General features: G+C 40.1%; 5 protein-coding genes across 5 annotated transcripts; 3 read left to right on the top strand and 2 right to left on the bottom strand.

Moving 5' to 3' along the window:
* Positions 1 to 5,480: 5,480 nt before the first annotated feature.
* Positions 5,481 to 7,133, top strand: LOC146628310 (alpha-1,3-mannosyl-glycoprotein 4-beta-N-acetylglucosaminyltransferase C-like). The gene is made up of 3 exons (XM_085357737.1): positions 5,481 to 5,615; positions 5,727 to 5,874; positions 5,971 to 7,133. Exons 1-3 carry the CDS (start codon positions 5,487 to 5,489, stop codon positions 7,131 to 7,133), a joined length of 1,440 nt encoding a protein of 479 aa, XP_085213863.1. The 5' UTR covers positions 5,481 to 5,486.
* A 9,479-nt stretch (positions 7,134 to 16,612) lies between these two features.
* On the top strand, positions 16,613 to 23,307 carry LOC146628309 (RING finger protein 141). Its single transcript, XM_085357736.1, has 6 exons — positions 16,613 to 16,697; positions 18,593 to 18,796; positions 19,334 to 19,442; positions 20,461 to 20,642; positions 21,366 to 21,473; positions 21,561 to 23,307. Exons 2-6 carry the CDS (start codon positions 18,660 to 18,662, stop codon positions 21,709 to 21,711), a joined length of 687 nt encoding a protein of 228 aa, XP_085213862.1. The 5' UTR covers positions 16,613 to 16,697; positions 18,593 to 18,659; the 3' UTR covers positions 21,712 to 23,307.
* A 3,245-nt stretch (positions 23,308 to 26,552) lies between these two features.
* Positions 26,553 to 28,821, top strand: LOC146628308 (RING finger protein 141-like). Its single transcript, XM_085357735.1, has 4 exons — positions 26,553 to 26,689; positions 27,191 to 27,287; positions 27,604 to 27,758; positions 28,725 to 28,821. The coding sequence occupies exons 1-4, from the start codon at positions 26,553 to 26,555 to the stop codon at positions 28,819 to 28,821; spliced, it is 486 nt and encodes a 161-aa protein (XP_085213861.1).
* A 4,744-nt stretch (positions 28,822 to 33,565) lies between these two features.
* Positions 33,566 to 49,835, bottom strand: ampd3b (adenosine monophosphate deaminase 3b). Its single transcript, XM_085357734.1, has 15 exons — positions 49,576 to 49,835; positions 45,895 to 46,117; positions 45,606 to 45,768; positions 45,034 to 45,199; positions 43,389 to 43,608; positions 43,142 to 43,271; positions 42,767 to 42,961; positions 42,386 to 42,517; positions 40,963 to 41,126; positions 40,688 to 40,814; positions 37,209 to 37,372; positions 37,006 to 37,126; positions 35,811 to 35,984; positions 35,470 to 35,580; positions 33,566 to 34,329 (listed from the first exon to the last, which is right to left on the bottom strand). Exons 1-15 carry the CDS (start codon positions 49,595 to 49,597, stop codon positions 34,153 to 34,155), a joined length of 2,289 nt encoding a protein of 762 aa, XP_085213860.1. The 5' UTR covers positions 49,598 to 49,835; the 3' UTR covers positions 33,566 to 34,152.
* An 11,634-nt stretch (positions 49,836 to 61,469) lies between these two features.
* On the bottom strand, positions 61,470 to 62,746 carry admb (adrenomedullin b). The gene is made up of 3 exons (XM_085357733.1): positions 62,643 to 62,746; positions 62,082 to 62,207; positions 61,470 to 61,755 (listed from the first exon to the last, which is right to left on the bottom strand). Exons 1-3 carry the CDS (start codon positions 62,744 to 62,746, stop codon positions 61,470 to 61,472), a joined length of 516 nt encoding a protein of 171 aa, XP_085213859.1.
* Between the last annotated feature and the right edge of the window lie 7,967 nt (positions 62,747 to 70,713).

Here is a 70,713-nt window from a genome sequence, read left to right as displayed (position 1 = left end):
TGTGGCGAGGAGGGAGAAAGGGGGGGGGGGGGGGGAGGGTGATGGCCTGTCAGGGGTTTGGGGGACTGGCGAAGGTCGTGGTCCCTGGTCCTGGTCGTTGGTGTTGTTGAGAGAGTTGGAAGCAAATAGGGACCCCTCTTCTTGCCTCTGATGTCTCTCCTTTCTGAAGCTCATCCCAGGTGGGGGCAGATGAGGCTCCTCCTCAAGGTTTCTGGTGGGCTTTGTCTGTTCTTGGAGTACTGTTTGTTCCTCCGTCTGTTGTTTGGACGCATCGTTTGACCCTGTATGCAGAACAATGTTTGTCACAGTTGGATATTCATCTGCAATTTGAAGAATTCCCTCCTTCAGGTTGTTGACCATATTCTTAGGAAAGCAGAGGACTTTAGTGTTCTTACCGCACATGCTTTGTACATCCTTTACAGCAGAGTCAGCCTCAATCAGAGTTTCAGGCCAAGCCTTTAGCTTTCCCTGTGGCTTTTTACTTTTCAACAGATTTTCAGACCTTACTTCACATTCAGTTGTTTTGGAGGTTTCTTGTTAACCTTCCTATTCACGGTTGTCCAGTCCTGTTTCCTCCCGTATACAGGGGTAGAAGAGCTTCTCTGTCTCGTAGGAAGTGAAGGCCAGTCGGTTTCAGAGATTTCAGCTCGCTGTGCCCTGCCTGTGATACGTCCTCCCCCTTCCAGGAGACATGATTTATGTCTTGGTTTTGCACCAAGACAGTCCAAGGAGGGATTATCGCTTGACGATTTATTATAATGCACAGTCTACTTTCTTGGTCATGTTATCTGTGCTCCTAGCTGTGTACTAGCTTGCTCATCGCCATTGTTTTGAATCAAAGGCAAGGTTGTTTCATTTCCACACAGTCCATTTACCTCCACGTTTACTTCTAAGCGATGAATTTTTGTCTCCAGTACTGCAATCTTCTGCAGGAGGCTGTGGTAGTCATCTGTGGAGAGGGAACGCATCTTGTTGCTAGTTAGCCTAGCGGTTAGCACCTTTCCAGGCTATTGAGGCTGTTCGGTGCCCAGACGCTGTAATCAGGCTTCAGCTGTGTCTAGGCCACAGACACACAGAGCGCTGAAGATACGGTAACTATAAAAATGTTGCTGTTTCTGTTAAGAACACTTTAGTCCTAATGATTTATAAGCTATCGCAGGTAAGCTCGTATGGAAAAAAGGGGAAACAATCAGCTAGGGTTGCCAACTCCCTGAAAAATAAATAAGGGACACCTCGTGGCCAGGGCCGGGCAACCTAGTTGTCTTCACCCTTCCCAGTGTGGTAGCTCTTTTTTGTGTGTGTGAAATTATTTTTTAACCATTTGACTTGAATTTGATTTAAGCAGATGCATATTCTTTGTGATATGACCATATGGGAAACAAATGATCATTTAGCCATTTATTTTTAGCTCAAAATGACAACATTAACACAGTAAAACAGGTCTCTTTCTTAAACAGAAGCCTGTCATGCTTAACTTTTGAGAATAAAAGTAAATCTTTCTTTAAAAGAACTCTGTCCTGCTTAACTTAAAATTATATAAATTAATAGAAAGCAATAGAACGAAAAATATTCTTGTAACTGTGCACATTTAGTGCATTTAGTACAATTGGCTTCAGTTGAGGTATTATTTCAGCTTTTCTAATGCTAATCAGCTGCTCCTGTTTGTAAACCCACTTGTTCCCATGATTACGCATCATAACTAATCATCATTATTCATCTATGTATTACTTTTATGTATTAGTCATCTATTTGTTGTAATCATCTATCCTTGCAGTTGTTTATTACACAAAATAAATTATATTATCACACTTCTGGCCACATAGCGCTGATATTCACTGCACATGCCCATATTAACCTTAACCAGAGGGTTTAAAAAACAAACCAGTGTTTACATACCATATCTGCTTCTGCCGTGGCCTGGTGGACAAGAAATTGGTTAAGGGTTCCCTGAGCTTTCACGCCCCTCATGTTCTTCATGTGCCCACCATTAGAAGCATGCCTATGGAAAAAGTGCGCCGGCACACAGTGCAGTGCGCTTTATAGGTGTTATGGTGACCTTTTCCAGCCAGGTGTTTCCCTTTTCCCATTCCTCCCTGTGCTTTTGCAGCCTTTTTTTCTTTCTCTGAGCGAACAAACATTGCTGCTCTAATGCTGGGCTTACACTGTGCAATTTCTGGCCCATTTTGAGACGATTTTTGAGTCGTGCGACCGATTTGGTGATCGGCCCAATTTTGGCCTTCATCGTGCATCGTGTAGTATACGTGGGGTAACGAGAAGCGATTAACACCTCGAGCAGCTCCCGATCATCAATCGCTCGTGAGCCGCTCACACTGCTCACGCGCAAACACGTAAACGTCGGTGAAAAAGACGGAGCAGCTCGGCTGTGCAGCGTGTGATCTGGACACAAGCGATGGAGGCACAACTTGTAGAACTTCGGAAAGCTCATCCGAGCCTTTTCGATGTGGCATCACAAAATTATCACGACCACAACAACCGTGAAAATAGTTGGATTTACACTGCTGCTCATTCACAGCTGCCTGATCAATGTTTTTCATTAGCAATTTAGCAAAGTTGATGGTGGTGGTTTGTGTGTCTGTGTGAGTGAAAGACAGAGCGACAGATTTTCTGTTATAACCTTCATGTTATGGAGGCACAGTGTGAGCACTCGGGTCGCATCAGAGCATCGGGTGGTATAGTGTGAGACCTGCATCGTGACCTACCAACTTCTAACCCCTGCGAGTCAATCGTGCAGTTTGAGCAGGAGCTGAATAACGCGACTGAAAAAATCACACAGTGTCTGCCCAGCTTTAGGTGTACTGTCGTCCGAGACCGCAGTGTCGGCGTTTGTTTCCCTGTTGGCCATGCTTCTTGTTGTGGTCATCTGTTGTCTTCCGGTATTTTCTCCGCAAGCGACCTTTCCTCGACCAATGAGATGAGCGGTAATCTGAATTGTCATAAGTGTGCTGTCAGCTCATTGGTCACAAAGCAGGAGAGGGGCTGGGAGTTATGCTTTCAAACAAAGCGTTAATTCCATTAACATTTATAGACTACTTTTGATTCTCACTGTATTACGGGACAAAGTGCGTCCCTTATTAGCTCAACACGGGACGTGTGCTTTTGTTTCTAAATACGGGACGATTCTGTTTTTTAAGGGACGGTTGGCAACCCTAAAATCAGCATAAAAATCAATAAAATCAATAAAAGAAGCAAAGCATTTAAAGAGCAAAGAGAGGAAGCGTCCACACTCACAAAAAGGGGGAGGAGCAAGCCTGTGTGGAGGCACAATCCGATTGTTCAGTGATGACGTGACGAATCCTACTTCCGGGCCTAAAGTAGTCTGCGTTTAATATGGCTTTTGTGTTGTTAACATGTTTAATGTTATGTATTTTCTTCTATTTAATCTCAAAAAGCTCCTAAAACAGTCAGTGATCACTGTTGACCTCCCTCGGCTTTTATTACCGCTAATCATTTATTTAAGCTCAGTTTTTAAAACCTTAGGATGTAACTACAGCCCAGCCCATGCAGCAGTATATGAATGACTAACCTCGTATTATGGATGTATTATCTCAGTTGTTCTCCTGCCTGAAGTTTGGTCCTTTTACAGCATCCTGCCGTGCGATTGCATTTGTTCCTGACCACCGAGAACACTCACGTTAACTTTTATTGAGTGGAAAAAAAGTTAGCTTGTTTATATTATGCTAACATAGCTGTGTCGCTAGCGGTCACGTAGCACATCATTATATACCAGCTAGCCCAACTTCAGTAACCCTACAAACGTCACTGCTGTTTAGTTTTCTGTCTTCATTTATGCTGGAAGTGATAACAGAGCTGTACGTTTTAATTTGTTTCCAAAACCCCGCAGTCAGGACATGCTATATTGTATTTAGATAGAAGCTAGCGAGCTAACTCCCTGCTAACTTCTAACTCCGTTAAATGTCATAAATTCCGTTTTCATGGATGCCTGGATGTAAAACTCAATTGTTACACCTGGTAGAGCAGAACGCTGATCATTTTATTAAAGATGAAAGACTTTAGACAGTTTTTCAACTCTCAGTAATGCCATAGTGATCGTTTGATATATGGACCTGCAGCGGAGTTTAGGTCCAGACACGGCTAGTGACGTCAGACTGAACAACCGGATAGGAAGAAATCTGGGGCGGGTCAAGAAATTGCACAGTACTATATGGAATTACTGCAGTCCAGTCTAATAGAAAAGAAGGCATTTACTGTTCAGTGTCACTCTGACACAGACTGTCTGCAGTGTTGACAATGTGACGCGGATAAAAATAGGCAGAGATTTGCTTAATGTGGGAGTTAAAGGACATCCCCAGGTCACAGACAGTACGAATGGATCAAATGTTACTAGCTTGACAACAGAGAGGGTTACCATCTGACTTCACAGTTCCCTCTGCTCCACAAAGCTTTTTAGTGTCTTTATTTCTATGGCTTACACCTTTTAATGCAAAAAAGAAGCAAAAGCAAAAGCACACAGAGACTTACCTTGGTTAGGTTTTTCTCTGGAATTAGTGGCGTTGGCAACAAGAGTGTAAATATTGGCTATAAACATGTCAAGTGCCAGGCAACAATATCTCAAATGAATACTAATGTTACTGGTAGATGCATGAAAAGGTGATAACACATCAGCCATAACAGCCAGAGAAGGTGATAACATCTTACTGTTATATTTATAGTTTGCACGCCAACCACCAGAAGCCATAAAGACATTTTTCCTTATTTAATACAACAGATGTCATTTGTGAATGATTTAATCAATTGTAAATCCTTTAAAATGTTACAAGTTTCTGAAAAGCTCTTTGAAGTTTATTCAGTGCAAACACAGAGTTTAGTGTGAACTGAAAAATTTTCCTATTATTTTTTTTTCTTTCCAGCAAATTGAGCAACCTCATTCACTACAAGCAGTCACGATAACCTCTCTTTTGTTTTCTTTAACAACTCTGCCCTGCCTATGATTTTCTTCCTTTATGTGTTTTCCTTCTTTATATGTCATGTTTTATTCTTTTAATTAAATAATTTTTAAAAAGAGAATCTCTGAGGTGGAAAAATTGTCACATAAGAATCTGAAGCCTGTGAGTATTGGGCTTTTTTGGAAAGATAAATTACATAAAGCAACTCTGTTAACAAAATAAATAGAAATGTTGTAAATTTACAAAATGGTTTATTGGCAACTCCCATCAGCACTTTCAGGACTTCTTTTCCAGTTAAACATGAGGTCAGCATACCTTGCTCTGTAGTCTTCACAATGCACAAATTAAATTACAGCTCCTGATTAAAACAGATCATGAGTCCTTGTTATTCTATTACCGTAAGTCTTCCACTAATCCTTCATAACGATGTTGTAATCCCAGTGTTCACAGGGATTGAAATAAAACCGAAATTACTTTGCCAAGCTCTCATAAAGTTTTATTTGCTTTTTGATGTCTACATTTCTGTTTTATCTGTGATGTTCAGCAGTGAGAGACTTGATCATGAGGGTAATGTGGAAGTCCATGGACAAGATGAGGTGCTTCAGGAAACGATCCATCTTCCCTTTCCTCGGCTTTCTCATCGCCTTTCTGCTCTTTTTCAACCATTATATGGATGATGGATATGTGCTGGTAACTTTAATCATGTTGTTGTTTGTTTTGTTTTTTGAAATTTTGACTCTTATGCCTGAAGTGTTCCTACAGGTGTTACTCTTTGTGTTTGCATGTTTGTGTGTGATTTAGGAGGCTGAAAAAAGACAGCTAGGAGAGACGCTGATCCATCCTCCGAACTCTGAAAGATACGTGCACACGTTCAGAGACTTGTCCAATTTCTCTGGGACCATTAACGTGACGTACCGCTACCTTGCGGGGCTTCCTTTACCACGTAAAAGTAGGCATTTCTACCAGATACCAGTTTGAATTCATTTTTACTTCGAACAGGAAAATATTTACTGACTGAACTAACTGTTTTTCACTGTTGGAACAGAGTACCTCACCATTGGCTTGTCGTCGGTCAAGAGGAAAAAGGGAAACTACCTCCTGGAAACGATCAAATCCATATTTGATCAGTCCAGTTACGAGGAACTGAAAGAGATTGTGGTTGTCGTCCATCTGGCGGACTTTGACCTGGTCTGGTGTGAGAACCTGGTGCAGGAAATCACCAGGAAGTTTGCACACCACATCATAGCTGGACGTCTCTTAGTAATCCAAGCTCCAGAGGAGTACTATCCGTCTCTGGACGGATTGAAAAGGAACTACAACGACCCAGAGGACAGGGTCCGTTTCCGCTCCAAGCAGAACGTGGACTACGCTTTCCTGCTCAACTTCTGCACAAACCTCTCCGACTTCTACATGATGTTAGAGGACGATGTGCGCTGCTCCAGGAACTTCCTGACAGCACTGAAGAAGGTGATCACCTCCAGAGAAGGTTCCTACTGGGTGATGTTGGAATTCTCCAAGCTGGGCTACATCGGGAAGCTGTATCACTCCAGAGACCTGCCGCGCTTGGCTCATTTCCTGCTCATGTTCTACCAGGAAATGCCCTGCGACTGGCTCCTCATCCACTTCAGAGGCCTGCTTGCACAGAAGGACGTGATCCGCTTCAAGCCTTCACTGTTCCAGCACATGGGCTACTACTCCTCTTATAAAGGTGCCGAGAACAAGCTGAAGGACGATGACTTTGAGGAAGACTCCATAGACATTCCCGACAACCCCCCCGCCAGCCTTTACACAAACATCAATGTCTTTGAAAACTATGATGCCACCAAGGCTTACAGCAGTATTGTTGATGAGTATTTTTGGGGGAAACCTCCGTGCACTGGAGACTTCTTCATAATAATCTTTAACAAACCAACAAAAATAACCAGAATTAAAATCCTGACCGGCACAGAGGACAGACAAAATGATATTCTTCACCACGGAGCTCTGGAAGTGGGCCAGAAGTCTGTGGACACCAAACAGGGCAGGCAGTGCACATCCTACATCACACTGGGGGAGTTTAAAGTTGGAAACATTGAGGTTAGCAATGTGGACCACAAGATAGGCTTTGATATTGAGTGCGTACGAATTGTCATCACTGCCAGCCAGAAAGAATGGCTCATCATAAGAAGTGTCAGTTTATGGACCGCGCAGCCTGTCGCTCAAATATAGAAATAAAGCTTTTTAAATGATTCTCTGCTCGTGGTGATTTTGGATGCAGATGCTGTGACTTCATTTGGGACTTCTACTGTTTGCTGAATTCAAATCAATCCACATTTTTCTTGGGTTGGCCAGAGATCTGCTGTATGTTTTCATTGTGATGTATTAAATTGACTGATGTGTACAGTATGGAGCTTTTATACTTCTGTTCATTTTCAGAAAATCTGTATATAAAAATATTCAAACTTGGCTGGTATTATATCTCTTTTTTTTTTTCAATTAGTGAACTCCAAGGGTTTTTCCACAGAGTCTGTGGTTCAAAAGATAAATTTGCTGCTTACTTTTTAAATCCACAGTGGGGGGCAAAATACACAAGTGTAAAATAAACAAAAACAGCTACCTTTTTGTTAGTATTGTCTAACAGAAGTGAGCAAGAGCATAGAATAGCTGTTACCTACATCTAATATTAAACAGTTTTCAAAAACTATAGGGAAGTGTTTTCAAAGCTCATTAAACTATGCGTGATGTGTCGAGTGAGGACTTCTAAGTTCCTGAGATAGAGCTGTCTGACAATCTGTTAATGATTTACAAAAAATAAGGTTCCACCTGCTGTTCAGTGTAAGTACATGCCTAAAAAAGAGAAGTCAAGCTGTGTAATACTGTTAAAAAAATTTCAGACGATCATCATCCCTGAATTGAGTAAAAAGAATCTACCACCTGTGTGAGGTTACTCTAACAAATGCAAAATGAACTGGCAAAAAAATTAGATGGACAAGAAATTTAATTAAATACTATAATATTAACTACAAGCTCTCGTTTTTGTCATTAAGTCATTTTTGGTTTGTTTTAAACGAATCTGTGAGAGTTGACAAATATGCTCTTTGGAGTACCTTGCTGCCACCTTGTGGTAAATTATAAAAATAACAACGGAAAATATACAGATTACCTATTGACCTAAGAGGTACATATATCATAAAATATGACCAAAATTGTGCATTAAAGGTGTATAGACTGTTATATATATATAATAATAGTCTATACACTATAGTGTAATTACAAGTAAAATAAAGAGTAACTTTTAAAAATCTTATAACTCTAACAGGCAGCGCAGAAAGTGAAGCACCTAAATTATAATGTCATAATTTACACCCTCTGTTTCATGCAGCGATATGTCAAAATCTACAAAGCAAGAGTAAACCACAGTTTTGTCCTGAAGAGTTATATCAGAATTATACATAAAGTGTGAAATGTGCCATAGTATGTTTTTTGTATGTGGTACCACGGGCCACACTTTGAGAAACCTGGCTCTAGAGCTTAAATGATTAAATATTTATATTTTAACATAATACCATTTTGGAACTTTTTATAGTAAATCTGTGTGTGTGTGTGTGTGTGTGTGTGTGTGTGTGTGTGTGTGTGTGTGTGTGTGTGTGTGTGTGTGTGTGTCCCAGAAAGATTCACAATTTTGCCTGAAGATGCTTCACCATCTGGGAAACTTATGGGACATAATTCTTCTTTCAGGATGAACAGATATGCAAATAAATATTATGCATAGTAAACAGAAGGAATATCATTATGCTGCAGAGGCGCGGGGCTGACTGTAAATAAACAAAGTGCAACCATGTATGAAGCACAGTAATCCATGAAGAATGTCCCTGCTCTGGTCGGAGAGTGTTACAGGTGTCGTCTGCACTGCAGCTTCTTCTCTGCGTGAGTCCCCTTCAGGTGTTGAGGTTGCCAGAAATAAACAGATGGCATGATTACTGATGGAGCCAAACACCAAATGAGTTTTCAGCTCACAAGAACTAAGTTCAATGCTTTTCCTTCATTTTTATTCATCCTGTGCACATCCTAAACCTCATTTTCAGCAGCAATCTTCTGGGACATTTCTCCTCATGCTTCGGTTCAGGTGTAAGTGTTTTTTCACCTTTTACTTTGTGATGTCTTCTTCTTGAGGCTTACATTATATTCACTTATATCTGTCTCCAGGTAGCTTCCAGTCTAATGTATTGTCCCTTTCATCCTTTTCTCATCACATTCACTACCTCCTCTTGCTTTTTTTAAAAAAAAAATCACCTTCTGCCACCCTGACCTCCTACCATCATGTGCAATCCAAATCACTCTCACATCAGCGTCCCCCTGCACTTTTAGAAGAGAAAGATTACAGAACCACTATTTTTCAACCTTATAGCAGACATCTGTTTATTAATATTCCTATTTCTTCAATTACTTGGAAATATTAGGACCTGATAAGTTAAAAAATTGTAAGCATGAATTTATTTGACTGTGCCTGACAATAAAACTTAATTAAGCAAACTCATGCCAAGATCAGACTGTGCAATGTTCAGAAAAACTGCAAAAAACCCAAGAACTACATCTCACTCTATAGGTCTCAGTTAGCATGTAAAATGTTAAAGTTCGTGAGAGCAAAATTGGAAAAAGACTGAACAAGTATGGCTTGCTTGGAATCCTTCCCAGAAAGCCTCTTCTCTCTGAAAAGAACATGGCAACATGGCGTAGATCTGCAAAGTTACTAATGTAAACAAACAGATGAGACCAACATTTGGCCATAATGCACAGAACCAAACACAGCCTATCAGCACAAACAGCTCACACTGACTGTCAAGCACAGTGTTGTCGGAGTGATTGTTTTGCAGCCACAGAGTCTGGGCACCATGCAGTCAACCATGAATGCCTCTGCATGCCAAAGTATTCTAAAATCACATGTGAGGCTGTTTGTTTTGCCCAGACTGGGTCATGCAGGACGAGGATGCAGCTCAGGAGAGCAGATCGTCTACTTGTTGGAAGGTTGGTGCTTCAAACTCTGGTTGCTCCAGTCTGCATGCCAAAGTATTCTTGGGCAAAACACTGAACCCTAAATTCCTCTGATGCATTTACTGAATTCAATTCCATTCAATTTTATTTATATAGCACCAAATTACAGCAACAGTCACCTCAAGGCGCTTTATATTGTAAGGTAGACCCTACAATTATACATATAGAGAAAAAAAACCAACAATCAAATGAAATGATTGATTGAGTACAAATGTGCATGAATGTTAGATAGAAAGCACTTACATGTAGAAAAAAGTGCTAGTTTGAATGGGTGACATGTTGTATAAAGCGCCTTCAGGGCTAAAGTCGAGCAGAAAAGTGCCATATAGTAACCAGTCTGTTTAACAATGGCTGAAAAAGAAAAGTCACAGTCCAGACTTAAACCTGATGAAATGTGACATTGAAAGCTTAAGAGAGCTGTGTATATCCAAATACCTGCAAACCTCAATGAACTAAAGCAGTGCGATTGATAAAAGATGTTTTGTATGTCATTCAGTGAAAATTACAGGGAGTGCAGAATTATTAGGCAAGTTGTATTTTTGAGGAATAATTTTATTATTGAACAACAACCATGTTCTCAATGAACCCAAAAAACTCATTAATATCAAAGCTGAATGTTTTTGGAAGTAGTTTTTAGTTTGTTTTTAGTTTTAGCTATTTTAGGGGGATATCTGTGTGCAGGTGACTATTACTGTGCATAATTATTAGGCAACTTAACAAAAAACAAATATATACCCATTTCAATTATTTATTTTTACCAGTGACACCAATATAACATCTCCACATTCACAAATATACATTTCTGACATTCAAAAACAAAACAAAAACAAATCAGCGACCAATATAGCCACCTTTCTTTGCAAGGACACTCAAAAGCCTGCCATCCATGGATTCTGTCAGTGTTTTGATCTGTTCACCATCAACATTGCGTGCAGCAGCAACCACAGCCTCCCAGACACTGTTCAGAGAGGTGTACTGTTTTCCCTCCTTGTAAATCTCACATTTGATGATGGACCACAGGTTCTCAATGGGGTTCAGATCAGGTGAACAAGGTGGTCATGTCATTAGTTTTTCTTCTTTTATACCCTTTCTTGCCAGCCACGCTGTGGAGTACTTGGACGCGTGTGATGGAGCATTGTCCTGCATGAAAATCATGTTTTTCTTGAAGGATGCAGACTTCTTCCTGTACCACTGCTTGAAGAAGGTGTCTTCCAGAAACTGGCAGTAGGACTGGGAGTTGAGCTTGACTCCATCCTCAACCCGAAAAGGCCCCACAAGCTCATCTTTGATGATACCAGCCCAAACCAGTACTCCACCTCCACCTTGCTGGCGTCTGAGTCGGACTGGAGCTCTCTGCCCTTTACCAATCCAGCCACGGGCCCATCCATCTGGCCCATCAAGACTCACTCTCATTTCATCAGTCCATAAAACCTTAGAAAAACCAGTCTTGAGATATTTCTTGGCCCAGTCTTGACGTTTCAGCTTGTGTGTCTTGTTCAGTGGTGGTCGTCTTTCAGCCTTTCTTACCTTGGCCATGTCTCTGAGTATTGCACACCTTGTGCTTTTGGGCACTCCAGTGATGTTGCAGCTCTGAAATATGGCCAAACTGGTGGCAAGTGGCATCTTGGCAGCTGCACGCTTGACTTTTCTCAGTTCATGGGCAGTTATTTTGCGCCTTGGTTTTTCCACACGCTTCTTGCGACCCTGTTGACTATTTTGAATGAAACGCTTGATTGTTCGATGATCACGCTTCAGAAGCTTTGAGACTGCTGCATCCCTCTGCAAGATATCTCACTATTTTTGACTTTTCTGAGCCTGTCAAGTCCTTGTTTTGACCCATTTTGCCAAAGGAAAGGAAGTTGCCTAATAATTATGCACACCTGATATAGGGTGTTGATGTCATTAGACCACACCCCTTCTCATTACAGAGATGCACATCACCTAATATGCTTAATTGGTAGTAGGCTTTCGAGCCTATACAGCTTAGAGTAAGACAACATGCATGAAGAGGATGATGTGGACAAAATACTCATTTGCCTAATAATTCTGCACTCCCTGTATTAGTGGTAATGAGGCCCTCTAGATAAGAGCCAGTAGGGCTTATACACCTGCTAGTCAGTCAGAAGGTTTTTATCATCCATTCACATGGAGGACCACTAACAGCAGCACGGGCAGACTCCAGTCCTGCTAAACATTCTCCCGAGACTGTTAATGTGAAAGAGCAACTTGATAAAGCAGATAACTGTTTTGTTTTGAGCATTTCCTTCTCCACCTTTTTACACCTTTTCGCTAAAAGGATGAGCACACTTTGCCATCATCGCTGACCAAAGTACAATTAATGAGTACAGTGCAGTTTTATTTATATAGCAGTAATTCACCATAACAATCCTCTCAAAGTGTGTTCTATGTTACAGTAAAGATCCTACAGAGAGAACCACAGTGCTCAAGAATCACTACAGTTATTCACAGACTGTATATAGCATGCAGTCTGGGCTCTAGATAAAGAAATATATTCCAGAAAGGATTCACATTATTAGTGCTAAAAGTCATGTGCTACATATGTGTTATTAAACACAAATATACATGTTTCAATGAATAAACTAAACTATTTTCTTACCTTTATCTCATTGATGAGGACAACATTCACTGTATCTGACTGGCCATATCTGACTCTGTTTTATCTCTGGATAAAAGCACTAAACAGTCAGATTTATAGTGTTTGAAACAATACTATATAATCCAAACAACTTGAAGAACTTTTAGATTTAATTTTGGTGAGCTGGCTGCTATTTTGACACCTTTTGTCCAAGACAATACTGATGAAGCACAAGAAGAAAAATGTGATGCCCTCATGTGCTGGTAAGATAAGAGATAAGATAAGATAGAACTTTATTAATCCCTCGGGTGGGTTCCTCTGGGAAATTCGACTTCCAAAAAGCACAGCAACGACCGAAGTTACAGTTACAGAATTGTTATATATATATATATATATATATATACACACACACACACACACACACACACACACACACACATATATATAAATACAGAGACAAATATAAATAAAATATACAAAGGGGATAAATAGAATAAATAGGAATAAAAAATAAAAATACAAGTGAATTGCACATTTCAAGTATTGAGTCTATTGCACTGTTGACTATTTACAAAAAGTATTGCACAAGGTATTGTACAGTGAGGTGAAGAGGCACTACAGCTTAGTTGTTCCCCCCTCCTTTGTCCTCCTGTTTCCCCTCCCTCTCCCCTCCAGAGAGGAGTTAAACAGTTTGATGGCGTGTGGGACAAAGGAGTTTTTAAGTCTGTTAGTTCTTGTCTTGGGGAGAAGCAACCTGTCACTGAACAGACTCTTCTGATTGTTTATGGCCGTGTGCAGAGGATGCCCAGCATTGTTCATAATGTCCATCAGTTTCTTTAATGTCCTTTTCTCTGCCACTGTCACCAGAGTGTCCAGCTTCATGCCGACCACAGAGCTAGCCCTCCTGATCAGTTTCTCCAGCCTGGATGAGTCCTTCTTTGCTGTGCTGCTCCCCCAGCACACCACAGCATAGAAAAGTACTCCAGCAACCACTGACTGGTAAAACATCCTCAGGAGCTTCCTGCAGATGTTAAAAGACCTCAGCCTCCTGAGGAAGTACAGTCGGCTTTGGGCTTTTTTATACAGGTGCTCTGTGTTGCATGACCAGTCCAGTTTATTGTCCACCCACAGCCCGAGGTACTTGTACTTGTTGACCACCTCCACCTCCTCCCCCTCTATCTGAACCGGCAGTGGACCTTCTCTGGCCCTCCCGAAGTCCACAACCAGTTCCTTAGTCTTTGAGGTGTTGAGTTGCAGGTGGTTTGTGTGACTCCATGCGACAAAGTTCCTCACCAGACTTCTGTACTCCTCTTCCTGATCATCCCAGATACACCCCATGATGGCCGTGTCATCTGCAAACTTCTGAATATGGCATAATTCAGAGTTGTAGCAGAAGTCAGAGGTGTACAGGGTGAAGAGAAGAGGGGACAGCACAGTTCCCTGTGGTGCTCCTGTGCTGCTGACCACAGTGTCAGACGTGATGTCTTTCAGCCTGACGTACTGTGGTCTGTCGGTGAGGTAGTCGGAGATCCAAGCCACCAGGCAGGGGTCCACCTCCATCCTGTTCAGTTTTTCCTGAAGCATACAGGGCCGGATGGTATTAAAGGCACTGGAAAAGTCAAGAAACAGTATCCTGACCGTGCCTTTTCCCCCATCCAGGTGTGAGTGGGCTCTGTGTAGGAGGTACAGGATGGCATCCTCCACTCCGACACCCGCCTTGTATGCAAACTGTAGTGGGTCCTGGGCATGTTGTACCTGTGGTCGGAGGAAGTTGAGGAAGAGCCGCTCTAGAGTCTTCATAAGATGTGACGTCAGTGCCACCGGTCGGAAGTCATTCAGCTCATTGGGCCGGTTCTTTTTGGGGACCGGGACGATGCAGGATGTCTTCCATAGGGCGGGCACTCTCCCCAGTCGCAGACTGAGGTTGAAGACTCGTTGTAGCGGCTCCCCAAGTTCAGCAGCACACGCCTTTAGCATCCTAGGACACACCTTGTCTGGGCCTGCTGCCTTTCTGGGGCGAAGCTTCCTCAGTTGCCTCCTGACCTGATCCACTGTGACACTGGGAGATGTTTGGGAGGAGGGGAGGGGGGGAGATGTCTTGCTGCTGAGAGAGGGATTGGAGGAGGGGGGTGTCATGGTGTCAGGAAGGGGGGGAAGCGAGGGAGGCAGGAGAGTGGGGGGAGGACTCTGTAGTGAAGGTGAGGGTGAGGGTGGGGGGGTTGTGGGCTGGTCAAACCTGTTGAAGAAGTTGTTAAGTTCGTTTGCCTTCTCCACAGTCCCCCCCACTGTGCTTTTCTTGGTGTTGTGGCCTGTGATGGTTTTCACACCATTCCAGACCTCCCTCATATTGTTCCTCTCCAACTTCTGCTCCACCTTCCTCCTGTAGGTGTCCTTTGCTTCCCTCAGGCAGCGTTTCACCTCCCGCTGTGCTGCTTTCATCTCCTCCTTCACTTTGCTCCTGAAAGCCTTCTTCTTCATGTTGAGGACAGCTTTGACTTCCTGTGTTACCCACGGTTTGTTATTAGGATAACACCGTACCGTCTTAGCAGGGGCGACTGTGTCCACACAAAAGTTGAGGTAGTCTGTAAGACAGTGTGTCGCCCCCTCTATGTCCTCACCATGTGGGCTCAGGAGCACATCCCAGTCTGTGGTGTCATAGCAGTCTCTCAGAGCATCCTCCTTTTCTGGGGTCCATCTCCGGATGGAGCGCGTTGTGACAGGCTGCCTTTGGACGAGGGGTGTGTATTGTGGCTGTAGGTAAACCAGGTTGTGGTCTGACTTCCCTAGTGGGGGGAGGGGGGTGGCTCTGTATGCATCTCTCACATTAGCATACAGTAGGTCAATTGTCCTGTTGCTCCTTGTGGGACAATTCACAAACTGGTGAAAAGCAGCCAGAGTAGAATCCAGTGTGGCATGGTTAAAGTCTCCAGATATAATAATGAAAGCCTCGGGGTTTTGTGTCTGAAGTCTTGCTGTGACTGTGTGTATTTTCTCACAGGCAGCTGTTGCGTCGGCCCTCGGAGGGATCTCAGGAGATTAAGAGCATTGATATCTGGCTTGTGTTATTTGTATGTATGAATCTATGCAATATATTTAAAATGACACTGCAGAAATAACAGTAACATTAAAAATATATTTGGTGCAACCAAAGTCATCTAATCTAACTGTTAAAACCTTTGTATCAGAAATAACAGACTAGGAAATAAAAAGCACAAGTTTTTTTTCATGAATGCTGGATGAAGTTCACTGAAGATGCATAAAGATAAACAAAATCAGTGGGTGATTCTGGTGGCAGCATTCTTATTTTAATGTGTTTTATAAAACACAACTACACAACTTTCTTGGATCTGTATTTTTTCAGCATAATAAACTGAGGTGGGGAAAAGAAAAACTGTACACCAACAATAAAAAAACAAAGACAAAAACAAAGAAACACCCCAAAACAAAACAGATATTAACTAAGAGCAATCAGTTACTTTTCCGTTTCATAATGTCAGAATTTCTGGTACGTATAGCATTCATTCACACAAAGATCTTAATGGATTTTTTGGGGGGGTGGGGGGGACGGTTTACTTCACGATAAGATGGTCCTATATTGTTTAATCTGTAAGGAAATGTAGGAAAGTTGGCTTGGTTCCTGTTTTTGTTTAGTTTTTTTTTAAATTATTTTATTATTAGTTATATTTATTACTTTATTACTTTATTTATTTATTTATTTATTTATTTATTTATTGTTATTTTGACTTATAAATACTACAGCAGACACATTTTCTACAGTTTTTTTTAAAATCCAGATCATTCTTGAATGTATACAAAAAATGATAAGGAAAAAAATGAATCGAAAAATGATAGGGAACGAATTAATTTATAGACCAAACATTATTTATTTTGAATCTTTTCAAAACAAGTTTCAGAAGCGGGTAAATGTTGTGTAGGCCTAATATTTATTTAATTAATTAATTGTTTGTTTGTTTGTTTATCAATAATCTTATTATTATTACTAACGCAAACGACTGACGTAAGGTCGTCACACTCCAACGTCATGAAGCCGCGCCAGTGTTGTGGTACCAAGACAAACAGAAGCTAAAAGCGAGGCTAGTGGTGAAATTTGGATGGTGCCTCCTACGTGGACTCTGCACTGTTTGGTAAGAAGCACCTACGTGTCACAGTTGCAGCAGAGGATCATATTTATCCCATTTTTATTTATTTATTTTCTACGTTTCGCTTCTTCTGGTATTGGTTAAGTTTCAAGCAAAGTAATGCAGCTAGTTGTTAGCAGAGTGCTCCTCAGTAATATTACGCTGTTACTACAGTTGTGAAGTTTAAACTGAGGTTTACTGTCTGGAGAGGTCTAAAACTCTGCAGCTATAAGTACTTTCGAAGAAGGAGCGCTGCTGCTATGCGGTTCTTACGTTGAAGTCTAAAATAAACGCCGACGTTGTTAGCGTCGCTGGATGTTGATGCTAATTTAGCTAATACAGCAGAGCTGCTGCCCTTGCGAGCATTTGGCTGTTTATTTTTTTTTTATGACTTATAGATTATTGTCAGGTCTACGTGAGGTTTGACACATCGATATGTTCTATGTATGCATGCAGCCACAGGAAGTCTCGAGGTAGCTGGTGGGAGAGGATGAGTTTGTTATTACCTGATAGTCATCTAAGTGTTTTTAATTATCTAGTCGTGTTTCATTAATATTCTGTCCCTTTCCAACTAAGTTTTAAAGGGATTACTAGTGTAATAGTAACTTTTTAGACGAGCAAATACAAAAATAAAAAAAATCAAAGGCCGGGGCGAACAACTATAACAGTAAAGTACACAAGAAAATTCAGCTAAAAGCAATACACAAACCATTATGAAACCATAAGTGATGATTAAAGGAAAAACGCAAAAAACAAACAATATCATGTGAAAGCAATTTGATAAACGTGTTTGTTAGAACTAGGGCTGCTCGATTATGGCAAAAATGATAATCACGATTATTTTCACTGAAATTGAGATCTTGATTATTTGACGATATTTATTTAACAATAACAATGTATTGAATAATGACTTTAAAGATTGTCAAAAAATAATATAAAATAGTGTGCAAATACTGATAACAGTGCAAATGTTTGCAATATAAAAAATAAATGAAAAATGTAAACATCTATGTTTAGTGAACTTTGCAGTGCTGCTCTGTGGCGCAGCTACGACACCGTAGCAAAGTTTACACACTATGTCTACTTGATCCACGTCTGACTCCGCGAACCCATAATGTTTCCACACCACTGAAGTTTTTTTTACCTCTCTTTTCAACCAACGGCAGTCACTCTCCTCTCCAAATAACTTCTGCTTAGCTTTCCGAGCTTCCCTCGGGTCCTCTTAATTGTTGTGTGCGCTCGATTTGCCACACGGAGCAGCGCGAGAGTAAAGCACGAGGGAGGGTCTAATAATCGCTCAGTCATTTTTAATGATCGTTGAAAGCCCAGATCGTAATCGTGATTAAAATTCGATTAATTGAGCAGCCCTAGTTAGAACGACTAGATGCGTAGATTTAAGCCAAAAATGTGGGATGGCCAAGAAAGCCCGGCTGTGAAGCTAAGGCTGCAAACCGGCTCATTTGGGGCCAATATCTCCGTTAGGAAGCAAGGACCCAAACATGCTTTAAAAGTCAGCTCTAAAATGTACAGAGAGCCAGTAGAGAAAAGCAAAGACTTTGGTGATGTGACACTGTCCACTAAGAAGCTGAGCTGTTGCATTCTCAACCAGCTGAATGTGAGAGGACCTTTAACTAATCCCAGAAAGAAAGGTACACTTCTTTATCTTGGTCCTATGCCTTTTGCTCCTTTTTGAAATTTTGGTTGGTTAAATTCTGGGTCTTGGTATGCTTCATGTACTTGCCATATTCTCTAAGGCCTACGATCATCTGTGCCACAGCATATTTTAATACAGATGAATGCACACTTCATTTTTGTGTGTTTTCACTATATTTTGTATGTCTTTCTTTAACTAAAATATTAATCTAAGGCACTAATAATTTAAGGCAATCATTTCCCACCAGGTTTGGAAGAACTGAATGAGGTGCTGCCTTTTGCCTCTTCTCTTGTGTGAGTTCTACTGCTGCCGGGATGGGTCAGCAGATCTCAGGTCAGGCGGTGATGAACCATCTGCCTGAGAAGCTGGTGAAACATGCCGGATTGGTTCGTGACAGCGGCTACCTAAACTACGAGGAGTTTCTAGCAAGAGTGGCTGAACTTAATGACGTGTAAGTCTGTTAAAGATGATTAGCTTTCCCGTACAACAAATAGCTTTTCTTTAAGACAAACAGTTTTTGTGCAGAATGGATAGGTGGAGAAACTTGACCTATTTCACAAAGTGTACCTTTGGGACTCTTCAAATTGAGTGCTGGCATCAGTACTTTTATGACATATGGGATTTGGCCTTCCTTATTCCCCCAGCATTAGACACAGTTCTGCCAGTTTACCTTTAGCTTACAAACTCCTAGAGGTAATAGCTGCAAGGCATGATAATGCAGCAGAAGGTGGAGTAGAGAAAGGCTTTGTTACAGCAATTCTGAAAAAAAGATTAATGTGACAACAAAATAAACAGCACAGTGCAGTGTTATTGATGAAAATAATCATTGAAAACACCTGAAAAAGAAGGCGCAATGAAAATGTTTTTTTTTTTTAACATTCATCATGATGAGAAATAAATCAAAAATCTGCGTGCTTTATGGAGGATGGTTGGAATGGTTTATGGAGATAAACATAACCTTTTCCCCTCTCTCCTGCGTCTCTCTCAGTACGGCCAAGCTAGCTGCTGGACAGCAGAAGCACCTGCTGTTTGAGGTGCAGCCAGGATCTGATGCTACAGCCTTGTGGAAAGTGGCTGTCAGGGTTGTGTGTACCAAGGTGAGACCAAAGAGCCTTCCCCACATGCCAACAGAGGCATCTGCATACACATTTATGACAGAGAGGGACAGATGTGAGTGAAACCATACTCCTGTAAATTGTGTTTATATGAGGAAACCATGCTCTGAGGGATCTCCTGGGATGTCTGCAAGTGTTAAAACCAATTTATTGTTTGGAAATGGACTCTTATCAGAATGATGTTTACTATTTCACAAAAATCAAGCCCTTTCTGGGGATCATAATAATATTACAGGGTAGGTGAGGGTAATAGATCTCTGACAGTTTAACTCATTGTTCCACATCGGTTTTTAACTTTAAACGTAATGTAACACTGCCACTGACCAGGCAAAAAAAAATAGAAAGTTTTTGTTTCTTCATAATTAATATGAAGAAACAAAAAGTTGTGTATGTAGTTGGTTGCATTTGTTTGTGTCTGTCTGTTAGATGTCAACTGTCTGCAGTTTCCAAGATATCATTTTCAAATTTTGTGTGATGGTAGATACTAATAACAGCTTGAGTCATAACATGACACCATAAAGTTCCACAAAATCACATACTGCATGAATAGATGTTAAAGTCTCATGTTTTTACAGGTTATAGAAGCTAAAAGATGTCAGCCAATTCTGCTCCAATCATATGGTTAAAATAATAAAATGCACAGTTATAGTATGTAATGCTTCAAGGTCAAAGTTTAGAATCACATGAATTAGGAAAAACTTTCCATCGGATCATTTCCAGATTCTAAAGCAGTATAATAGTCATTGAGTAGCATAAGCACTTCCTTTCTTTGAACTCTTTAAAGCATTATTTTTTAATACATTATAATCACAATGACCAACAAGATTAATATGCTACACTAGATTTCCATATTAACAATGCTCACATCAGCACAAATGATCTATGAGAACTACTTACATCAGCACGTTGTCATGAAAACATCACAGTTTTAGTATAACCTTTGCCCTTTGGTGGGAGTTGCTCTGTGAGTGCTCTTGTGATTGCCTTTGCTTCCCTCCAGATCAATAAGGAGAATGGCATGGTTGAAGCATCGCGGATCATGAACCTGTATCAGTTCATCCAACTCTATCGTGACATCACCAGCCAGGCAGCTGAAGTGTTGTCTGTAGAGGGTGCCACTAAGGGCCCCTCAACCGAGCTTCCCTCCACTGACTCCTGCCAGGCCAGCATGTGGATGGGCAGGTCAGTTACCAGGAAATGGACAGCTATGATATAAAGTGCACACACAACAATTAGATTTTCATGACGTTTTTTAATAGTGAAGATGGACAGGGATTATGGGAAAAGAGAGCAGTGGTACAACATGCAGCAGAGGTCTTTGTTCAGCGAATGCACTCACTTGTAATCATTGCCAGATTTTGAAGGAGAGTTTTCCTACAACAGACCTGAAAAAATATAGAATATTGGACTTTTGTTTGTCAGCTGAGCAGTAATGATGTTTGTGAACATATGCGCTATTAAAAATGTTACACTTGTGCAAATATCAATGCTGTTTCCAGCTTTAGCCTCCAAGTGCCCAAAATGCAGTCTCCCTGCTCAGCACATGTGTTACTGATGCAAGACTACAGAAAATGTTTTTTAATGCCCCACCATCTGCATGAATTATATATTTTTAAGGTTGTTTTTTTTTTGTTTTGTTTTTGTTTTTGTTTTTTTACAGCTGAGCGATTCCTTATTCTGTAAAGTTGAGGGGGGCAGTGACTGATGGGTCATTTTAAGGCTTTTACACATTTTTATAACCCCGAGAAATATTTATCCTCAGGCGAATCCTGAGCATAAAAAAGTGTTTCTAAAACACTTCTTATGCTTTTTGTTTTCATTTCTAAAAAATGAAGATAAAGTGTGCCTAGCGTTAAAGAAAATAATGAAATTGTTTTCCCCTCTTCTGTATACATTTCCATGCAGAGTGAAGCAGCTGACCGATGAAGAGGAGTGTTGCATCTGCATGGATGGAAAATCTGACCTCATTCTGCCCTGTGCACATAGCTTCTGTCAGAAATGCATTGATAAATGGTGAGATAATCAAATAAGCTTGAATTATTCAAATTCATCTATAGCGTTGTAAAACATTAAATTACACACCCTCTTCTGTTTCTGTAGGAGTGGCCAGAGCCGAAATTGCCCAATCTGCCGTCTGCAAGTGACTGCTGCCAACGAATCCTGGGTAATGTCTGATATCCCCACAGAGGATGACATAGCCGGCTACATCCTCAACCTGGCTGATGAGGCGGGCCACCCACACAGGCCTTAACATGCAGAATACTGAGCCAAGTAGATAGCAAAGGGAAATATACCCACTTCAGTAGACTTTACATACTGAAACACAAAACACCACTTTCACTGAGAGGTTTCTTTCCCCCCCCTAAAGAGTAAAACAGAAAAGAATCCAGCAGGTGTCTTCTCTTTATATTCTTTGTGATAGCTTCTGAAAATCTCCTCTTATAAGTCCTAAAAATCCCAGGATGCTTTTTGAAACCAGAGTATTGTTGATGATGTACTTTATGGAGTTTTGTGATATGTTGTTTGAAGTGAAACAATTGTATTTGTATATTACAATAAATTGTAACATTTTAATGGAACCCAGAATAACCAAATGTTGCTTAAAGTACTACTAAGAGGTGGTTGGGGTTAACTAGGCACTTTATAAAACAAATGCTGATACATGTTGACATTGCCTTCCTTCGATATGAATGAGAGAGACACAGTTGCACTTCCTTGTAAAGTTTGATAAGTATGACTCTCATTCATATAATTTAAATCATCACTTTGATATTTTGGGAAAGTGTCTTGTTTGCTGTCCAGGGAAAGTCAGATATCTGTAGGACAGCAGTTAGATTATCCTCATACAAAGACTGGAAACAAGGAGAAAGGGCTGGCTGTAGTCAGTTTTATCAAATCATCTTTGAATTTGTTATATTTAACTATATCTAAATGTGAAAAATAGAGAGGTTTAAAGGTGATTTTTTTTTTTGCTGTAGACTGATTCATGGCTAAGTTGCTTCATGAAGTCATTACAGGACTGTTTTCAACTTTTGGACAGCATCAGGCTCTTTTCATTCTGTTTGTAGTCTCTGTGCTAAATTTGGGAACTGACTCTGTCCTTGCAGTGAACATACAGACAGTAAATTGGTATTGATCAAATCTTAAACCTCTGAGCAAATAAGCATCATTTCCCAAAATGTCCTATTCTTCCTTCATGTGCAAATCCAAGACACCAAACATACTTGTCGTATTTGCCAGGGCTTCTGGACAAGCAGTAAAGTGAAAATTTATGTTCCATCTATAAAGCTGTTTGGATGTCTGTGCAATGTATCCCTGCATGTTTGTACCCCACATGACATGGACCATGAGCTGTGTTATGTGAATCTGTACTAAAATCCTGTTCTGGTGCAGTTCAGGACACAGGACTGAATAGGCTCATGTGATTTTAAGGACTTGGCTCGTTGTGGTGTCTTAACTGTTGTAAATAACCTTGCCTGTCACATAAGTTGTTCTCCTCTTTTTACTTTTATGAATTTTTTTCTAATTATTTTTCTCTCATCTTTATTTACACTATTTTAATATGAATTCTGTAGAAATCTTTTAGTTTGCACTCCCAAAACTGCACTCTGTGCTTCGACGTGACTGTAATTAAAAGCAACTTAATGACTGAGAGAGAGGCAGCTTGTAGGGGAACAGTTAAGTAAAATCACTGAAATTGTGTTTTGTTTTCGTTTCACCCTGGGTCTAACCGATCCCTAGTGGCACTTTCAGTTTAAGTTGACATAGCTGTGACACTCGAAGTTGATTCTTCCGGAAATATTTTATTAAATGTGAATATGTATGAACCTTATAGATTTCATTTCTGTTTTACTCAAATCCAATTCTTCATTTAAAGTTGTATTAAAGAAATGACTTATTTAGATCTTTGTTGTGTGAAGTTCAGTGAATTCTTCAGTTTAGCATTTTTCACATTTATTTTAGCAATTTATTCCTATAGTTTTGAAATATCAGTAATATTTCAGTTCTGTTCATTTTGTTCGACCTCACTTCTCTGGGTGCTTGTGCGTAGTTGATGGAGATGATTATATTTGCCTTCATAAATGTTATTTTGGCGCTTTAATCCTTTCATTCAAGCTGAAATAAACACACCCCAGAGATGTTCAGCAGTAAGAGAAGTCTTTTACAAGCTCTTTAGCAAACTGTGTCTGATCTTGTTGCATGACTGCATGGTCCATTCAGAAAAATGTCAAAGAAAGTTTTTAATATTTACATTATAAAGTTTATGAACATATCTATGTTTTTAGGGCATATTTTTAAACATGCCCTAAAAACATAAACTGCTGTGTAATGTGATGTTGCAACCATAAGATGGTAGCATTATCCTGTATTCCTTCTGGGGTCCTGGCATAGTACAGACATTGTATTTGTTATAGTGAATGAAGGGAAGTGTAATAACAGAACCATTCTTACTGTATTATCCTTAATAAATAGATACTCAATTTTTGGCACTTTATGACTGTTGAATTGAAAGTTTTTGCAACTTTTGTTAATAAGTTGTTTCATATGCAATAAACTGTATAAGCTACATTTTTATACAGCTTATTCTGTTTGGAAACAAGATTTTCTTTGGCAATAAAAGCCTAAGTGATGTAGCCTACTGTATCAGACTGGTGTTAAGATGTATAGGAAAAAATCATAAATGCTTAATCTTATGAGTTTTACATGGCTAACATTGGCATTGTTTTACAGGTTTGAACATGTAAACTCAATGGTGGTGGGACATTTCATTTTAAAATAAAAAAGAGTGAAACCTAGTTGTTCATGTGGTTTACACGTTAACCATACCCCTCCGCGAATTGCTACCTTATCGTGGTGTAGTGGTTTGTGTGTCCCAGGGATCCCAGGAGATATGTTGTCCGGGCCCTTGTCCCCCTGGTCAGGCCTCTCACTTGAGGCAGTTAAATAATTCCAGACCCAGAGCCTGGCAGAGCACCTCGGGTGGATGAGGTCCGCCCTGAGTTCCTGAAGACTCTGGATGTCGTAGGACTGTCTTGGTTGACATGCCTCTGCAATGTTGCATGGAGATCAGGGGTGATACCTCTGGATTGGAAGACCAGGATGGTTGGTTCTCATGTTTACCGGACCACAGGGTGTGTTCCAACTATAGGGGGATCACACTCCTCAGGCTCCCTGGGAAAGTCTATGCCAGGGTGCTGGAAAGGAGAGTTAGTCCGTAAGTCATATACAGGAGGAATAATGCTGTTTTCGTCCTGGTCGTGGAACACTGGACCAGCTCTTTATCCTTTCAGCCGAGTGTGAAGCAGTGGGAATGAGGATCGGCACCTTCAAATCTGAAAAGGGTGGAGTAGATTAAGTCTGGTACGTCCTGCACGAGTGACAGGAGAAGGGAACGGGAGATTGACAGACGGATTGGTGCTGCACCTGCAGTGATGTAGACATTGTACTGGTCCACTGTGGTGAAGAGAGAGGTGAATGTAAAAGCGAAGCTCTCAATTTACCGGTCGATCTACGTTCCTACCCTCACCTGTGGTCATGAGGTGTGAATAGTGATCGAATGAACAAGATTGCGGATACAAGCGGTGGCAATGGGGTTCCTACGAAGGGGGGCTGGCCTCTCCCTTAAAGATGGGGTGAGAAGTTCAGCCATCCGGGAGGGGCTCAGAGTAGAGCCGCTGTTCCTTCACATCGAAAGGAGGTGGTTTGGGCATCTGATAAGTATGCCTTCTGGACGGTTTCCAGGCATGTCCCACCAGGAGGAGGCCCCGGGGCACACCCAGGACATGCTGGAGAGATCATATCTTTCAGCTGGCCTGGGAATACCTTGGTGTCCCTCCTGATAAGCTGGAGGTGGCTGGGGAGAGGGAGGTCTGGCCTTCTCTGCTTAGGCTGCTGCCCCCGCGAGCTGGCCCTGGATAAGCCGAAGAAAATGGATGGGGACAAAAAATGGTAAAAAAAAAAAATCTGGCAACTGCCAGTGCTACCCCTCAGCCTCCTACTAGACTACTTTGCCTTGTTCTCAAGTTACTGCATTCACAAGATTCTCTGACTTTGAGGTCGAGGTCACTGAGGTTCAAATGCATAGAATATTTTTATTTGTTGCACCCGTGGTATCAATTTGAAGCTCCTACATCACTTTATTCTTAGGTTATCATATTCATAAGATTTTTATAAAACTTGACCTTTGACCTTTGACCTTGACCTTGAGGTCGAAGTCACTGAGATTCTAACTTATCTGATTTTTTTGTAGTTACACCTGTGGTGTCAATTTGAAGCTCCTACACTGCCTCGTTCTTGAATTATTGAGAACACCTAACTCACAAACTAAGGTGTCCAAGCTGCCCCATCATTGCTTTTACGGAGGTAAAGACACAGTGAAGCCAAGGATTATTGAGAATTCACATTGCAATACCTTTAATACCTACAGCATGTTCCAATTGCTGTAATAAACTATTGCTAACAGTACCGAATGCTCTACTGACGTCTAGCAGGACAAGCACAGAAACGGGTCCACTGTCAGAGGCCATAAGAAGATCATTTGTAACCTCCACTAACATTGTTTCTGTAAATAATCAGTTAGCTGTTTTACAACCCATCTTTCAAGAATTTTGCATTTTTCACGAGTCAGTTGTGACAGCTAGGATTTGCACCAGGAACTTTATTGCTCTGAGACAACAGTGCTAATCACTTCACCACCACAGTGTAATGATTCAGATATTCCTGTTTCAAGGCACTCTCTGACATCTGTATAACCTTTGTTCCTTATGTGTGCCATGTGTGATCACTCCTATGCTGTTTTACTATGGCTATTCAAAGACCAGCATGAATCTGTTTTTGCAGTAAGTCACTGCAAGTCACAAATCTTTGGCTTTTTATAAGATTTTACTAGTTACAAATATAGCTATTATTAACCTGTGGCCATTAAAGTGCTCCAAATAATTGGCTTACCAAATGGCTCGGGTAAATACGTTAGTGGGTTACCTAGGCAACCGGAAACTGCTAGACCAACCGCCAGCTTCATCCTCCACTTAGAAAAATATTTTTCCTCTGTTGGTTTGCGAGTGTTACTGGTGCTTTTAACACAACACCGGGATGGGTCAGCAGATCTCAGGTCAGGGAGTTATGAACCAGCTCCGTCAGAAGCTGGAGAAATGTTTAGAATTGCTTCGTGACAGTCGCTACTTAACTTACGAGGAGTTCCTGGGAAGACTGGCTGAACTTAATGACATGTAAGTGACAGGTCGTTAAAGACAGCTTTAGAGAACAGCAAGCGGCTTTTCTTTAACATAAAACAGTTTTGTGCAGAATGAACAGGCCGACAAACTTAACCTAGTTCAAAAGTGTACCTTTGGGCTGATTTTACGTAGACTTTTCAATTTGAGAGCTAGCGTCAGTGCTTTTATGATATCTGGGATTTAACCTTCCTTATTTTCTAGCATTACATACATTTCTGCTAGTTTACTAGCTAGGTTTTTTTTTTAGCTTACAAGCTCCTGGAGCTTGAAAGCTGCAAGGCATGATAGTGCAGCTGAAGGTCAAATAAACACGAAGTGAATAGCACCGAGCAGTGTTGTTAAGTATTAGTAATGAAAATACATTTTTGAAATTCAGCATGATGAAAAATAAATGTAAAAATTCTGTTATGAATATTGTGGCACTGCTTTGTCATTTGGCTGAATGGTTTATGGAGAAAAACATAACTTCTCCCCTCTCTCATTCTTCTCTGTCAGTACTGCTGAACAGCAGAATGACCTGCTGTTTGAAGTGCAGCCAGGATCTGATGCTACAGCCTTGTGGAAGGTGGCTGTCAGGGTTGTGTGTACCAAGGTGAGACCAAAGAGCCTTCCCCACATGCCAACAGAGGCATCTGCCCACACATTTATGACAGAGAGGGACAGATGTGAGTGAAACCATACTCCTGTAAAAGGGGAAAGGTAATTCTGCCCCTAGAGAAATAGAGAAATACATCCTGTAATAGATTGCTGATAGCAGCTATCAACTGGTAGCTTGGATTAAAAAACCGTGCTGGGCTTGAGAAGCCTGTCATCGGTGGGTTATAGCCAACTATTTTGGCACAGTGTAAGATTGAAACTGCATGCACTACCAGTCATTAAGTCACATGATTGCCTTTTCTTCCTCACAGATCAGTAAGGAGAATGGCATGGTGGAAGCATCGCAGATCATGAACCTGTATCAGTTCATCAAGCTGTATCATGACATCGCCAGCCAGAGTCTTCAGGTGCCGTCTGCAAAGAGCCCCTCTACTGAGCTCCTGGCTGACTCCTGCCAGGCCAGCAGGTCAGGCAGTCATGACATAAAGCATACATTTTATAGCACATTCAGCAATTATAAGTACTTTTATAACTTTATTTAATAGTGACAATGAACAGGAAATAGGGGGAAAGAGAGCATGGGAACAACATACACCAAAGGTCATTGCAGCCAAATCAAAGTGGGACCTCACTACTTGGGCATGTTGGTGGTCTAAAAACTCAGCTGTAGGGTTACCATTTTAAAAAGCTATTTAAAAGGTTTCAGCTAAAGCTTTTCTGGACAATTTAACCACAGGTTGGTCGTTGTTTTGTTTGGAACAAAAAAGGACTCCTTTAAAGACTAAAGGTTTTGGTGCCTCAGGAAGAGCATGTGTGATCCCCAGCTCCCACAGATTCTTATGCAAATGCATTCAGTCCCTTTGAATACACCCACTTGATCTTATATTTGCCAGCTGAGCAGTAATGATAATGTTGGAACGTACATGCCATTAAAACCATTACACTTGTGCTTATATCAAATGTTGTGTTTCCGGCCCGAATCTCCAAGCAGCCTAACAATGCAGTTAATGCAGTTTTTCCTGCTCACCACAGGTGTCAGTGCTGTAAGACTACAGAAATATTTCTTTTAATGCTCCACAATCTGCATGAATTATATAATTTCTTTGCAGCAGAGTGATTTCTCATCCAGAGGCAAGGCTAGGGGGCTGATTGATGGGTCGTGTTAAAACTTTTGGACATTTTTAGAACACAGAGGGATATTATTTTCTCAATTCCTTGATTGCAAACCTTCAGGATTTATCAGACATATTTCTACTAAAAAAGGTAGAAAAGCTCATTTAAGTTGCCTTCCTCTGTAGATAAATAATAAAACAGTTTATGTTTTCTCTGTATACAAGCAGCAATTGATGATGAAAATTTGTTACTGAAAAATCTAAACTTCCTGTTATTCACACACACCGTAATTATTCCACATCCTCTTCTGTTTCTGTAGGAGTGGTCAGAGCCTAAGCGACCTAGCATGTCATCTGCATGTGACTGCTGACAGCGAATCGTGGGTAATATCTGATCTTCAGAGACTACTTCCCTAATGTGACTAATGAGGGAAGCCACCCATACATGCTTTAAAATGTCGAATACTTAGCTAAGTACATAGGAAATGGAGATACACCCACATAAGAAGACTTTTTCCTCCTAAAGAGCAAGATAGAAAAGAATCCAGCAGGTTTCTTCTCTTTATATTCTTTGTGACTGCCTCTGAAAATGAAAATCTCCTCTTTTAAGTCCTAAAAATCCCAGGATGCTTTTTGAAACCAGTTTTGTGATATGTTGTTTGAAGTGAAAAATAAATCTGTATTTGTATATTATAATAAATTGTAACATTCACGGATCCAAGGAGCTTTATTTGTCATTCGCATCACATGTTAACATGAGGTGGAACGAAATTATGTACACACGGTCCGGAGTGAAAAGAAACAAAAATAATGAAGAAACAGAAATTTTTTCTTAAAGTTAGAATAAATAGTTGGGGTTTTTTTGTTTTGTTTTTTTAACAAAAGAAATGACAAGTAATAAGACAATACAATAAATAATACTATAACTAGAGTGCAACAACCTGAGTACCAGTATGGAGTATGGGTAAGGAGTGTAGGTATAAATATAGGTGTAAATAAATATTTTAGCAGCAAAGGGCATAATGACCAGCATTGATAAAGTGACATAAAACATTAGAATCGACCCGTTCTCCGGGAGCGTGAGTAGCCGCTGCTCTACTGTGCGCCGCCATGTTGACATCAACATTTTAATGGAACCCAGAATAACCAAATGTTGCTTAAAGTACTACTAAGAGGTGGTTGGGATTAACTAGGCACTTTATAAAACAACATTGACATTGCCTTCCTTCGATATGAATGAGAGAGACACAGTTGCACTTTCTTGTAAAGTTTGATAAGTATGACTCTCATTCATATAATTGAAATCATCACTTTGATATTTTGGGAAAGTGTCTTGTTTGCTGTCCAGGGAAAGTCAGATATCTGTAGGACAGCAGTTAGATTATCCTCATACAAAGACTGGAAACAAGGAGAAAAGGCCAGCTATAGCCAGTGTTATTGAATCTTCTTTGAATATGTTATATTTAATTATATCTAATTTGTTTAATATGACTGATTCATGGCTAAGTTGCTTCATGAAGTCATTACAGGACTGTTTTCAACTTTTGGACAGTATCAGGCTCTTTTCATTCTGTTTGTAGTCTCTGTGCTAAATTTGGGAACTGACTCTGGCCTTGCAGTGAACATACAGACAGTAAATTGGTACTGATCAAATCTTAAACCTCTGAGCAAATAAGCATCATTTCCCAAAATGTCCTATTCTTCCTTCATGTGCAAATCCAAGACACCAAACATACTTGTCGTATTTGCCAGGGCTTCTGGACAAGCAGTAAAGTGAAAATGTATGTTCCATCTATAAAGCTGTTTGGATGTCTGTGCAATGTATCCCTGCATGTTTGTACCCCACATGACATGGACCATGAGCTGTGTTATGTGAATCTGTGCTAAAATCCTGTTCTGGTGCAGTTCAGGACACAGGACTGAATAGGCTCATGTGATTTTAAGGACTTGGCTCGTTGTGGTGTCCTAACTGTTGTAAATCACCTTGCCTGTCAGCTGTGCTGATTTCTCTAAAAGTATTTACATTTATTTGTTAAGATGATTTTAATCTGACTGTTGTAGAAATCTTTTCCATCCATCCAAGTTGATATCATATATAATTTACAGTTAAGTTATGAGTTAAAATTGTTTTGTTTAAGTGGATTTAAAGTGTTGATTTTATTAAATGTAAATATGCAGTAGCCTTAATCTTTATTATTTATTAAATCCTTAATTAAAGTTGTATTTAAAGAAATTGGTTATCTAGGTCTTTGTTGTGTGAATTTCAGCTTTTGCATTTGATCACATATACAGGGTGGGCCATTTATATGGATACACCATAATAACATGGGAATGGTTGATGATATTAAAGTCCTGTTTGTGGCACATTAGTATATGTGAGGGGGCAAACTCCTCAAGATGGGTGGTGACCATGGTGGCCATTTAGAAGTCGGCCATCTTGGATACAACTTTTGTTTTTTCAATAGATTTTGTTCAATGATGAGGCAAACTTTTATGTGAATGGTGAAGTTAACAAACAAAACCACCGCTATTGGTCTAACACTAACCCACATTGGATGGATTCCTCCAAGACTGTTGGAACAACAAAAGTGATGGTTTGGTGTGGTATATGGGGTACAACGATAGTGGGTCCATTCTTCATCAATGGAAACCTCAAGGCCACTGGATATTTGAAATTGCTACATGATGATGTGTTTCCCTCTTTATGCACTGAAGCTGGCACGTTCCCTGAGTTTTTCCAGCAAGATGGTGCACCACCACATTATGGGTGCCAGGTCCAAGCATTCCTAGATGAACAGTTTTCTGGAAAGTGGATTGGTCGTCGTGGGCCAGTTGAATGGCCCCCAAGGTCTCCCGGTCTGACCCCCTTAGACTTTTATCTTTGGGGTCATCTGAAGGCAATTGTCTATGGTGTGAAGATACGAGATGAGCAGCACCTGAAACTACGGATACTGGATGCCTGTGCTGGCATTTCTCCTGCGGTGTTGCTATCAGTGTGTGAAGAGTGGGAGAAGAGGGTTGCATTGACAATTCAACACAATGGGCAGCACATTGAACACATTTTATAAGTGGTCAGAAACTTGCAAATAACTCATGACAGAATAAAGTTACGTTGAAACCAAGCACCCCATTGTTTTTCCTGTTACATTACCAATAAGTTTGATGTGTCACATGGCCTTCTTCCTTTGAAAAAACAAAAGTTGTATCCAAGATGGCCGACTTCTAAATGGCCACCATGGTCACCACCCATCTTGAGGAGTTTGCCCCCTCACATATACTAATGTCCCACACACAGGACTTCAATATCACCAACCATTCCCATGTTATTACGGTGTATCCATATAAATGGCCCACCCTGTATTTTAACTTATTATAAGTATTTTTTATGTAGGAGACAACAGTTTTGGAATTTTCTTTAATATTATTTCAGTTCAACTATACTAAAGTTAGAATTTTATGTGACCGAAGGTAAAACTTTTGGGTAGTTGTTTTTTCTTTTTTTCCACTGCTGTCACGTTTTGACACCTCAGTTCTCTGGGTTTTCCTGCAAAGTAACAAAGAGATTCATAAAATGTTATCTGGCAATTTAATCCATTCATTCAACTTGAGATTTTACAGGCTCAAAAGATGTGCCGCTCTTTCAACAAGTTCTTCAGAAAATGGCATCTGATCTTGTGGTTACATGACTGTGTGGTCAGGTCAGCAAGTGTTCCAAAAAACTTTACATTTTAAAACTTAAAGAGCATACCTGCATCTGAATCTACATACACCAGTTTCATATTTTTAAACATGCCCTAAAACATAAACTGCTGTGTGGGATGTATATGATGTTGCAACCATGAGGTGGCAGCATTATCCTGCATCGCTTCTGAAAGGAGTCCAAGCATCAGTAAAGGATACTTTTTAACCTGAAAGTGAGTGAAAAGAAGTGTAATAAAACAGATGCGTTCTTATAGCATTATCATTAATAAAAAGATGCTCACTATTTTGTACTTCATGGGTTTGTGTTCCGGTGGACTGGATGCCTGTTTTCATTTTTTTTATATATTTATATATTTTTTGTTGTGTTAAAAAGTAAAATTTCTGTACAGTCTCCCTTTAATCAAGCCAAGTAATTAGATGTTCAAAACAAAAAAACGACCCCCGTTTAACTGTTTCAAATCAACTCACTACAGTCTGTTTCACAAGTGTGAATAGTTGATGTCATAGCCACTGTCAGTGTGGGGCCTCTGATGAATGTAAAGGCAAAATTCAGAGTCTTCAGTTATTGAGTTTTAAATGGCTCACATTAGCATTGTTCTACAGGTCTGAACAATGGCTGTGTGGGAGGTTCATTTAGAAATAAGAGTAAAAACTACTTTTTCGTGTAGTTTAATGACTGTGCATTAAAAAAGAAAAAGGTTATTGAGAATTTAAAGTGATAACATTTGCAAATGGGCATATGGGGATCATTTTGACCTGTTATTTATTTTGCGTCTGACCTTCAGAGGCCAGAGCTGCTCTGACAGAAGCAATGTCTGCTATGTTGTAGTTAAGATACAAAACTTAAAAAGCTTGTCTTAGTGTCTTTGTATGAACTTTGCAAATGATTATTATCTAACATGTTGTCTTCAGGCTTGGGCACTGTTTCATGACTGAAAGTTATTGATTGACTTATCCTAATGACTAGTCCTTCCACTTGGTTTAGGCTCCAAATTAAAAAAAAAAATTTAAAAGTGAAAAATAAGATATATTGTTTTTGTTTTTTAACTTAACTTTGTGATAAGGTATTTTAACCTTTCAAGATTTAACGCCCTCAAAAGCCTTCAAAAGTTAAGCTGCTGAGAGACTGTCAGTTTTTTTAAAATGATTTATTTATTTTTTAAACATCAGCTAGCATTCTTATCAAATTAGTGTCAGATGTTTGGCTTCAAAAGAGATTCAGAAATATTTGCTGACATCATGAGCCCTCTTTTGCAATTAGAAATTTGTATTCCTGATCACAACTTCCGCTATCATGATGATAAAACACTCACATGTGTGGAAGGTTTTGAAACCTCTCCCCTTGCATGTCGTGTGCAGACAGCAGACGATTGCTCAGTTTAAACAGCATCTGTTTCCTCTGTAACTTATTGGCAGGTTGGTTCAAAGAAAGTTCATGACAAACATCTCTGACATTTCTGTAGCCTTTATTTTAGGAATGGAAAACTATTTAAAAATGACATCACATATATAAAAAGAAAATTCTAAACAGTCACATGTTTGCGAGTGTAACGCAGGTCTTAAATACAGATTTCACTGTAGCGGTTTACCTGGCCTTTCATTAACGTCTGTCAAAATTATGCTCGTGCCTGAAATCCATGCACACGGCATAGTCTGACCCCAAACGTATATTATCTTCAAGCAGAGAACATGCAGAACAAAAATCAATTGTTGCTTTCTAACTTTTAAACCATTTCCCCCTTCTTAATGTGTCAATCCAATAGCCACATCCACAGTAAACAACTTGCAAAATGAAAATAGACTGTTATTCTAATGAAACGATATACATGCTGACTGGAAGGTGTTACAATCACATTTTCATTTTGTGACACGAGGTCAAAACACCGCCACCTTTACCAACAAGCACCAAATATGTAGAAAACACTGCATTTTTTCCTAATAAGCATCAGGAACCTTTAGAGGGTGTTTAAAAGATTGTGCTGTCTAGCCTGTGCCCCTTTATCCCTGTGTGACATATCCAAGCACAGTTTGTGTTGGTGTGTTCGGTCACTGAGCTGAACTGTGGCCGAACTCGGTTTTCACTGCATCCACTAGAAAACTGAGCTCATTGCACAGAGTCTCGTAGCGATAGGCCATGCGGATTTGTGCTACATTTGTCCGCCTGATGTCATTGCCCTTCGGTCCATCCTGTAGGTAGTTGGGCCCAATGAAGTGTTTCTTCTCCTATAGGGAGCACGGTTAAAAAGATGTAGGTTGGAAAGTTGCAAATAGATATAATATTTCCAGAATTAACTCATTGTGGAGTTTGAATTTCATTAAAAAAAAAAGAGATTGCACAGAATAAATATGCACTCAATGAAGTCAGGACTATTGGACTGTCAGACATTCTCTTATCTAGCTTTTCAGTGGTAATAGGATCGGTACTAATCTGAAGGACATATTTTAGGGTTCTTCTTGGATGTGCCGATTGACATTTTTGTGAGCAATAAAGTTTTCGAAAGAAATTACTGGAATATTGTAGAATTTTGGGAAATTAGTTAGCTTTCAGTAAGTCTGCACTGCTATTTAGTGCCTCAAAAAAGTATTTGACCCCTCATTTGGGTTACACAAAGAGAACCCAAATACAGCAAAAAAGCAGTTTTTAAATGATGATTCCATTTATTAACACAAAAACAAACCTATCTGACCCTATGTGAAAAAAGTAATTACCCCTAAACCTAATAACTGGTTGTTAACTACAGTCAGTCATTAGCAATAACTGGCAATGAGTCTTTCAAATCGCTGTGGGGAAATTTTTGTTCACTCTTCGTTGCTGATTTGCTTTAATTGAACATGAACAGCGTGTTTGAGGTCATGCCAAAGCAACTCAATTGGATTTAAGTGCAGACTTTGATTGAACCGCATTAAAACCTTTGTCTTAGTATTTTTGAGCAGTGCAGCTGATGGTGTGTTTGAGATCATCATCCTGCTGTTTAAACCCAAGTCAGTTTGAACTTCAGGGCATGAACTGATCTTTTATTAATAATGAAAAGTCATCCAGCTCCTGAAGAAGCAAAGCAGCACCAGACCACCACCTTTATATGTGACTGTTTGTATAAAGCATTTTTTTAATGAAATGCTGTTTGTTTTACACCAGAAGTAACAGGATTTCAAACTTCCAAAAAGTACTGCTTTTGTCTTTTTAAACAACCCTGGCAGCAGATCAACTTGAGTTCATGTTTAATACAAAAGTTTGGGACAAAAAAATAAAGAAGTTTTTAGTTTATCTATTATTTTATCCATTGTATCTGTTTCCAAACGCATCATTATACAATAAGGACTTTTAAAGAGAGCATCCCCCAAGCACAAAAGGTCTGACCTTACCTCATGTGAGAGGCCGCTCTGCAGGACACTGTTCCTGGCAATCTCACACAAATCACAAGTGCTCAGCTTCCACAGCTGAGCTGCAATGGCATACTCCTCCATCAAGGCCTCCTGAAACGTTTCAAAAAAACTGATATTAACAAATGAAATGTTATGATTGGGCTGGCAGGTCTATTTGTACAGCACCCTTCAAGAAGAGAGAAATTTCTTGTATTTCTCTGTGCACCACATACTGACAGTGATTATTCAATTAGTCTCACAGATGTCACCAGACTGGAGCAAATTACTGTGATCAAAGTGACTGTGAAACGGTAAATAAAAAATTCTCCTGTGTTTCTGACCTTGGTGTAGTGGAACTGCATGGGGTCGTCGGTGGACAGGGACACACACAGGCCCTTGTGCAGAAACTCTCTCAGGGGGTTCTTGGAGTACTCCAGGAACAGGCTGTTGTTGCTCAGTGGAGACATGGCAATTGGGACCTGGGCCAGGTAGTATAGATACTGCAACACTGGGCTCTGGGGAGGAGACACAACATAGTAATGCGAATAGAACGATTTTGTTTTGTTATTTTCATTTTATTTGTGGGAAAACTAAATGAAATTACAAGCAGAACAAGTAGAAGTTCAAGGGAAACGTTTTGTAGATGGTGCAGACACGCAAGTCTTCCTAATTATAAGAAGTTATTCAAAACTAAGCGTTAAATCAATATTGACTTTCTCATCAAAATTCAAAAGGTTTTTGTCCTGCAAAGTTTTTGAGTTGTCATATTGTCTTTTTTTCCTTGCAGATGTGCATAAGTAGATGACAAGATGTTTAAATGGTGCTTTTAGAAACCATATCTTATGTTATGGCACAACAAACCTTGGGCTATGGAGCCCAGAAGATGGCAGCACTCCCCTCTCTCTCTGTGACAGAGAAAAAGCTTTAAACATGCACTCTGGAAAGTGCTTGTATGGAGGATGTGTCCATGTAAACTGACATAACTGACTGGAGCAACATGTAGCCACATTCTTCGCACAGGCATTTGGAAGTTAAGGGCCGCAGCGCTAATCTTAGCAACATTTGTCATACTAATCTAATGTCGTCTGTGTGCAATAATGCAACGTGTTCCAAATTTGAGCAGTATTGAAAACATGATGCAATTATTAGAGAATGTGATTAACTGTTTTAAATCCTTCCTACATATTTATACATGCAGTGTTTAACCTCATCTGTTGGCTGTTTATTTTTCTCTTCACATTTAGTTGGATATTATATTACACAGCAGGAACTTCTCTGGTGTTTAGATATCAACTGGATGGTAAATGGTATTCTACCCAACACATCTTACTCAAACAAGCTGTTTTTGTTCTCCTATGAGCACATCGGAGAGGGACTAAAATGTGACAGCTAAAAACAAGCACTCGTGTGGATTAGCGTGTCACTGCTCGTTACTGATGGACCTGTTTGCAGAAAATATCATCTGCCAGCATCTTGTGCAATCAGCAAACACAAGACGCTGAGTATCAAACCTCAATATGATTTTAAGGTTTTAACCTTCTTAAGGTTGAGTCCATGGGAGATGTTGTCAGCTGTCAGGAAGGCGGAGACAAGATGAGTGATGGAACCCGCCTCTCCACAGTGGGGACGGAACAGGAAGGTGTTCAGTCCTCTTTGCCTGTAGAACGATCCATAGTTACTTTGTGCACTACTACATGGAAGCCATGTAGCATTAAATGAGACTAATGGGCAGGGCTTACTTGCGGAGGTTGTTGAGAACCATTATGTTGGCATACATGTAGAACAGATAATAGGTGTAGGGAGGATTGTCATCTGTGGTCCATGCCTCAGGCTTCGGGCTCTTGTAAGAGAACATGTGGTCGCTGTGTTTAGATTCGTCATCCACGCTGTCAAATCCCGTCACCTACAGGAAAACAGATTCATATCAGCACATTTGCAAACATAAAGTATATATAACACAACACTGAAATGAACGGACAGACGTGGATACATTTGTTTGTTTCCTTGCAGTTTATTGAAACAATGAATCATTTCATTCACCAAAACGAGCTCCAAAGTTTCTAAGAAAATGTCCTTTGGACTGAGGAGAAAGAACTGGAGCTTTTTGGCCACTCACATCAGCTCTTTGTTTAAAGGAAAAATGAACCCTTATAAGAGAAGAACACCGCTGACAAAACTGTTTGAAAATAAAGAAGTGATTTTAAACAATCAACTGCCGAGTGATCTATCTCCAGTCTCTTGCAGGTTGAACCCCGGTGATTGGATTCTGATTAAAGTCCTCCAGCGGAAAAACTGGAGTTCTCCACGGTGGGAGGGTCCCCATCAGGTGCTGCTTACTACACCAACAGCTTGTAAGATAGCTGAAAGACCTTCGTGGATCCATCAAAGTCACGTGAAGAAAGTGTTTGCACCACAATAAGACGCCGGTTCCCCCGACTCTCAAGTGATCCCCTGGTGAAGGAAAGGGCTGATTGGGTATACCCCGCCCTTTACCTTCTCGCCAGTGGTCTCCTCACTTGGAGCCCGGGTGTGCCTGGTCGCCCTGAAGAACAAACACATAATAAAGAGTGACCCATCCCACCAAAGAGAGGAACCAATGACAACACCGGGGACGCCTAGAATGCAGAGAGCCAGCATGATGAATCTAGAAGAAGAAGAGCCACCAGCCCCAGCCCCAAAGCTGTTATGCTTAAGTGCTTGTCACTTTCAACGGAAACGGTTCATGTGCCGCCTGATCTGTCTGGTGGCCGGTGTCATCTTAGGGGTGATGCTCTTCTGGCTGATACCTGGAAGAGCCCACAGAATAACACCAACTATTCCCCGTCTCAAGAGGTGGACCCATGACAACTCCCATCTAACTGAGATGACCCAAGATCACATTCACCCTTGGATGAACAATGCCTGGTACCGATACCTATACAACACCATAGATGAAAAAGAATGTTATGTCTGTTCTCACATGCCTTCAACTTCAGTCTACCCCACCATATATGGTCGCATAATGGACAGTCACTGGCAAAGTGAATGTGCAGCAAGTTTTGCCAGCATTGGAAGACAACACTTTGCAATCGGCATGAAAGCTTCACTCCCAGGTGCAAAAGGCCTGAAGAAGGATGGAACCTGTGACGACAAATTCTGGGTAGATATGACAGTAAAAAACAGAAATGCTTCTGTCCCTTTCCCTGTTTTTATGACCCATACAGAGAAGTGGCATCCTCTGTGCTTCTACCAAGCGCCAGGGCAAGGACGCCACCCTCTGGGCCATACCAGCAACTGCAATGCAACCTATGGAGGAGTAGGGTATGGGACAGTCAACCTAAATCAACAGGTAAATGGCACCTATTGGGTACAAGGTATGGCATGGCTGTGCGGACAGCGTGCGTACTTTATGCTGCCACCCAACTGGTCAGGATGCTGTGCACCTATCTTCATTTCAGATCACACTTTTAAGATAACAGTGCACAACAAGACCAGAGTTAGGCGTGATGTAGAAATCAAGCCTCATGATTCAATCCTTGGAACAGACGTGCCAGAGAACTTCAAACTCTGGAACACCGGCGAAAAGGTAATCCACGCTCTGTTTCCTTGGACAGGAGTAGGAAAGCACGCACTACGAATAGAGACTTTAGACTATCGCTTTGGACTGTTTTTGAACGCTTCCACCCGCATTGACAAATCACAGAATGAAGAAATTGATGCAATCCGCATCACTGTCATGCAACACCGAGTAGCTTTGGACATTGTTCTTGCAGAGAAAGGAGGTCTCTGCGTACTGTTCAACAAGACATGTTGTACTTACATACCTGACAACATACACTCATTAAACATGACAAATGCTTTGAATGTTCTGAAACAACTAAGAGACGCTCAGCAACAGGACTACGTAACCGATGAGCAAGGCTGGTGGGACTGGTTGCTGAGCGGCTCCTGGAAATCTTTGCTGATTAAAGGCCTGTTGGCCCTATGTACTATGATGTTTCTATTTTGCATTTTTGCTGCTTGCATTATCCCTTGTCTGAGACGCATGGTGATGAGTATGTTTAATCGTACTTTAGGAAATTTTGTCTTGATCCAGAGAGATATGGAGGATCCCTTTCGCCAGTATGATATGCTAAATAGGGAAGACAGAGTAGAGAATGTCTATGATAGTCTTAACAGAGCTGATGTTTAGATACTTCACTGAATGATATGCAAGTTGAAAATGTGATTTAACAAGTGACTATGCATTGATATAAACATGTGAAATATATTAACAACAGGAGGGAAATGTTAGAGATTTTCTACATTATACATTATAACCAAATCTCTATAATACAATATAATCAAGTAGGCCTTATATTCTGTCCAAGTGAGCCTTATATTCTAACCAAGTATGCCTTATATTTTGTGTGTTCATATATTTTCACATAACCAAGCCTATTGTTGAAGAATTACCTAATCAAGTTTATTGTTAAAGGAAAACTGATGCATTCCTTACCTAAGTGTCTGAAATGTTTGACAGCATGATATAATGATGCATTCTTTCCTATAGTGTCTGTGATGTCAGATAAAGCATGATATACTTCTGTATTTTTATCCCAGTGTGTGAAAGATCAGATAAGCTGATTTAATGTTTAACCTCTTCCCTGACTGTTAAAAAGAGGAAGTACTATGTAACCCATTTTTGCCTTATAAATAAAGCAAGCGAGCCTGTGCTCGGTGTGTGTGTCTTCTCAGAGGCATTCACCCGTGCGCACGTTTTCTAATTACACTCTGAGTCGGTCTGCAGTTGTCTCATTTCTCTTACTTGTGTTTTGAACAAATGTCTACCCCTGACACACTCCATGAGACAGGATCTTAATCCTATTAAGCATCTATGGAAACATCTGAAAGTGCAGTGTGGAGTCAGGATCCTTCAAACATGAGAGAGTGGGCTAAACTACCTGTTGTTTGGAAATGCAAACGTCTTATTGTGAAGTACAGAGATCACTTGTTGGTACTGACAACTGTAAACGGTGTTGCCACAAAGTATTATATTAAGGCCACCACCTTGTTTTTTGTCCTGTCATTTACATTTTGTTAAGTAGCATAAAATAATCATCTGATTCTTATGTAAGCTGATATAAGAATCAGATGATTATGTTTTTTGTTTATTTAATTGTGGAAAGGTACCATTAAATTTTTCATGTCTGTATATGGTTGCTGTTGCACATTAGAACTTCTCCCTTTTGACACTTACATATTTTAAGAACACGTGGACTGCTTTGTGCTTTTGAGGGTTGATTGTAGCCTCAAAGAGGGGGCGGAACACATTCTCCAGTATCTTGGCAAAGCTTGGGATTAATTTCTTTGACTTGAAAATATCACTGCAAGACAAGATAAGCAAATTTAACCCATCTTCCTGCATGTGACACAAACATTTTACAGTTTGTTTGCTTATTGAAAACAGCTGACTGAGAAGTGTAATTATTCAGAACCCAATTATGCTGGATTTAGCCTTCAGTTGATGCTTACTAAATCCTGGGCACTTGGATCATCCATCTCATGTTGGGCGAGTGGACCTTATGCTGGATGAACCACGTCGCTAGGCTCTCCCACTCGCTCGCAGAGCGGCCGTAAATTGACAGACGGGGCTCAGCATGTTGGTATTTGCTCTCCTCCAGCTCCCCGGCCACTTCCTGAAACGGATAACAAACCACAGGAAGAAACAGGATGTTTCTTGATAAAGCAGAAGTGACTAGTTGTAACTGCCCAGTGGACAGATATGGCAACACTGTTTCCAAGTTTCAGCAAAGTGCTTTTTACTGCATATTCCAAAGCATCGCTTAGATGAGCAGCACTACCAGTGCGTGTGAGGCATATATATATATATCTTATTCTAATTCATAATGAATATGACTCAAATCTTTGTACGTGTAGCAACATTTGATTGTATCAAAATGTCACAGTGACTCAGCATGCACAATACCAGGGCCTTAAAAAGTAAAAGCAGCTTTGTGGAATTTAGCCATTGTTCATTTGATTATTTATGTTTGGGCTTTTTCCACAGTGATGTCATAATGTCTAGAAAAAAATATGGGAACAAAACTGGGAACATCCTGAATGAAAAAATGATCCTCTATGAGTTAGCATCTTATAATTGAATCTCTGGGGATGGTGGCCCGTACTTCATTGCTTTAACTGTAGCCAGATTATATCCAGGTCAGTTTCCTCCTTTTCTGTGGGATCAGTTCAAGTTGCACTGATAAAAATGTCAAATGTAGTCAAACAACAGGCTACAGTTTCAAGTTTAAACATCAGTAAATGCACTGTTTCCCACACATAGGCTTTATTAGGTCACGCCTCATATTTGTTGGCTTGCTTTAGCATTTTGTATTTTTGTATATCTTTTGTCTGAATGGGGAAAAAAGGCCTTCATGCTTTCCATGGCCGCTGGCTCTACTAACTAGTTGTCCTCATTATTATTCAGTTGCTAACAGGATCTTGTAAAGCTCAATATGAGGCTGTAGCTCTCATTGGTAGTGCTTGTTCTGCACTGTAGATCAACTGGCACACTGAGACTGCAAACCAGGACTGTACATCTGTAGCGCTAAATGAATTTATACTTAATAGAGATTCACTTGAGAAGCAGCTGATAATGTCCTTCAGTTATCTGTCTCAAAGAGACTGACAGAAGAAAAGTATAAATGTCATTATTTAATTGTTGAATTGCATCTGTGCCTCCTATTTTGTCACCATCTGGATCTGTTTCAACATGAATAATGTAAAGTTGTTCCTTTTTTTGTTCTCCACCTTGGCTATTTACGCGTGTCAAACATGACAGGCCAAAACAAGAGCAAATAAATTCTGCATGTAGTTTGGTGCCTTTACATAATTTCAGTTTAACTACAGCTAAGCAGGCCTTCAAGTGGTGTTAGTGCTTTAACTCATACTATACCTTAATGAGACGTGCAAAGTATTCTCCTTTGATGTAGTTGTCCGCTTTCAGGTAAATCTCCCGCAGTTCGCTGGCCCCCACAGGGTTGTATTTTGAGTTGAACTTATCAAACCGATGAAAGGTTTGCCTTCCCTAGAAGGATAATCGATCGGTCAGACAGTGAGGCTCATGCAGCGCAGTGGCGATCACAACATTTTCATTTCATTAAAGGGACTGCAGTAGAAATTAACAGGAACTGTTAAGCTGTTTGTAAAGATAAACAACCAAACGGTCATTTATAGTCACTGAGTTATTGCCTCAACTGTTTGCATCAAGGACAATTTCTATTTATGCAAGGTAATGCTGACATAGGAACAAGTAGAAAGCTTTGAGTTCTCTTACAGCGTGCACGTCCAGAGAGTCTACAGTGAGGTCGTACGGGTCCATGTGGAGGCTGTCAAAGACCTCCTTGAGTGTGAGCTTCTTACTGCCTTTTTCCAAGACCACTCGATCTGCTTCAGTCTGGTATGTGGTCTGTATGAATCTCAGCAGATGCTTCTGGTTCATGCAAGCGGCCGCATGTATATGTGTGTCCACCTGTGTTTGACACAAGTCAGACAGTGGCACGGGGCTTACTGGACAACTCACAGCATCCCTATAAAGTGATATTTATTTATACTGAGAGCACTAAAGTTATGAATAGCTTCTGCTCTAAGTGCGTCAGCCCCTCTCCTCTGTCTGGGGCATCGCAGACTGAGCAGAAAGATTTCAGCCAACCTTTCTAACGTTGTAGAAGTCTCTGTGTGGGACTCTTTTCAGCTCTTTTAGCTCCGCCATTTCATTCAGCATTTCATGCAGGTAGAATTTGGAGCCCAGGAAGTTCAGCCGTCTGTGGCAGTAGGATTTTCTGCGAAGCAAAATAACGAAACAGTTACGAGTAAAATGTAATAAATGTCATTCGGTATCAGTCAAAAGGTTCGTAATGTCAATCTGTTAGAAATATTGACTAAGCTTTTGCACTCACGTTGGGCCGTCAGCTATCATTGCAAGTACATGGCTCAGGTCTATAGCAAAGGTCTCGAGGTCGGGGTAAGGAAGGCTGTAAGCTTGTTCTTGTTTCAGGGCCTCAGCACTCTCATAAACATGAATTATACCATCCTTTATCTGCAGCTCATAGTTTAGGTCTTCAGGAATACCCTCCATGGAGTATGGGTCCTCCCCTTCACGAGGGTAAGGCCAGATGTCTGCAGATGATGACAGCAGCTCAATCAGAAGTTATTTCACATTTGCAAAAACAGTCACTCTCTGAAGTGTTGGTTGTAGAATAAAGATTCTTAAAGTGTATTTTTCCTTATTTTCTACCAAATACAAATATACTGTTAAATTAATAATTGCTCCTATTGAATACTGGCAATTTTAAATAAGGATGTCAGCCTCATCAAAGAGAGCAAATATCCTTAATGCCTTCATTTCAGGCTCAAAGCCCTGGCCACACACCTGTTATTTAGACCTTCTGTTTATGAGGGAGATCCGATCAGAAGAAAGACTGTGTGAGGGCAGGTAAAGGAGCTAAGATGGCTTGTTTCACACATTGAGATGTACCCAGGGGCTGAGATAAAGAAGTATTGTTTTGAAGTGTGCAAAATCATGCAAAGCTTCTCTGGTGAAGTGTAAGAATACAAAAACAGGAACTGGAAATGAGTCGAATAGACCTCTGACATTTGAATGAAATGATGGCTAGTAGATAATTCCAACAAGTCTTTCTCTTGACTCATTTGAGGTCAGTTTTTTTCAGGCTCTGTGTCAGGCATCGCCCAATCAGGTTTGAGCTCTGATATTTCCATGCCTGTATAACCTTCCCAGTGTATTCAGGAAGGGTGAAATTATACAGTATCTTTTATTTATTTTTCACTTAAACCTAAACTTTGGCTTTTAATTATGACTGAGTTTTGTTTTGTTCTCTTTGTGTGTTTGTTTTACTTTTTATTTTGTACAGCAAGTAACAGCAAGTGATTGAACTTAACCTTAAATGTATCAAAATGAGCAAAAATTATAACAAATAGTAAGATAATTTAAGGCCGGTAAACTTTATTACACTGGAGTTATATTTAAGATTGTACATTTTCTTTATGTGTTGTCTGGATTATTCTCAGGTTCTGTTTCTGACGACATTATCTGTTGTCAGAAACAGGCTGACTGACCTTGGCTCACAGACACTTCACACCATCTCTGGCACACATACAGAGAGGTCTTAAATTAGATCTGCATAGAATAGGTGGCACACAGTAAGTTTTATCTTTATCTCCAATACACAACTAAACATCAAATCATTAGTGAGTTGTTTAAACTGGTCTGAGCACTTTTATTGAATATTGGAGTTGGCATCCTTCGTAAGTTTAATATTGTTTCTGCTCTCTGTGTGAATTGTTTGAGGTTAACGGTGAACTGAAACCTGAACCTTTAATATTAATGGCCTTGCTCCTTTTCCTCTCCATGTCGGAGTATTTCATTGGTTAAACAGCTGAGCTGGTTAAACATCTGCACTTGCGCATGTTGTACATAGCCTCTTGCTGTGTGTGAGCGAGTAGATGGAAAATTACAAAACGTGCACTTTTGCAGGAAGATTAAATTGGACATTTTTGACACCAAAAAGGAAAAGTTTAGTAAACCTGGCAGGACTTCATCCTCTTCTAGCCACCTCTCATTTTCAGCATTTCGCAGGAACAGGGCTGTGGTCCTTGGAAATCGGTGGTAGGCCAGCCTGGAGTACTTCTCTCGGATGAACAGGGCTTTGAGGAGACCCTTGGTTGCTTGCTCATAGTCCTCAACTGTGATCTGGAAACATCGTGAGGTTGTTAATTTTTGACTTTTGTTTGTGTTTAACAACGGTGTCTTAAAGGTTCAAGATGGCCTTTAAAGAATAATCTATTTAAACTATGGCACCGAGCTAAATGAAGGATCTCTCCTGTTGCCCTGTCAGCTTACAGCCATCAATGAAGTTTTAACAAGAAAAGAACAACTGTCATGTTTTTCTTTTTCTTGTGTGAAAATGTCATTTTATAAGTACAGAGTGGATCGACTTTTTAATTCTGGGTAAAAACATGTCTCTCATAGGCCAAACATGCATTTTACCACATCATTGGTCTGAATTTAAAAATCAGTTGTTTTTTATCGTATATTTCCTCACTAGGCTGTGGTCCATCTTTTATATTTCAACATATGGACTAGTCTCGTTGATTACCCCTGCACAGTAATCTCCACTGATGGTAACTCTCTGGAAGTCTGGGAAGGAGTCTGAAAGCAAAGATTCAGCAGTGGCGGGTGTTTGCGCTGGGGTAGGTGTCCAATCAGGAGGCATCTGCAAAGATACCGACTGTGACCGCTTCAACTTGAAACTCTTCTTCCTAGTTACACAGAGGGAAAAGAAGCAAGCACTATTTATGCTGAGTATTTTTTGATGGTTTTATTTGTTCTTTTTTGTCTATCCAGAAAGAGAGATATGTTCAGTTAAGCATGTTTCTAATCCATACCTCTTAACTGACTCCTGAGACTGCTGTTCAGCCATCTCCTTTTGCAGCTCCTTCTCTCTAGTCTCTTTCAGACCAATGGGACAGTCTTCTGGGACAGTGAACAGAGCCAGAGTATCCTTGCTGTCTTCCTCCTTCAGAGCAGAGGCGTACACCTTCTCTGCCATCAGACGAACCCTCTCATCCACCTCGTGTATTGACACTTTTGGGAAAAGGCGTGGTAAATCTGAAAAGTATTGAGAACATTTTTTTAGCAACTACCTGTATTTTTCTTACCGGTAAAAGTAGTGTTTAAAAATGTAATCTAATCATATTTCAGAATGCTTCTGTCATTCCAATACTGGTCATTATTAGTCGGAGTTATGTCATAATTATGTTTGAAATCTAAAATGGAACAAAATACTGACATGTTATAACTCGTCTCATAAACGGGTTTAAATATGGGAGTGCTTAAAGAAGAAATAACATTATCTTAGTAATGACAGTAAACATAAATACCAGAAACATAACCCGGAGTGAGGACGGTTGGTTGTGGGGCTGTTTTCCAGCTTCTCATTTCAACACACAGACCAGAGAACGTGTCTTGAGTGGTGTTGGAATTAAATAATTTGCAGTGCCTCAATAATGCTATGCTTTTTTATTAATAAGAGTTATAAAGTCATATAGTGTAGTATTGAGTGGACACAGTCCTGAAAAATAAAGGCATTAGATCATGTGTCCTTGGGGAGTAGAAAGCTGTAGACGCTCGCTCACACTTGCCTTGGAAAAAGTAGATAAGAGGGGACCATCTCTAGTGGAAAGTTATTGAGACACTGTTGTTTAGACTAGAATAAGAGAGCTTCTGTAATAAAACTGTTGTGTTATGCAGGACGCATCTCCCTTCTAGAAGTATTGTGAAAGAGACATAAAGTGTTAAATGGTCTACTGAGCAGTGTTTTGTCTTCCATCGGATGCCTCCGAGGAATCAAAAGAACTCAGTGAAGTGTTGATCGTTGACAGTGGCTAACTCGTGTTTCAGTGCTTGCTGCCAGTGCAACAGGTAAGTTACAGTAAACAAACTTGTGTGTCCAAGTCTGGCCGCGTGTTCTGAGAGCACACCGCACTGAGGACGGTATGTGACAGCAGGAAAAGCAACAACACTGAAAGCTCCTGCTTACACAGTGCACCTCTGTCGGTGCATCGCCGCGTGTTAATTAGATGTGACTGAAGGGCTGTGATGATAAGCAAGATATTTTTCTGTAGGAAATATCATGTTGATGGAACTTGTGAAACCAGAGCTGCGTAAACGTTTGCAAAACAAAAATTACATAATGATTCGTGAGGTTGTGTTTATTTATTTTTATTATTTATGGTTGTCATCATCCTTACTGGTATATTGTGACACCATTAGTTTCGTGTTTATTTTGTAATAAGTAATATACAGTCAGCGGGCACTTCATTGGGTTGCACCTCGTTCCAGGTTGGAACAACTTTAACTCTTTGTGACACGCATTCAACAAACTGCTGGAAACATTCCTCAGAGATTCTGGTCCATATTGGCTTCATAGCATCGCACAGCTGCTGTAAATATGGAGGCTACCAATCTGTTCCACCACATCCCAAAGGTTCCCTGTCGGATTAAGGTCCGGGGACTGTGGAGGCCGTTTGAGTGCAATGTGGTCAAGAAATGAGTTTGAGATGATCTGAACTCATGCTGCACTATCCTGCTGCAAGCCACCATCAGAAGATGGTACATTGTAAACTTTACACTGTAATACAGGCATTTAAATGGTCAGCATTTAAACGCATTACTGTTTAAAATGTAGTGTTTCAGTAATGATAAGTTGTGCTACATCATTACTCCACCACCACTACTTTGACCCACTGATCCAAGGCAGGATAAATCGGTGCTTTGATGGTGTTTATGCTAAAAAACCGAGACAGACCAGGCAACATTTTTCCAGTCTTCTGTTGTCCACTTTTGATGACCATGTGTGAACTGTAGCCTCAGTTTCCTGTGGCACCTGGTGTGGTCTTATTTGCTGTTGGCTTCCTATCAGCCTGTAGCAGCCTGGCCATTCCCCTCTGATTTTGCCCAGAGAACTGCCGTTCAAACCATCCTCTGTAAACTCCACAGATATATGTGTGGGAAAATCCCAGAAGAAAAGCGGCTTCAAAAATACTCGCCTGTCTGGCACCAACAAACGTGCCACATTCAAACATGTGGAAAAGCACAGCTGTTGAAGTTTATATTATCATTGCCGCTGCAGTTTGCCCTGGGAAGTCAGTCTTTCCTTATTTTGACATTTACCATGTAATATTATCAGAAGGTTAGTTCAGGCTCATGCAAATATTGATTGGCTTATGTTACATTGTAACAGGTTTGCAAGGGTGTCAGACTTGATACAGGTCTGCTATTGAATGGTAGGCATCAGTAAAGTACATTCAAGAATCTTCAGACAGATATCCTGTATGTAGTTCACAGGATTTTTCCAGGCTTGTAAATGGAAAGGAAATATTTGACCCCGTTGTTAGAGCAGCAGTTATGAGCATGCCATCATTTTGGTTCTCAAGGCTTTTTGGTGGGAAACAGTCAAGTTTATTTGTATTAATCTCATTCTCTCATACATGCATGGCATGCTATTTCTGAACTCAGGACCCCCTGATCTTGTATTTTCAGCAGATGAATGACAGAAGATTGGTTTTATATTTTTAATAGCTTCTCCCCCTTGTTTAATTCCCACAGTGTGACAGCTACTGTTGCTACCCAACATCCCATCATCAGTCGAGATGTTTGGATATTCTGATCACCGTGTCATCACTGTGGATATTAACGTTGCAGTCCATGGGGGTCACTGGGACACATCCAGAATATATCCGTGTGAGGATACTGGAATCAACAAGCACACGATAGCACATGCAGCTCCAGTGTATCAGATGCCAAACTTTTCAGCTGCACACTGCATCCCTACTGGTTTACACAACACTCTGTCTGAAACCTGTGAGTGATCTGGAATTCTTCACAGATGATACCGTTAACATTTGCCCTCACACTGACACGCTTGCTGCCTGTTCCTTGGCTAGCACATTTTGGGAGCTGCTGTTTCTGATGAGCCTTTCAGCACGTGTACTCTCTCCCTGCTGGAACAGCTCAACAGTCTCTTGGATGACCTCGATGTAGTGTGTGAATGTGTGCGTGAATGGGTGGATGACTGGATATGTAAAGCGCTTTGGGGTCCTTAGGGACTAGAAAAGCGCTATATAAATACAGGCCATTTACCATTTACCATATTACACACCCCAGTTATAAAAACCTAACATTCACAAAGCCTCTGACTATGTTGGAAACGTCAATTAAACTGAAATTCTGAAATATTATGATAAAATTTCAATTTTGGAATGATTTTTAAGTTTTCAGTGTGTAACACAAAAATAAAATAAAATCAATAAAATGTGCCAGTATTTCATAATACTCACTTATAGTATATATAAATATCCACCTGTTTCCTCGGCTAAAGACTGCTGCACTTATAGCATCGCTCAGAAAGTCAAATCTAGCTGCTTCTGTGCCTCAGGCAGTAGCCACTGAATAAACATCTTTGAAACTCTTCTTTGAAATTACTCTTTGAATAGTTGTCATCACATTTCATAGTTTTTTTTAATAGAAACATAAAATCAGTAGGGGTAGCACTATCTGTCTCTTACCTTCTGTCGTGATTTGGGCCATGTTTGGCTCTTTCAGTCTCTGCCTGTTGAGTCAGGTATTTCAGCTTTCACGTATCTGGTTCTGTCTCTTGTGGACCCCTTACCTCTTAGCTTTGGCACTGCCACTTCTACAGGTATGGCACTCAGTGGCAGGACTTACAAAACATCTGAGTGCTGCTGACACAACACCTATGTAAACTGTCCTGAGTTCTGGTGACTGTATATTGCTCGTGTCTGTGATGCTTCTCTTCAGGGTTTTCTCTCTGACTGACTCTGTCGGGCTTTGCTCTGCTGTTTATTTGGTCCACTGCCTGTATGTATGATGCAGCTGCTAGTTGTTGTTGTTGTATTGAGTGTCCTTCTATCTCTATTTTAGGGTATTGAGCGCGTCGGGGTAACATGGGGTGCTAATCCAAGCTGGTATGTCACAACTGGCTGCTAACATGTGAGCTCTGATCTGATCTGGCGATTGTGGCTCAAGAGTTGGGAGTTCGCCTTGTAATCGGAAGGTTGCTGGTTCGAGCCCTGGCTTGGACAGTCTCGGTCGTTGTGTCCTTGGGCAAGACACTTCACCCGTTGCCTACTGGTGGTGGTCAGAGGGCCCGGTGGCGCCAGTGTCCGGCAGCCTCGCCTCTGTCAGTGCGCCCCAGGGTGGCTGTGGCTACAATGTAGCTTGCTATCGCCAGTGTGTGAATGTGTGTGTGAATGGGTGGATGACTGGATATGTAAAGCGCTTTGGGGTCCTTAGGGACTAGTAAAGGGTTATATAAATACAGGCCATTTACCATTTACCATGATATGGGGCAGTAGGGCAAAAAGTAAGTACTGGCAGCTACAGTCACTGTGTTTACCATGTAAACACTAAAGTAAGGGGGAAAAGCCATCAAACCTAGCTGGCCCTGTAGGAAAAGGTAAAGGTCTCCTCTTGCTAAATTATTAATTAACTGTGAGTAACAGACTTCTTGGAAAACTGAGTTCATTTTCACGAGCCACACCCAGGCGTGACAACAGCCAGACCTGCTGAACCAATAAATGAATTATAGAGGTATGTTAGCAGGCTAGAGACCTCAAATTTAAAGAAAATGGCACCGCCGACCACGCCTCACCAGAGTTATGCAGCCAGACAATGATCCAAAACACACCAAGTAGTCCCTTTTACATACTATTAGAGATCATTCATAAAAGCATTTGTGTAGCAAAGAATCTGAAGAACACGAGTATGAACTTTACTGCAGTAAAAGGAAGCACATTGCTGGTGACAGTCCATCTTTGTATGCAAATTATTTAGTGGTTTGGTTAGTTGGAATCATCTGTTCACTGCCCTCACTTTTATCACACCTATAAGGAGCGCGCACTGTTCAAAAAAGCCACTCAAGGTTGCAGACAGCAGACAGTTTAACTTTAAGTGGTGTGTGAACAGATGCGTGATAAACCGTGTAATAGCTGCATTTGAATACGTGGGAGTGAGACGAATGCCTGTGTTTAGTGAGATCGCTGTTTGTTGTGCTTTTGTATATTATGTTTGTCCTGCATGGTTTTATTTACTCACCCTTTCCCATGCATGGTGTCGACTGTTGCTTCAAAAGGGCCATGTTGATTTTCTTACTCATTTTGAGTTGATCTAGAAGAAACAAAGCTTTAATAAATAACACTGCACACATATGTTGTTCAGTAAGGCAGCATTTACTCAAACTTGACATTGGTTAAAGGTGTCATTTAATGGCTCCTAGCAAAGCAGTACAGCCTTATCTCGCATCACAATCTCTTCTTCCTTACCTTTGTTTGCTTGAGTGACGGTCACACCCAAAGTCACACCCCGAGGACCATGATTTTACACAACTTTGACTTGACTGTTTGAGTTATCGTAGTTTTTGAAATGCTCGTGTATTATGCTCAGATTTAACTTGGAATTTGTTGAAAGGAAGTCAGTGAACTGGAAAGTGGGGAGGTTTGCGTCAGGAAGGACAAAAAGTCTGTGACAAGTCAAACATGGAGATCATCAAGAATGAGATTTCCATACCGGAGCGTCTCTGGTACTGTTAGCGGACAGGGTGACGGTGCAGACTGTGCTGCTGTTGGCCAATGTGGCAACCCATAAAGGGAGGAGCCAAAAGAAGAAGTTGAAATGCATTACTTGTATTTGGAGTGTTCCCATTATGTTAAAAAGAGGAAAGTTTTAGGGATCATCAGACAATATTTAATCTCCCATTTTTGTTTAGCTTTGGTTTGGTTTTATATGAGCAGTTAGTTTTGTTTATTACTTTGTTATTTTATGTTGCCATCATAAATTGAATGTAGCTGTTTACTTGACATATTTTAAGGGACTGGAACTCTAATTTGACTTTTGTAAAATGAAGTATTTTGTGTTTTGGGCAAAACGTTAGTTAAAAAAACAACAACAACAAAACGTCCCACTTAATTTGTTTTGTTTGCATTGAACAACTGTCATTTCAGTAAATTGCTGACAAAAACTGCTCTAACCAGTATGGCCATTGTTGGGACACCTTTGGGAGTGTCTTGTGCTGTGTGGAACCAAAATGAAGGAGGTGGATCCTTAATGCCTTTAGATTTGACTTGATAGAGTTCGTGGTTGCTTGATCAGATTGGAATCTGGGAAGTTTGGAGGCCAAATTAATGTCTTTGGCTGTTGTGTTTCACAAGCTTTTTTTTTTTATGTTTTCTTAGTTTAGGGTTTATAATCCTATGTATACATTACACAACATTACATTACACACAGCTTTGCGTGTCTCAAAGTTCTATACCAGCATGCAGTGTCAGTGTTGTCACAACATCCATGTGAAAAGTACTGTAGTCATTTTTTAGTATAGAATGCCATTTACATTCATTTTAAACATGAACAATAGAATTAAAAAATATCCACATAATGCATTAGCAGTTAAAGACTGAAAAGAGCTCATTTCAGAAACATTTCTTTCCTGGTATGTGCAGACAGTTGCTGAGCATCAGATGCGAGTGCTGATTCTATAACACATTTTAACTACTTAACTATGTGTTGAAGTGTAACTTTAAAAAAAAAATTTAATTTCTCTATCACCAGTTCACACTCGTTATGAGAACTCCTTTTATAATTTCAGATTAAAGGCTACAACATCGTAAGCTCAACTATCTAGCAGTTTTCTATGAAGAAGTATTTGGTGCCAGAAGGTAAAAAAAAGAAGTCATTTGTAACAGGAAGTGACATCTAATAGACCAGGCTCAGATATTCACAATGCCAACATGACTGAATCCTGTCAGCTGCCATCAGGTGTTATCTCAGTGTTGTAGCGGATTATACTTAAGGAGGTAGTCGTTTTTAGCTGTCTAGAAGAATTTGTCTAAAAAAATACAAAAATAATTGAATCATTAACAAATTACCTGATTGAAAGAACATGAATGAATAAAATCTGTCTGATATTCCAGATCTCACATAAAAGCTCAAGTTGTCACAAGCTAAAAGTAGCAATCATGTGGCTTCACAGTGGCTGCTCTCTGCCCAGCCTGGAGGTCATTGCAAACTCTCAGTACCTCAGCAGAGCTGGCAATATCATCAAGGACCACTCTCACCCCAGCAATCAACTGTTTGAACTATTACCGTCAGGCCGACGGTACAGGTCACATAAAACCAGGACAAACAGATTCAGGGATAGCTTCTTTCCCAGAGCTATCACCGTAGTAAATAAGCACAAAAACAATTGAACCTATTCCATACTGTCACTGTCATTATATTATGCTGCTATCCTGTATATATTGTACATACTATTGTTTGAGTACTTACGATTGTTTTTTTGTTCTTTTTATATTTTACATTATATTTATTATTGAAACTTACACCAAGGGAGTGGCACTCCAATTTCGTTGTACTCTGTACAATGACAATAAAGGCTATTCTATTCTATTCTATTCTATTCTATTCTATTCTATTATGTTGCTTTGTTGGTGTAAATAGCCCAGAGAAAACAACAGCAAACCAGTGCAAAAACTCCAAAGGCATGTGCAAACTAAGCATTTCAAAGGAGATTCTGACAACTTGGTACTTGTGGGAAACTTGTCGTTGCCACAGTGTCTTCTTTGATGTGCATGAACTGTTCAAGCACGCACCATGTGCCATGCATAAATTCATCAGTGTCATTTGACTAGATCTGTATCACGGGTTCGTGTCTTTCTAGGGTGTAACGCAGTCTTGTATTTATTCCTCTACAACAGAGGAAACAGAATGAATACCACCCAGTCCTATTTTTAAGGCAATTAGTCGGCATCTAGTTTTGTTTGGGATTTTTCCTTTTTTTTTTTTTTTGTATTAGTTAACTAAGACACATGTTGGTACCTGTTGGGAAATGTGCGGCTGCCGTACTTGATCAGGCTTGTTTTGGACTGTGTTGTAAAGAGAGCAAGAATACATCCACAGACATGCTGTGAATTCAACATTAGGAGCAAAGTTTCAGAATAAAAGGAAAAAGAAACATTTTGATGTCAGGCAGCAGTGTTAACCACAGCTAACTGTTGCCTTAAAAAAGTTTGACTGTGCCTTAAGATTGCAGTTTAAGATATATCATTTATTTTGTTTTAATACCTACAGATGCTCACTCCTTTGGAAGCCAAAAAAGCAAAAAGAAAAAGAAATAGAAATATGCACCTTCATATTAAGATCTTTAATCTATATGCAAACTATATCTAGGTATGTCTGCCAGAGCTCACCATGCAAAGGAGGTAAGTGCTAAAAGCAATGCTGGTGTGTTGATAATGACATAAAGTTAATATAAACAATGGAAACACAAAGAATCATTATGACTGCCGTGTACTTACTGTTGGCAGGGCTTTGCACAAAGCTAAAACGTCCTGGGACTGTAGAGAGCGTTGTCAGGTGTCAGCAGACTGAAGCCTTGTCAGTGCAGGTTCCAGCAGACACCGGGCTGGTTCGGGCTGTCACTGCCGGGTTGAAGTATGAAGGAGGTACAAAGTTGGTGTAGCAAACAAGGAAGTAATCTGCATCAGTGTTGTTTGGCAGTAGAGGAAGTGCAGGAGGAAGCGTTTGTATGAACAAGCAGTTCTGTGTCACTTTTTTTAAAAGCCTTGAGACTTCATAAGCCCCACCCCTCTTTGTCAACTTAAGTTGTATGTGTAATTCACTGGGCTGGCGACAAGTCACCGTCTCCTTTTAGGGTATTTGATTAGAGAAAGTGTGTGTGTGTGTGTGTGTGTGCAAATATAAACAAACATGGGGAAGTGACTTTTTTCTATAAAAGGATTGCTTTCTCCACCACTTTGAAAAGAGAAGTAAATTTTGACAATGTTTTTTTTTATTTTTTTTTATTTCAGGTTCCTGTGACCAAGGTCAAGATGTTTGATCCTGACCTGGTCAACAGAGCACTGATATAGAAATGGTGGTCGTGGTGGTGGTGGTGTGTGTGTGTGTGTGTGTGTAGCATACCACTGCTACACACGTCTGAAATACTAGTAAACTGGTCCTGAGTATGCTCAGCATAAGGTAATGCTACTGTAATGCTTGCAACACCACCATCTGGACAGCGACGGAAAGTTCATTCTCCTCGGTTGGCTAGATACTTTTTTTTAAAGCCCTATACTCCTTTGTGTATTCATGATACTTCTTCTTTATGGTCCAATGCTGCTGTAGCATACAGTGCCACAGCAGCTGCGCATTCAGCAGGTGGACAGGTCAAACTGGTCAAACTTCAAATTTAGGGTGACTCTAAATTTATAAAATGTTGATATTACTTTAACATTGGTGCACTGCAGTTTGTTATTTTTTATTAGCAGTGTTGAGCAACTTACTTTGATAAAGTAATTAGCAGAGGTGTGGACTCGAGTCACATGACTTGGACTCGAGTCAGACTCGAGTCATTAATTTTATGACTTTAGACTTGACTTGAAAAAATGTTCTAAGACTTGTGACTTGACTTGGACTTTTACACCAATGACTTGGGACTTGAATTGGACTTGAACCGGTTTACTTGAAAAGACTTGATATTTTACCCCAAATATAAAATTTAACATGCATATTATATAGAGATTGAAAATGTGACGTCATTCACGGGTAGAACCGCAAAGGATTCTGGGAACTCGTGGCAAGCGGTACTAGCGCACGCAGGCTTTCAATTGAAATCAGTCACACAGCGATAAAAAGAAACACAAAAATGTCAAGAAGCTGTTGTATTATTAACTGCAAATAGCCGGTCGCATGACAGCCACGGGAAGCCGACGGGTAAAGAGATCGGTTGTTATCGGATTACGTCATTGAGGAGAAATTGTTCGAGCCATGTTTCCGAAGTAACAAAGACGCGACGGATGGCCTGGATTGCAGCCATTCAAAGATCAAATATAACGTCCCAGAACACTCCAGCTCACAGGTTAGTCTGCTCCAAGCATTTCCACAAAGGTCAGTCTGCTGTTGTAGTTAATGCGTCATTTTTCTTAACATAATTGGTGATATAGGTTACAAGCAAGTCTGGCGCTGAACAGAAATTGTCGCGCTATGCTCCTTTGTTTATTGTGCATAAATAGTGAATTGTCCTGACACAATATTGCATTTCGCTTCTGTTATTATGGTACATTGACAAAAACACATACTTTTATTCACAGGATAAAACAGGTTTTTTGTATCACTAATTGCCCAGTACGATTACAGCATACAGTATTATTGTCACTGCTACATTTCTGTGACGCTACCAGAAATTATTTCCACTACTAATTAATTACCGTTGAGCTCAAAGGTCCTATTAATAAACGGTTAACGAATGTGTATTTATGAAGACGATTTGTGAGACTGGTAAACTTATGATACGTACGATGGTCTTTCGTTCTACACGGTGCATTTCAAGGTCCTGTACCCATCCGTCGGTAAACTGTACCTGGGCTTGTTGCAGTGACCTGAAGTTACTAAACTTCATGAGTGTGTGCACTCACTCCAAGAACCGTATAATTATAAATATGCATATAAATATGCTAAGATGAGATAGCTGACTTCATCTAACTAGCAAATGTTTTCCAGGCTACGTTGGTGATGCAGTTTTTTTTTTTAAATGATATTTTTTTTAAAAATATCATTTATTTATGTATGATATTTTTGTCATGCGATTTTAAAGCCGGTCCTACAACCGCATCCAAGAATAACATGCAGCTTATCTCAGAACTGTCGGTGAAAATTATTCTTGGAGCTAGGTTTAATTGAGCTGCATTTTAAAGAGGTGCAATTTCACAATTTGTGTATATTTTCTAAGTTCACTATTTTGTCATGTGTTGAGAAAAACACAGATTTAAAAATTACATGGTCTAATATTTACATTTAGCATATAACTGCAACATGCTTTTTTCATTTTTTTTAACGACTCGAAAGGACTTGAAATTCAAAATTTCAGACTTGTGACTTGACTCGGACTTTTACACCAGTGACTTGAGACTCGACTCTGACTTGCCTGACATTACTTGAGACTTGACTTGAGACTTGAGGATAAAGACTTGAGACTTACTTGAGACTTGCAAAACAATGACTTGGTCCCACCTCTGGTAATTAGCCCTTTCACGCATAGTGGTCACTACAGTGGACAGCTGTGCTGTTTTCTTGTATTGGTGTCAGTGCTGATGGTATACTTGCACATAAACAACTACAATGGACACTGATGTGTCACTCCATACCCTGCCGCCCACTGGTGGTTTAATGTGCCTATAGATGTATGACGTGTTCCATTGCAATTATTGTTATTTAACCCTGTCATGAATAAATTATGACAACCTCAATCAGGATTTTTTTCTTAAGTATTTTTATTCATCTTTTCATGCCTAAAGATGAATAAAAATACTTAAGAAAAAAATCCTGATTGAGGTTGTCATAATTTATTCATGACAACCTCAATCAGGATTGAGGATTTTGCCACTTCAAACAATAATTTCTGTCCACTATAAGATAAATGAAACATTATAAGCCTGATACCTGCAGACCTGAAAGCAGGAGGTGTATCACTTTCGAGCGCTCTCCTTAGAAAACGCTGTTTTTACAGTTTCTTCCTGCAGTAAACATAAAGATAGTATTCAGGAAAAACATTATGTACATTTTTAGCATAACTGGTTTTACGTAGCTTATCAACACAATTTAAAAACTGGTATAAAGTTTGAAGTCCGAACTTTTAACACAAAAGTGGAGACTCGGGGTTGTCTTGTGTTGACATAGCATCATGTTGCCCATCTGTTAATAGCTTGTAGACCCACCTTTAGCACAAATAAGCTGAAGTAATCATTTTCTGTATGACATATCAGTCTCTCAGATTGTTGTGGAGAAAACTTGGCTCACTCATCTTTTCAGCGTTGCTTCACTTCATTCACATTTGCAGACATGCGTTCATGCACTTAAGGTCCCAGTCCAGTTTATTATCTATGTGTTCTCCAAGGTATTTATGATCAATTTTTCGGTCTTTGTCACGTTGAGCTGCAGATGATTCTGCTCACACCATGTGACAAATGGGTCAACCACAGCCCGGTACTCTGACTCATCACCCTCACTGATGCATCCAACCACTGCAGAGTAATAAGAAAACTTCTGAAGATGGCAGGTCTCTGTGTAGTGGCTGCAGTCTGTGGTGTAGAGCAGCGGTCCCCAACCCCCGGGCCTCGGACCGGTACCGGTCCGTGAGTCGTTTGGTACCGGGCCGCGAGAGTTGAGGCTCAGGTGTGAAATGTATGGTTTTCAGGGGTTTTATCGGTTTTCAGTGTTATTTTGTTATCGTTTTTATCGTTTACTCGGTTTTCCTGGGTCTTTTCACGTGTGTTATGAATAAATCATCTTTTTTTTCGGTACCGGTACTAGTTTTATTTTGTTGTATTTATCCGCGACACCTTAAAGGCCGGTCCGTGAAAATACTGTCGGGCATAAACCGGTCTGTGGCGCAAAAAAGGTTGGGGACCGCTGGTGTAGAGGCTGAAGAGGAAAGGAGAGGACGGTACCTTGTGGTGGCCTCGTGTTGCTGATCATCTTGTCAGACACACACAATGTTGAAGACACATATTGTGGTCTTCGTGTCAGGTAATCAATAATCCAGGTCACAAGAGAGGTATCCACTTGCATTCCTGTCAGCTTATGACCCAGGAGGGTTCGCCTGATGGTATTGTATGCACTAGAAAAGTCGAGTGTCCTGATGCATGCTCTATCTTCCAGATAAGGAAATCCCCCAAAATGTATTCTGTTCATCTGGATGTAGCGTTTTCAGTGGGAGAAACAGTACATGTGCATAATGACTCAAACTAGCATAAATGCAGAGTCCTGGCCTGACGAGATGTCATAACACAGAAGAGCTAACTCATCAGGCCAGGACTCCGCAGTCTGTCTACACCTACAGGCCAGGGCCACTCATTCAGTGATGAGGATGTATATACCCTGGACAGGGAGGAATGCTGGTTTGAGCAGAGAGTCAAGGAGGCCATTTATGTGAAAAGGGAAAGACATCTTTCACCATCTTACAATGCTCTGACTGCAGCCATTCCCCAACTCTGTAAGTAGTACTCGTGAAAATGTGCATATCAATGATCAAAGAACTGACCTCACAGCCCAATGTTCCTTCAGTGGGCTGGTTTCAGTCATCGTGCAAAGGTAGTGTTTATAAGATTGGGCAAAACCTGCAGTCAGCTGAGACTGAGGAAGTCACTTGGATGAGTAACGTTTTAACGTATTAACATGTACCTCAATGCTCCACAGCAAACTGACGGCATGTCTGTGTTTTTATTGAGGCACTCAAACTTGCTGTTGATCAGTTAATTTGGTGCACTTGATTAACAGCACCTGGTTGTTACCTAAGCTTTGAATTCCTATGGCAGCAGCTTAGTTTTGCATACACAGCTTCTGCAATTTGGCTTTTACTGTATGTCCTGATATGTAAATCCTTAGAAATGAAAGGGTGTACTTTGACCATTTTCAAGATACTGCACATGCAATATGTTGATGAACCACTCCAACATCTTTATTTTGTGGACTGATAGTTCTTTACTGGACTTGACAAGAGGAAGAAAACTTCACGTCTGTGTGCCATTTGTTCATTACTTGCACATTAAATAACACAGGCAACAGCAATGGGTGAAATATGAGCTTTTTATAATTGAATATTTCAAATGTTTGTAGGATTCTTTGCAAACAAACCCATAGCAAAGCCAGAGACCATCGTAGCATTTAATCCTCCTAGAGGGGAAGTTGATGTTTTTATGTCAAATTTATGTCATTTATGTCAAATCTGTTTATCATTTTAGGGCACTGTGACCACTCAGCATACAGGGAGGTGCGTGTGTGTGTGTGTGGGTTGGGGGTCACATTCCACAGTGATTATATCTTTCTAGCCCTCATGTAAGTGTTTCTAATATATAAAAGAGCACACCACTCTCCTCTCCATTAAGCAGAACTTGGACTGTCACATTTGTGCCAAAACGTAATTTATTGTCCCGAGAGGTCGAACTTACTCAATCCGAGCAACATGTTTACCCAATACAAATGTAATTTTAGTACATGTGTTTCTTGAGACAGTGCAGGTGATGAGTAGTGCTATTTTTAGAATGGAATGTAAACCACTGGGTCACATATTTTGCTCTCAATATGACTCAGAGTTTAATTTTATTAAACAGCACACGCAATCCTTAAATGACAAGGGACACGCCATGTGTTTCCCCCTAACACGAACGCACACACACGCACACACAGACACACACAAGGTAAATAATTGATGTGGATCACAGAAGAAAGGTTTCTTCAAGTTTATTTTATTGTTTTATTTGTTCATTTATTACTGAAAATTATTAAAGTTCCTGGTATTCGAAGCAAGACATTAATCTGGTTCAGTAATACCTTTTCAAGTAATTTCAGCTGAATTGTGAGCAAATGATTATGATTTATAACATTCAAATATAGGAGGCGATAAACCTAACATTTAACACACCAAAGTAGATGCTTTGAAATGGCTTGGCCTGCATTTGTTACACATAAGCCTGCTGCAAAGCTAGATGGCAGCACAGCACTTTCATCAGCTCATCAATCCTTCTCCTTCCCTTTAAGTGAAAGCTCAGCCCCAAACTAAAAGGCCTGCTTTGCTTCAGGTGCAGATAAATATGCATAAGACATGTTAAATATGAGTAAGTTCCAAAAAGGTGTAATCAAGTGAAGGCAAATGGTACAACTCATTGTTTAGATACATACATAGAAATAAAAAAGCAAAACAAAAAAATTGACACATTTCAGATACATCAGATACTTCACTGAAGTTAAACTAAAGATGTTTAATATGTAGTTTTGTTGTTGGAAATTATAGTTGCATACATTATAAGGTAGTCTTTCATATTTTAACATATAAGGTACATATTTTATATGTTTATCTATATATAAAAATTGTAGCTAACAAGCAATTCGATACATTCAGTTCAGTTTTGTGAGGATTCTGCATTTGATAGTTTGGGGCCCAGTAATGCTGATTCCTTGAAGAAAAAGTAAAATAAAAAGGCTCCCTTGTTGCAGAATGTGTTCCTCCAAGCTTTGTGTTTCGGAGAAGATCCACATGAATTGTCTTCTGTCTCAGCTGCCAAGCTCGCTTTGGATGCTGAAGAAGAGACAGACATTCTTGTCAAGTCCCATAGGTCTGGCTTGAATTCATCAATAAATCAAACACTTGTTCAGAGACACTGAAACCTGAACCTAAGCATGTGCACACAAACGTCTCAGTTTGATTTATTTCAACCTTCCTTTCATCCAGAGTGGTTTGAGCTTCCTCCGATGGGCTGTGCAGATGTAGCAGCCAGTCTTTCGCTATATCTAGCGCCGAATCTGTGGAATAAAAGTTCTGCGTGGACTAATCTTCATCTGCAGTGCTCACATAACCCCAACAGGGACTCTCCTTTGCTTTCTCATGCCTGCCCTAGGCCACCGTGTGGGTGCTTTTGGGGTTGCTGACTCGCTGACCAGTTTCCGTGCTCCATCTATGCGTTCCTGTCTCGAGGATGAGCTGAGTGGCATCCAGAAGTGAGCGGCGGCGACGTCCAAAGCCACCCGGTCCCATCTTTGATTTAGGAGCAGTGGTGTCTGTTTGAGCGTTCTTCTTTGTCAGGCTCAATCGGTAGAACAAGTCGTGGTATATACATGTGATTAGGAGGCAACCAGACTGACTTGACGTTGACCTCCTGGACCTTATATTTGGGCCAAAGCTGGAAAAAAGGGGAAGATTTACTGCTTTAGAGGTGCTGTTAAGTCTAGCTTGGCAACACATAATATGTTCACAGTGTGTAAAATCCAAAATGTTTCATATCTAGATTTTTGCATGTTTTATCCAGTAGAGAATGGATCATTTTCAGACTTCATTTGTAGCGTCTTGAACAAAAATAGATGCTTCAAAATTCTGAATTTTAACACTTTTAAAATTTGAACACCTCTCACAAATGACAGCCATGGGGGTATTCTAAGTAGGAAAATAACTAGGAGCACACTGAATGACTATGTGACTCTAGGTCACCAATCCAATGTTTCTTGTTACCTTGATGGGGTTGGGAGAGTTTTGGCAAGCCTGTCCTGCTGCGGTCCACCAAAATGTTGGTCATCGCCTGTCACTAAGCGACTGCGCAAGTCTCTCTTCATATGGCTCTGCAGCCATACTCTAGACCTGCCACAAAGATCAAACAGGTAGTTAACCACAAAACTTCAACTCTGTCACATTATCACTGATGTTAAGTGATATATATATAGCACTTTTCTACTCTACTCAACCACTCAAAGCACTTTATACAATCTAAATATGTTCATACACACGTACATGTAGTGAGTAAAAGGAAATTGCAATGAATAAAAGACATTCAGAGACAGTGTCCACTGAAGACACTACAACTTTGCCCATTATGAAATGTAGTGCTGATGTAGCTATACTATATTCAAGTAAAAAAAAAACATATATCTATCATTATTGGCTTAATAATCCCTTATGTCAAGAAAAAACTAAAATTCAGAATCTACTTGGCATAAAAGTTCCTTGTGTTACCAACAGTGGGCATCTTATTCTACTAGATGAATGTAGAATGAACACAATGTTCTGAGAGCTTACCTTTTTCTCAGGCTGGCGTTGGTCTCTCCTGTGGCCCCTTTTACCAATGGCAGGACTGTGGTGAAAACACAGCAGCAGATGATGGTGTGCAGAGATAATCTCATGTTGGCTGGGAGCTGCCAATGGTAAACAGACAGAAATGGCACTGAAGCGGTCATGCCTTATCTATTACCACAACATCTGAACGATGAAGCTCTTTTAGACACATTATTGCAGTAACATGTGGAGTTTTCTGCACAGAACAGCATAAATAAATAAAATATTTTCTTCCAGTGATTCAGAATTTTTTCACCAATTTTGCAGAATTTAAATTCTTTACAAAACTTACTCAAATAGAAATCAGCGACAAATTCACTTACCTCTGGCTCTAGTTTGTGTTGTGATGTACAAAATTAATGATGCACATCCAAGTTTGTTCTTTACTACTTTAGCTGTGTGGTTTTTTTTGTTGTTGTTGTTTTTGGTGAAAGCTGTAAAGACTTTACCATGAGTTGAAGTCTGAAGTTTATGCTGCTAACATGAGAGGCTTTATAGTAGAAGGGAGGGAGTTGCACCTGAATGCCATACCCAGTGGGAGGGACTGTGGGACAGTTCATGTCAACCCCATCCACCCCACATGTACAGTCAGTCAGACCAAAAACACGTAGATAGAGACTATAATCGACACAGCAGTCCGCAAATAGCGTGACTAATAGATACTTACATAATTCTGATTTATTACTCCACCCCCCACCTCTCTCTTTGAGAAAGTGTTGAAAGAATTTTTTGCATTTCAGGGGTTTTGCAAATTGACCTAACTACATTGCTTCTCTCTGTCAAAGGTTTGTATTTGATTGTGTAAATGGAAGACTTGTTTGCAAGTCCATTTACATATTTTTGGTCTTTTCTTTCAGCAACTGTGAAGGAATCGGTTGTTTAGAGGGGTTAACAGAGGACACTCTGTGGTCTTGCATGCTTTAAGGCAGTTATTTTGGGTTTAAATGTGTTAATAACTGAAATAAATTGAAATGTGTGTGTTGGATGACTCCGTTTGAGTGTTAGCGAGCCATCTGTTAGTTTTAAATAGCTGAAAAAAGCTAACCATGTGTAAATTAGCGCTGTGCTGTTATGGCAACCGCATGCAGTGTGGCAATTTAGGAAAGAAGAGTGTGCTTTTGTGCACTTCCAAGTGATCTCTTAAATCGTTCAAAGTGCTGCTCTCAATCACTGGTAGCTGCTTGCAGGCATCCTAATTAACGAAGTGTATAAAGGTTAAACATGTTTTTCGATCTCTGTCCGCTACAGCTAACGTTTTCAGATATTTAAGAGGCCGATCTTTGCATCAAAACTGCAAATTACCAAAACAAAGAAAAAAAAAACTTGGTTAGGCCTCCAGATTGGGGATGTAGCTGCCAGGCATGTACTCTATGTTGAATGATCAGAAACCATAAAATGCTTCATTAATTAGTGGTGCAATGTGAAAAAATGATACGAGCTAACGGCTAAGGTTAGCTATTAAATTTATTATTTAATTTACTACAATATTAAACTTAAAATCAGCTCGACTTGACTCGATGTTACATATCACAACCCACACCATGCTTCTATGGATTTGATCTATTTCTGATTGCAGTGCATTTCTACAACACGCACTATTTTTAACACAAGCCAAAGTCCAGGAAAAGGGAGTTCACTCCCTTCCACAGAAAATACTGCCCGTAAACTGCCTTACACGTCTTTTTGGCAGCCTGTCCTTTTCTTCCATGTAAAACATTTGAGCAATGATCTCTTTAGTGGCTAGTTTGGAGCATCCTTAAAAAAAAGAATGAGTAACTGCCTCACAGTGCGCCAATTTTACATCCTTGAAAGAACCGATTCTGTTAACTCAACTATAAATGCCTTCGCCACAAGCAAAGTAGGCCAGATGTTCAGTTGTTTGATGGGCCTTTATGTCCCCACAGTAATTTTTTTTTTAAAAAGTACAGTGCGTGGCTAATGGCACTGTAGGTTTTGGTGGTGTGCTCCCAGGCTGGAGAAATGCGATGTTAAAAACTGTGGAAATGTCAAGATTTGAAGCCAATAAACACGGACTGTGTGTAGATTACTGTTTATTTTCTCTCTAAGCTGAGCTGCCTTTTTGTTGGCACACCCTGATGGTGCAAATACTTAAATAAATGATCACAATACAAGTAGTATTGAAAATTGTAAAGCCAATGCATGAACGCATGCATCTGTCTTTCTTCTGGGTCCAATTGTGGTTCCGACTATGTGTTGTATGTACACAGGCTTATTACCCGCAGAAACTGAAACTGCACCTCCTGTGGTCGTGGCAACAACAGGCTTAAAAAGAAGGTGTGGTAAAATGAATCATCTGTGCTGTGTTCTAGAGGCCTTGTTCCTGTATCCCCCATAGAAGTTTATCGTCTTTGCTGTTGCTTGTGTTTCAACAGCTGCATATATTGTGCTAACCTGAAACTTGCTGTGGCGGGTTAAGAGCAATGGGTGTAGAAGTTTTCTTGTTTCTAAATACAACATGTAAAGATCAAGCCTAAGATTATTATATCTAGGGTAGGCGTACAGTATCTTATTTTTCTTTTCTACTTATTTTTAAAACCCATATACAGTATGTGAGGATTTTACAAATAAACTGACATTAGTGTGGAAGGACAGATGTTCTAATAAATGGGACAGCAAATAATGGTAAGAGAATGTTATTCCAACTCCAGCTCTTACACTAACTCCTGTGGGGCCAAAGTTGATTTTGTTCTTCTGGATGTAACGTTTTCAGTGGGAGAAACGTTTCGTCGCTCATCCAAGTGACTTAGTGGAGACTGAAGAAGTCAGTTGGATGAGTGACAAAACATTTCTTCCACTGAAAATGCCTCGTCCAGAATCAACTTTTGGGGATTTACAAAAAAAAAAGGTACAATTCTAAAAATGAAAGTGTCAGGGGAGCTTTCCACTGGAGTAGACAGTTTGTGCTTCATAGCTATCTACCAAACAGTTTGCACCGGATCTCAAAATAAATGCTGCGTTTAAATTTTTCCCACAGCAGTTTATAATATATGTTTTTGGTGAAACGCTGCCCTTTAGTGGTGAATTTTATTTAGTTGAAATTTGCATTGGGTAATTGCAAAAAGTACCTTTTTATAGAGAAAGTTAGGAGATATAATTTCTAAATTCCCTAGTATAATATAATACTGCAATACTACCCTACTAAAAGCTATAGCACAGTACTAAACAAATATTCAACAGTGACTCTGTTTAATAAACTATGACAAACAAGCTTCTTTTAAAAGCAGTGAAGACATTTTCTATTTTCTCTGCGTCTTTTGATGAACTGTATTAGTAGTAGTAGATTAAAAGTTCTTCCCAGTTTGTTCATAATATCTTGCCTTCAACATGTATTGACCTGCAAGCAGCTGATGTAACTTTTTAGAAGCTTAGTACCGCTGTCAGGTGCCAGCTTTGTGGTCTATCGGAGTTTAGATGACAAGAATACATGTACACTGTGGTGTCATGGCAACGCCACTGCAGCTTTCATGGGCCAAAAGATGAGTCAGTGATCTGTTTCAACGTGATCCCTTCCCGTTCTTAAATTAGTTGTACTTTATTTGCTTTGCAAGCTGTTGGCGCATTTCCTGCTGCAGAATTTCCAAAACAAAGTGTACTAATCCAAATCAGTTTGTTGTTGTTGTTGTTGTTGTTCATTAATACATTTTGACAAGTTCAAAGACAGTGTAGTGTTTGGTTTGGAGACGGGTGAATCTGATATACTTCCACAGCCAAGGGTCAGTAGAACACAGTGTGAGCTCACTTTTGGCAGACATCCATTATGTGATATTCATGGTCTATTCATAGTTACTTATTTCACTCTTTTTTTATTACTACTGAGATAAAAGGGCAGGCACTGTAGGAATTTTATTAACTCTTTATTTGCTCTGGTATGCAATAGCCTTCTTCCTGGAATTGTGCTTTCCTAAATGTGGGGCCCTTACATTCCTTCTTGTTCCTTTCCAACAAACAGAAAGTTATTATATGAGGGGTTTTTTTCTGTTTGGAAAACAGACACACAGATTACACAGATTACAATCAATCAATCAGTTATAGATACTTTCAACTTGTTATGTGTCTAAAACACACCTGTCCACAAATCCATATCTTCCATTTCATTTTTTGTTTTGTTTTTTCAGTAGCATTTAATGACTTATTTTTCCAGTTTTTTGTCTGCCTAGCCAATAAAGCAAGAAAAAAAAACCAAGCTACATTAATGGATAATGTAGCTTGGTTCATTTCAAATCACCTCACCTGGCACTTTGTTATGTATCCCTGTTCAACTTTTAGTTAACATGAGTATTGATTTAGGTCGCTCCTAAAGTGACGGGTTGGTCTGAGTGTTACTGAATCTACTGGGATTTTCCCCACATAAGCATCTATAAGGTTTATAGAAAACGGCCTGGAAGAAGAGAAAATATGATGCCAGAGATGAGATGAGAGTGTTCAGAGGGCCACGACCGGGTGAAATTAACCCAAACAATCAATCATTACAAACAAAATATGCAGAAGAGCACCTCTTCTCTTAAATTAGACGATGGGCTACAGCAGCAGAAGACCAACCCTTTCAGCTAAGAACAGGAAACTGAGGCCATCTTTCACACAAACACAATGAAATTGGACAACAAATATTTGGAACAACAATGGCTGGTTGGATATGTTTCAGTTTCTGCTGCAACATTGAGATGGCAGAGTCATGCTATGACATAAACAACTTGAATGCATGAATCCATCCTGCCTGGTGGTGTGGGATATATTGTATTGACACACTTTGGGCACCAACTGAGCACCATTTAAATACCACAGCTTATTGAGTATTTGTACTGACTGTGTTCATCTTTATGACAGCGTGCTTCCAGCAGGATAATGGACCATGTCACAAAGATCAAATCATCACAAACTGGTTTCTTAAACATGACAATGAGTTCACTGCACTCAAATGGCCTCCACAGTTACCAGATCTCAATCCAACAGAGCACCTTTTACAGGAAATTCATGTATTTATCTATCTGCTTAGCACTTATTTTTATGTTTATTTAAGTGTTGTCTTACAGTATGTTTTGCACTAAGTACTGCAGCAATTTCCTAATGTTGTAAACCTGCTCAACATTTGGCAAAAAAAAAAAAAAACCCTGTCTGATTCTGATTCTGATTCTGAATGTGGAGCAAAATCTGTTAGGATGGTTAAAAAATGAAGTCAGGTTCTGAAGGCCAAAGAACTCATTCCCAGTATGACGTACCTCCTGCATCAGTGGTCATTTAGTTGTATTTAGATGTATCCCACAACACCCTACACCTAAATTAGCTTTTTTCCCTCGTCAGGGATCCATTTGGAGACTCCTAAAATTCCAATGGGTGGGATGTAGGATGGAAAGTGGGCTTTGAGAGCCAGAAACTTCAGCAGCTGGCAGAGTCTTGACTGATATTTATTAACAACGCTGTCAACCGCGCAGATAAATTTTACATTTGCACCATTGGCCAATAAATATCTTACTTCTTAGTCTTGTAAACATTTATAGAAATCTCACACAACATTGTGTTGTCAGCGCGGGCGTCGTGCTTCTGCTTGATTTCAAAACAGCTGTTGCTCGTGCTAACAACCTCTGACATGCATGCTTTTGTAACAAGCTGGCATTAACGAACCAAATTATGATCAAATATTCAGATAAAATATTTCACAGATTCACACCTGTTAGTTGCCTGACACACGCGGTATCAAAACAACCACCACCGAGCAACATTTGAGCGTTTTAATATCGTCTCTGACTCTGCAGGTGCTGTTTTCTTGTGAAGATTTGAAGACTGAACCTTTCCAACTCTCAGCTGCTTTTCTTCCCTCCTTGAATAATGTTGTGAAATTTGCAGCTTTTTTTTTAACATAGCTATATTTCTAGGACAGAGTATTAAGGCCATTCTTGGTAAAAGAAAAGAAAAAAACATTTCTGGCAATATTTAAAGGGGGTGGGTGGGGGTTGTTGTTTATTTACCAGCTTTGCTAACATGTGCACTGGTGGAGTCTATTGTGGAGCCATATTGTTATTGTTTCTTTTTCTTTCTTTCTTTTGCTACTGCTACTTTCAGCTTTATGAACTCAAACAATATTCATGAACTTGTCCTGTTTTTCTGTAAACGTCTCAGTTTAATGCCAGAGACGCTTGTTTTGTTCAACAATAGGCGTCCCCTCATCCCTGCTAGGTTAAAAAAAAAAAAGAGAAAAGTTCTTTTACCTTGAACATTTCTTGTCTGTTGTTATTAAACTCAGATATATTTTCACTCAGACACAGTTTAACTCTGAGTAGACACAGCAGAGTTGAAGGTGTCACCGCAGCATAAGCTGTGCCTTTAAAGGTACAGTCAGTCATTTTGGGGCTTATTGAACAGAAAAAAACGAATTTTGTAATTGTGTTTTCCAACAAATTGATGGACATCCCAGTTCCATCTAACTGAATTTTTTTGTCTGTGGCTCACCTCAGTCTAACATCATCAGTCATCATGACTCATACACTTAATCCGAATTCTTTCACAAAGTTTTATAGAGTTGTTAGTCCTGCAGCGTCCACCGTAGCTATGTACTTGACATGGGAGGGTTAAGAAAACAAAATTCAGTTGACTGCATCTGCAACTTACTGACATCTAGTGGTGAGATTTTAGCAACTGTAATTTTAAGTTGTGTCAGTCTTGAGTTAGAATTCCTTGAACATGTTTCAACTCCTTAACCAACTTTTCCTTAGAGTGTGTGTGTGTGTGTGTGTGTGTGTGTGTGTGTGTGTGTGTGTGTGTGTGTGTGTGTGTGTGTGTGTGTGTGTGTGTGTGTGTGTGTGTGTGTGTGTGTGTCCCATCCACTGTTAAGTACTGCTGGTCAAAACCAGGACTACCTCACAAGCTTTACCATTTCAGAAATACTCAAACTAACACTGAGTATACCACATGTACCAGTGTGCTGGTTATTATTTCATAAATGAAATCAGTGTTTCACATATCTTAACAACAGAATAGAAATGAAGAAAAGAGACCACAGATTTATCTAAAGAGTCATGTCTGCTGTTTGCAATTTCACTTATAAAAATTTATTGGACTTGTTTTGCTTCATTTCCGCAAACAGTGACAGGAAAACAGGTGAGGCAAACCTAATCACAGCTGTTTCTCCTGAGGACAAATGAATTTGTGCCTTCAGTTTGTGAAAGGGTATGTCCACATTTTTAAAGCTTCAGATCTCTGCTCTAACTGGTAGCACCAAAAAAAACCCCCAGTAACCAACCATAACCAAACACTATATCACACATCCTGTATTTAACCTTTGTGAACAAGCTTAAGAGGATGATATTTATTGGTTTGGTTTATGTTTAATTTCTTTTTTTTTTATTATGATACAACATGTTTTATTTTCCACATTGGCCTGACAGAAGAATGACCTATTCTTCCGTACAGGGCCACTTATACCAAAATAATAGTAATATAAATAACACAGGGGTATCCTGCCAGAATCTTAAAATATTCTGTGATACTGATTTATGGTCTTGCTTCCCTGCACTGGCTCAAACCCAGTCACCTGGCCTTAACAGCTTGACTCTCAGGCGAGCCCATTCCTCTCATATCCAACACACTAAATATTGGGTCCAGATTAACTTCACATGTTCTGTCATCATAAGATCATCAGTTACTCAGAACATCCGTGCATCTGTGAGTGGTCATGCTGCTGTGGTTCACTGGTGTGTACTCCTTGCTGCCTTGTTTATCCTGTTTATTTTTGCACTAAGGCAACAAGTGGAGAAAATGTAGATCGCATTTCCAAGATGTTTCGGGGCTTTATTCCACGTTGTCTTCTCCAATTCTGAGAGATCCCACAAGTGGCCCAAAAATGTGTTCTGAAAATAGCATGTTTACTATAGTAATTCTTCCGAAGCTAATCGTGTAATTGGAAATGATCTTTCCTGCTTCATCGCATTCTGCCATCGTGAGTCATCGCTGTCACGCCAGCGTTGCATGCAGGAAGCGAGCATCACCCGACGCTGAATCCATAAAGGATCAAAACAGCAAA

The sequence above is a fragment of the Diplotaxodon limnothrissa genome, linkage group LG7 (genome assembly GCF_057381915.1).
Source record: "Diplotaxodon limnothrissa isolate DT_005_m linkage group LG7, D_limnothrissa_male_GT1.1, whole genome shotgun sequence".
Classification (NCBI taxonomy): domain Eukaryota; kingdom Metazoa; phylum Chordata; class Actinopteri; order Cichliformes; family Cichlidae; genus Diplotaxodon; species Diplotaxodon limnothrissa.
This window is presented reverse-complemented; position numbering and strand designations above follow the sequence as displayed.

Excerpts from the sequence above, each read along its gene's own strand:
- LOC146628310 (XM_085357737.1), top strand. The coding sequence starts at position 5,487 with ATGAGGGTAATGTGGAAGTCCATGGACAAGATGAGGTGCTTCAGGAAA. Across the intron at positions 5,616-5,726 it reads TGGATGATGGATATGTGCTG|GAGGCTGAAAAAAGACAGCT; the intron begins GTAACTTTAATC and ends TGTGTGATTTAG. Across the intron at positions 5,875-5,970 it reads GCTTCCTTTACCACGTAAAA|AGTACCTCACCATTGGCTTG; the intron begins GTAGGCATTTCT and ends CTGTTGGAACAG.
- LOC146628309 (XM_085357736.1), top strand. The coding sequence starts at position 18,660 with ATGGGTCAGCAGATCTCAGGTCAGGCGGTGATGAACCATCTGCCTGAG. Across the intron at positions 19,443-20,460 it reads TCAGGGTTGTGTGTACCAAG|ATCAATAAGGAGAATGGCAT; the intron begins GTGAGACCAAAG and ends GCTTCCCTCCAG. Across the intron at positions 21,474-21,560 it reads CAGAAATGCATTGATAAATG|GAGTGGCCAGAGCCGAAATT; the intron begins GTGAGATAATCA and ends CTGTTTCTGTAG.
- LOC146628308 (XM_085357735.1), top strand. The coding sequence starts at position 26,553 with ATGGGTCAGCAGATCTCAGGTCAGGGAGTTATGAACCAGCTCCGTCAG. Across the intron at positions 26,690-27,190 it reads CTGGCTGAACTTAATGACAT|TACTGCTGAACAGCAGAATG; the intron begins GTAAGTGACAGG and ends CTTCTCTGTCAG. Across the intron at positions 27,759-28,724 it reads GACTCCTGCCAGGCCAGCAG|GAGTGGTCAGAGCCTAAGCG; the intron begins GTCAGGCAGTCA and ends CTGTTTCTGTAG.
- ampd3b (XM_085357734.1), bottom strand. The coding sequence starts at position 49,597 with ATGGCCCAAATCACGACAGAAG. Across the intron at positions 46,118-49,575 it reads GGCCCAAATCACGACAGAAG|ATTTACCACGCCTTTTCCCA; the intron begins GTAAGAGACAGA and ends AATACTTTTCAG. Across the intron at positions 43,609-45,033 it reads AGAGGATGAAGTCCTGCCAG|ACATCTGGCCTTACCCTCGT; the intron begins GTTTACTAAACT and ends CATCATCTGCAG.
- admb (XM_085357733.1), bottom strand. The coding sequence starts at position 62,746 with ATGAGATTATCTCTGCACACCATCATCTGCTGCTGTGTTTTCACCACA. Across the intron at positions 62,208-62,642 it reads AACGCCAGCCTGAGAAAAAG|GTCTAGAGTATGGCTGCAGA; the intron begins GTAAGCTCTCAG and ends TCTTTGTGGCAG. Across the intron at positions 61,756-62,081 it reads ACTCTCCCAACCCCATCAAG|CTTTGGCCCAAATATAAGGT; the intron begins GTAACAAGAAAC and ends CCTTTTTTCCAG.